The 57464-nt window shown below is 40.9% G+C and overlaps 2 protein-coding genes and 1 pseudogene across 5 annotated transcripts; 2 read left to right on the top strand and 1 right to left on the bottom strand.

The window, feature by feature from the left end:
- Nucleotides 1-2897: 2897 nt before the first annotated feature.
- XCR1 (X-C motif chemokine receptor 1) lies at nucleotides 2898-3902 on the top strand (the record flags this gene model as incomplete). The annotated part of the gene is made up of 1 exon (XM_084221153.1): nucleotides 2898-3902. The coding sequence occupies one exon, from the start codon at nucleotides 2898-2900 to the stop codon at nucleotides 3900-3902; it is 1005 nt and encodes a 334-aa protein (XP_084077279.1).
- Nucleotides 3903-10527: 6625 nt separating this feature from the next.
- FYCO1 (FYVE and coiled-coil domain autophagy adaptor 1) lies at nucleotides 10528-56505 on the top strand. 3 transcript variants are annotated; one of them, XM_084221060.1, is made up of 19 exons: nucleotides 10528-10608; nucleotides 19721-19897; nucleotides 21857-21963; nucleotides 23063-23188; nucleotides 26389-26495; nucleotides 27387-27530; nucleotides 28281-28374; nucleotides 28779-31409; nucleotides 32216-32308; nucleotides 33342-33460; nucleotides 34371-34538; nucleotides 34974-35123; nucleotides 36551-36756; nucleotides 37101-37245; nucleotides 46000-46083; nucleotides 48930-49019; nucleotides 50678-50888; nucleotides 52163-52272; nucleotides 52698-56505. In XM_084221060.1, the coding sequence occupies exons 2-19, from the start codon at nucleotides 19843-19845 to the stop codon at nucleotides 52771-52773; spliced, it is 4716 nt and encodes a 1571-aa protein (XP_084077186.1). In that variant the 5' UTR covers nucleotides 10528-10608; nucleotides 19721-19842; the 3' UTR covers nucleotides 52774-56505. The 3 variants fall into 3 exon arrangements, with proteins under 3 accessions (XP_084077186.1, XP_084077188.1, XP_084077187.1); XM_084221061.1 differs by lacking the exon at nucleotides 10528-10608 and adding an exon at nucleotides 19553-19609; XM_084221062.1 differs by lacking the exon at nucleotides 46000-46083.
- Nucleotides 42278-43136, bottom strand: LOC311158557 (C-X-C chemokine receptor type 6-like; annotated as a pseudogene). The gene has a single exon. The product of its transcript is annotated as a C-X-C chemokine receptor type 6-like (transcript).
- Nucleotides 56506-57464: the final 959 nt, after the last annotated feature.

Below are 57464 nucleotides of genomic sequence, written 5' to 3'. Positions count from 1 at the left end.
CTGTTATATGCACATTGAAAACAGTTGCGGGATTTGTATTTCTTGTGTGACACTGACATATTTTTTACCTGTTGATACAATCACATAATTTTTTATCTCCTTTGCAAATATCTTAAGTGAAAATCCATATACAGCTTTTCTTACTTGTAGAGTTGAAACGGGGAAGATAAAATAGAGTGGAACAAAAATACAGGTTTTGATTTAAGGGGTTTTGAGGTAAAAAGAAAAATATCTAAGTGCCTTAGGTCCCTCCAAGGTTCTCCTTACCATCACTGATCTGATGGAGGGCTCCTCAGCTGGTAGAAAATTAATATCAGAGCATATAATCCTGATCAACCATCCACAAGGTCTGATGCTTTGTAGGCTGGAGCCTCCGTCTGTAATTCCCCAGAGCCTGCACTAGATAAGATGTCATGTGATGAATGAACTTGTTTTGTGAAATGTGTCGTTATCCAAGAGCTAACTTTGCAGCATTAAAAATCAACCAGGAACAAGCTACCTCACAGAAGCATTTTCCTACATTCTCTGGAAATGCTGGACACAAAATCAGAGAGAGGACACCTGTCCCCATGTAACCAAGGATTCCTCTGGCTCCTCCCAAGGAGCAAGACAGAACCTTTTGGGTCAGGTGGGTAAGATCCATGGCATATGGAAATTTGGAGATGGAAACAACAGCAAGAGTTACTAACAGGGTTTCCAATCACAGCTGTCTGCCAGCATGAATCAAGCGCCTGCACACTCAGCATGTGTCCTTGGGGAAGATGGAGAAAAATAAAGACTTTTTGGACTGCAGAAACTATTTACCATCTCCTATCATCTGAATTGTGAAGAAAATAGATGTGTTGGTACACTTCTTTATTTTGGCAGTTAACTGTTATCTGACATAATCCCAAAACACCTTTGTAAAATGGTGCTTTCTGCCTTGCTAGTGTTGCTTAGCTCCTGACAGCTAGCAGGAGGGTGAGCAAAACTCCCCAGCAGATACCTGCTCTCTAACAACTGCCTACCCTGCAGCAAGGGTGTGAAGAGCAGAATGGCATGATGTGATAAGGGACAGGACACATGCAGGTTAGAATACTTCCCAGGCAGAGGCAGTGATCAGGGCTGAGGTCTTTGTGAGAAGGTCACATTCTTTGTGAGAATGTCAGGGGCCAGCAACAATTGTGGCAGAGACCAGGAGCAGACCAGGAGCAGCACAGAGCAGCCCTGCTGGCTGTGAAGCTCCTGGCCTGTGGGCAGGCCTGCCCTGTGGCTTGCTGTCACTGCATGGTCAGCAAGAAAGGAGACAGTAAGTGGTGAATGCACAGGTTAATACTGTCCTCTCATCCCTGGAGAACCTTGGTTATTTACAAAGAGGCTTCTCTGCTCCCTTAGGACAGGTGCTAAGGAGCAGCATACCCCAGCCTGAGCTGAAATAGGACACAGTGATGGTCAGGACCTCAATCTAAACTATTCATTGCTTAAATGTTTTCTGTACTATCATGTAAAACCAGAGAGGATGACTGCCTTTGCAAGGACTTACCCTGCATGCCTGAAAACTGCAGCACGGTACAAACAGAGGGCCACAAACATCTTTCCAGTTAGAACTGAGACTCTGGTGGTAAATGTTCCAGGGCCACTTGCTGTCACAGTACTGAATCCTACACATCCCTTGCCTCCAAAACTTGCTGATCACAACCCACTGGATAGATGGTCCCTGTCCTGTGCTGTCTGTGTCATGTTCTGGCTGACCTGATCCACCTACCCTCACAGATGGCATTAAATTCTGGCAGCCAGGAGTGCTCCCTGACATGCTTTCCTGGTGTAGACATAGTTCTCCTGTCCTCCAAAGGCAGAGGCAGATTATTCCTTCACTAATTTAAAAAGGAAAATGTCACCACCAACAAAATTTGGCCCGAGCTGTGGGGTTTCTTTGTACTTTGAAGGAACTCAGTGGCAGGTCTCTCACTGGCTTCAGTCAAAACAGAATCCAAACATGGTGATGAAGATAAGCCTTTTTCTAGGATAAAGTATATTTAGATTTAAACCACTGGTCAGAGGCATGACTGATTTTTCTGTTCCTATTTTTAAGCTTAATTTCATAAAGAAATTAGGCTACTGTTTCCTGATTGTATGCCATCTTCCCAGTCCCACTAACTTTTGATCCTGTTGGCTAGTTTCAACTCACCATGGACCTGGGATTAAATTCCTGCCTGCATATAGAGAGAGAAGCAGCACTCCCAGAAAAGGACTGTGATGTGATCTCTGCTCTTGCTGCATCCCTGAGAATCATCAGGCCACAGAGGTGCACAGACCACCCAGCACAATGACACTTCTGCCACAGCTTCAAGATGTTTAGATATCAACAAACCTCAAGATAAACATCTGTAAGAAACCTGACTTTTCCTGCTCTTAGTGCTTACAGTTGTTGTTACTGGTTCTGCTCAGCTTTTTCGGTTTACGCAGTGCAGAACTGTGGTAACCAAGAATCATCTATACAGTGAAGTGCTTAGGAGTTGGATACCACTCCAGAAAACCGAAAAAAACCACTAGCATATTTGAAAGTCTTGGCACCTGAGACATTTACATCAAAAAACAATGCACATTCATATAGTAGAAACTTGGTAATTGAAACTTGTCACCAAACATTTTGGTTTAGAAACTGAATTTCTGACTTAGGTATTTGAGTGCTTCGCAGTAAGTCTTTGGTATCTACCTGTTCATGTTCTAGTCAGAAGAAGAAATGAGTCTTTTGTCTCCCCAAATGAATAGTTTCACTGCTGCTTTTTCTGTCTTAAAACAGAAGCCTCTACAGTGGGAGCTTAGTTATTGAGTTGATTTTCACAAAAGAATTCATTTGATTTGTTGCAGTCCTTTGAAGTAGCTTCTGGAGAGCAGCACAAGATTTGCACAGACAAATGGATGAAGACTATTATTTAGATAATAATTCCTCATATGAATACTCTTATGAAACCAACGTCTGTGAAATGGGTGACTATTTCACATTTAACATCTATCTCACTGCTGTCCTCTACATTCTGGTATTTCTCCTCAGTCTGCTAGGAAACACTTTGGTGTTATGGATCCTACTGAAATATGAAAACCTTACGTCTTTAACAAACATCTTCATCATGAATCTCTGTATCTCTGATTTAGTCTTCTCCTGCATGCTGCCTTTTTGGGTAGTGGACCAGTCCTTTGGATGGATTTTTGGTGAGTTCCTTTGCAAAGCATCAAACGGGATTTTCTCCATTGGCTACTACAGCGGTGTTTTCTTTTTGACTCTCATGACTATCCTGAGGTACTTGTTTGTGGTGAACCCCCTTTCAACTCTGAGATCCCAGACACAGTGCTGTGGTGTTCTGGTATCCTTGGCTGTTTGGACTGTTAGCATCTTAATTGTGGTTCCTGAGGTGATTCACACCACAGTGCAAGAAGACTTGGAAGGGCGCAGGTTCTGTGATTATGCCAATGGGAATTGGAAAAAGGTGGACATTTACGTGAGAAATGTACTCTTCCTGTTTTCCTTTGGAGTCATCGTATTCTGTTACTTCAAGATACTCATAATCCTGCTTAGAGCAAGATCTCGCAGAAAGCACAGAACTGTGAGACTCATCCTCATTATTGTGGTGGCTTTTTTCCTGTGCTGGGCACCTTACAACATCCTCAGCTTCCTGACTACTTTTCCACCACCTACCTGTCAGTATGTGAAAGACTCCAACCTTGCCTTCCACATCAGCCGTAAAATTGCTTTCTCCCATTGCTGCCTTAACCCTGTGCTCTATGTATTTGTTGGAGTCAAGTTCAAGAGGCATTTGGCACAGTTATGCAGTCTGTGTTTACACTGCAGCAGTGGTCAACCCTCCAGCTCCAGGATCTGCTATGAAGGCAAATTCCAGCATGAAGGGACATCTCTCTATTGAAGCAGGACCTAACTATTAGGACTAATCCTGAATGAACTTTCAGATTTTGCATGCTATGGATAGCCTCTAGTTCTTAGAGGCACTTCCCTGAGAAAGACACACAAATTTACTCTTTGCAAACATGCTGTGTATGGAAAATAACAAAATGTATTTGCAGAGGGATGAAGAGATGACAATGCCAAGAAATTACTTTACTGCCCTGAAAATCTTAAGTTCACAATTTTTTGAACAGTGAGATGATTTTCTCTCACTTCTACTCTCTTTTGGAAAGAAAAAAGTTTCTTTTTCCTTTGGGCATTAAAACATAGGTTTTTAACATGAAAGCATGAAAGTTGTTGCATATCTCTTTCTTACCTGACTTAAAATACTTGGATTGTATATAGCAATAGACACATAGGTAATTTTGTAAATTTTAATGCCTTTCAATGTTTATCAGTTTACTCATTGGTCTTTTTTTTTTTGTGGGGAGTGATGTCTCTGGATTAACTGTTCTGACAATAACGGTGAGACCTTAGGGTTTCTGAAGTTCTCAGGGCAAATGTTATTTTATCTTTTGATAGATACACATATATAAAACTAGCTTTGTGTAAAGCTAGTCTTTTGGGTCTGAAATTGATAACTTTAGGAGAGCCCTAGAAGGAACACAGATGCTAAACAGATACTTCACTAGGATATCAGTTTTCCTTCTCTTACTGCTCTTTGCCACAGGATTTTTCCAGTCTTTGAATATGATTTCAGATGATTGCAGCAGATCAACAGCTCATCTCCTGAGCAGAGAGGGAGCATATTTGCCTCTAATTGCTCTTTCCCTCCTTTTCTCCCTTTGCCATGGTGCTGAGAACACTTAAACTTATAAATAGGTTATAGTGCAAGAACAAAAGGCTTTTTAAATAGCAGGATAAAAATGGTTTGCTTTATTTGTAAAATTGATGTTTGCGGTTTTCTTTTGGTGTTTTGTTTGTTTGTTTGTTTTTGTTTTGTTTGTTTGTTTTGGTTTTTGTTGTTTTGGTTTTTTGTTTTGTTTTGTTTTTTGGTTTTTTGTGATTTTTTTTTTAAGATAAACTGATACCCTTCTTCATTCTAGCTCAATAGGTATTTTTAACCCTAGGCAGTGTAACATATAGTACATACTCCAGTGTAGCTGAATGACAAAGTCCCTGCAAAGCAGAATATTTTATTTCCCAGCATTTATATAGAAAGCCAAAGTAGTTTTGCAGTGGCACCAAGCAATGGTTTAGCAACGGTTCTAAGTCACAAATTGGCTTTCCAGGCATCAGTCTTAAAATGTCTGTGCTGTTTCTACACTATTTCATTTGACCTCTAAAGATTATCTGGAGCACACAACAGATTCTTCACAGCTGCTGTGTAGTTTACAAAAAGGAGAAACTCAGATAGGCCCATAATACAGTATCCTATTTCTGATTATACCCAGAAGCAAGAATACCTAAGGAAAAACATAAGAATGGGGTGAACATATATGACATAGACCCATACAGTCTTCCTAGGGCTTGTCCATAGTTTTTAGTTTATGCTTTGATTTGGTTGCCAGAACAAAGTGTTTGTATCATGTCCCTTATCATCAGATGCACGTTTCTGAACAGATCGGTCCTGTTATCTCACTTACTATAGCAACTGTCTATAATGTAAAAAATTTTAAAGAGGACTCATTAATTCTACAGAGTTCCAATTCACTTGTGTTCAGACAAACCATGGAAAGACAGCAGTTGTCATTTTTTCTGGCTGTGGTGGAGATCAGCGTTTGGCTATTGCTTCCTGACAAGAAACATTTGAAATTAGTGTGGCTTCAAGAGACTTTGGGCTGGGGACTGAATACTGTCAATTATTGAAGAGATAACTTATTGAAGGACAAATTGGTCCAATTTCTTGTATTCTGGTAAGCCAGGACCACTTCATTGGCACCAGCAAATCTCCACAAGAGGAAAATACTGTGACCAGGAGTACCAAGAAGGTCTCATGCACCTATATAATTTCAACAAGCTGTCATTCAACTCATTGTCCTGGAGCCACATGACAGTGAAATATTTACTGTTCATATATTTTACATATGTCTAAAACAAAGCTGAGAATTCTAATAGAAGCACAAAGTAATAAATAATCCTGCTCTGCCCAGTTTTTAGTAAATTATTCAAATCTGCTTGTAACTTCAGCATATTTTGTTATTTTGTTACAGTGTATCTGAGTATTTAAGAAGAATTCTTGATATTACCCAACTGTATTGCTGCCATAACCAAAGTAACTCAGAATGTAGATATGCTGCCTCCTGATATAATGAAGTAGTACTAATAAACATTCAGAAATCCAATTGAATTCTACCCTGTGACTATTTTTCTCAGCCTCTGATAACCACCTATTAAAGTATTTTTAATTGAAGAAGTAATTGTAAATCGTCGTAAGTTATTTTAGCATGGAAGAGACTTCTGGAGATGATCTACTGCTCCATGCTGCTCACAGAAGTTTTATCTGCCTGATCCGACAAGGTGACTCAGGGCTTTATCTGGTCAAACTGATAATCTGCAAGAACAGGGACTCCAAGTCCTCTGAGTCCTTGTTGCAATGCTTAATGACTCTTACGGTGGATGTTTTTGCTTCCACACAATCAAAATTTCTTTTGCTGCTGCCTGGTGATCTTGCTTTTTCCTTGCCTTCTTGGTGTCTTCACATTAGAGAATGGAAAAGAGCCATCAGATCTCCCCTAAACCTCGTTTTTTTTCCTGGGGCTAAACATATCCCAGCCAATTTAGTGTCCTCATATGTCATGTGCTCCAACTCCCGGTTCATCTTGGTGATCCTTCACGGGGCTGACTTCAGTCAATGTGTCTTTCTTACATTGATGGCCCCAAAACTAGATATTCTACTGCAGATCACTAGGCCTGCAGCACTGAGACATCACCAGTGACCATGACAGTGTCAGGCAGAGTGGAATAAAGGTTTCCCTCAGCCTGATGGCAGCACAGGCCCATAAACAGTTAGTCCTCGCTGCTGCAAGGCCATATGCCTGTGTTGTGCTCAACTTTTTGTCCACTCGAAATCCAAGATCTTTTCTGGCAAAGCTGACCTCTAACCCCATCTTTAAGAAAACATCCTATTTCCACTAAAATCCATGAAAATTTTGCTTCTGATCATAATCAGAGCAAGAATCAGATGCATAAACATGTGTAATTTTGGCAAAGCACAGCCTGCACTTCTTTACTGCCAGAAGTGTTTTCACTGAGAGTCAGGAAACCTTCCTATCCTCAATGTTTTGAAATATTGAGTTTATTGCAATCATAAATAAAATTCTATTTTATCTTCTCCTTATGATTACTCTGCAGCTGAAAATGCCCTTGTTCATCCACAGAAGCAAAATACTGAGAAGGACAAAGAAAAGTGTGAGGAATGGAGTACTCTCTCCATATTCAGGAACTGCTCAGGTAACAAAACCAAAACATATTTGAATTTGTTTCATTCCTCTAAACAATGCTGCTTTCTTCCAACAAAGAGAAGAAGAAGAAGAAAAAAGCTCTTTATCCCTGTTCCTTGTGTCTTTATATAGATGTATATAAAGACTCTGTTTCCTTTAAACTGCACAGTCCAGAGTCTAAGTCTTATCATTGCTGGTGCAGTTGAGCCAGCACCAAACCAGATAAAATGCTTGCTACCTACTTTGTCCACACAGGAGTGAAATGCAGGCAGTTCTGATTAGTGATACCTCCTAAATCTGATGTGCTCTGGTGGCAGTCAGTCTTGGAAGCTGACCTGATATTTAGCAGAATATTCTTCCAAGCTCCTCAGCCGCTTTGTCTAAAATGCCATATTTGCTTCTAGATGTTTTCCAGAGCTTCGCTGGTTCTTTTTATGCTGCCTACTCCCAGCTTTATACCTACTGACAATTATTTGTCCACCTATTCAAAACAGAAAGCAAACAAATGCAAAAAGTGCTTCCAAAGCTTTCTCCCCACAGTCACAGAAGGTTTCTGATGATGAACAGCAGCCTGTTGTTCAGTCTAGCTACAATGGTATGTTAATCCATTGAGGGTGACCAGGGGAACTGGGAGTTAGCTACCCTCATAAAATACCTCAAGTGCTAGGGGAAGCAAAGCCCTCCCAGTCATTAAATAACATCAATTAACTCTTGCAAAAAATTTAAAGAAAACATGTAGCACATATAACAATAATATCAGACAGGTGGAAGGAGTGCATTCTGTGGACACATACTCAGAGACCATCATAAAACACTCATCTATGGTGCACAGGTGACCACTAAGCAGCAATTTAGTTGTTTTAGTTGATTGAGTTGGCTACCTCTATCCCCCAGTGAAGAAACTTTTCCCAGCAAAGGCTTTCCTTTTGGTGGCATGACTGACAATGCCTTTCCTGGCCGGTAAAACTGAAAATAATTCCCATCTAGTCCATCATGGTTTATGAAGAAATTAATCAATAAATTTGATCAGAGTAAACATACAGGAAAGCAACACGGATGGAGCAGACAATGTGGGTTTTTTCTAGTGCAGCTTCCAAAAAGGAAAGATCTCTAACATTTTCTATTGCTAAGAAATGAGGAAATATGGAAAATTCTAAGGAAGTATTAGTCAGCTGTGGATCTAGTTGGAAACAAAATGTTTTTGTCTGAAGAAATTGATGTATGCATAAACAGTCAATAATTCAATAATTAAATATTTCTGAAAGTAGCTTGTTACTACACAATTAAAAAGAGGAACAATACATTCTAATTGATTATTTTCAAGTGAAAAGTAGAATTCTACACAGACTTTTTGAAAATTTGTAAAATAAAATCCATTGCAGTGAAATTATATGGGATTTGATTTACCATTATTTGTGTCTGATGACCCTGAGATTACTTTTGGAAGACACCCAGTTGCCTAGAGATCAATGGAAAACAAACACTCATTTTCAGCAGATGCTCCTGGCACTGCTGCATGATTCAGCAAAGTGTGCCAAGAAAAGTAAGCCCAAAGGTTGCTTCCAAGACATCTCACTGCATCCCATGCATCCCAAATGCACATAACCTGCATTTCTGAGGGCACTAAAATGCTTTTGAGCTATTCAAAAAACATACATTAGATGAAGATTAATCACCAAAACCTAAGGTCACTTAGTCATTCTTATGTGTAGGATGATGAAGACAGGTCAGTGACCACGTACTACACATATTTCCTCAAGACTCTTGAAAATTTGATGCTTTGATCTTCAGCTTAAGCTGATGTTTATGACGTTAAGAAAGTCACAAGCACTGTGGCAAGAACTGATGACAAACTGCTTGCTCACAAGTTTTATTTAAAATCTTTTATTTACGAAAGCAAGGTGGGAAAAAAAGCAAAGGAAGTTTTTCAAGTTTGCACTTCAAGTGCAAAACAAGAGTAGCCTATTTCAGGCACTGGGAAAGAAATGTCCTTTCAGAGAGTCCTATGCATTGTGGGAGGGATAAAATCTGAAAAGAGGAAACAGCCTGCTTGTAGGAGCCTGGTGCTGAGAGTGTTAGGAACCCTGCGCCCCTGTACTCCCCACACCCTGTCTCAGGAAGCAACCTCTTGTTCCAGTTTCACACCTGCTTTTGGCCAGTCTCTTACTTTACACGGACATCTCTCCCTACGTCTTTCACACAGTCATAGAATCAATTTGGTTGGGTAAGACCTCTGAGATCAAGTCCAACCCATGACCAAACAAACACCACCCTGTCAACCAGACCACAGCACTGAGTGCCATGTTCAGTCTTTCCTTTAATTCCTCCAGGGATGGTGACTCCACCACCTCCTTGGGCAGCCCACTCCAATGTCTAATCACTCCTTCTGTGAAGAAATTCCTCCTAATGTCCAGCCTAAACCTCCCCTGGCACAGCTTGAGACTATGTCCTCTCATCCCTTCAGTTCAGGGATGAGAATTTTCCTCTCATCACTGGGCAAGAGCAGAGAGGGGAAATCTGCTGCATACCAGATTTATCATGCCTGACTTTCACATTTGCCTCAAATTGTCTATGCAAAGAGCTTGATGAACTGAGATGCAAATGGGGGGGGGGGGGGGGGAAGGAAAACCCCCCCCATACAGAATAGTTAAAAGCAAGTCAGTACTATATTAAAATGCATTAAAACAAACAACAAAAATTTATTAAGGGTTTGGTTTTTTTCAGTGGTGCCTAGCAACAGGCCAAGGAGCAATGGCCACTAAGTCAAAACACAGAGAAGTTTACCTCAGCGTGAGGAAGAGTTTTACATGAAGGGAGGCAGAGCACTGAACAGGCTGCCTAGGGAGGCCATGGATCTCCCTCTCTGGAGCCATTCCAAACCCACCTGGCCGCGTTCCTGTGTCACCTGCCCGAGGTGACTCTGCCTTGGCACGGGGTTGGACCAGGCGTCTCCAGAGCCCAGCCCAACCCCAAGGACTCTGTGATTCTGTAAAAAGCGACCTTGCGTGAGGGCACCAGAAACACCAGCCTCCCCGAAAGGAAACCGCCCCAACGCTGTAGCTGTAGCCGAAAGCGACGATTTCTCCCCAAAGCCGCTCCAAACCCCTCAGCTTTCCTCCCGGCGCTATCTCCCCGCCCCCTCCGGGCCCCGGGGCGCTGCAGCCGGACACCGCCCCGGCTGTGGGGCGGCCCCTCCGCGGCCTCACGGGAGTTGTAGTCGGGCGGGGAGCGCCGGAGCCTCACCCCGGGCCGCCTCTGCGCGACATGGCGGCGGCGGCCGCGCAGGTACCGAGCGACCCGTCTGGCACAGCCCCGAGGGAGCGCGGCGGGGCCGGGCGGGGAGGTGGCGGCGGGCGGAGGGAGCTGACGGGGAGAGGGGGAAGTGACTTCGGCGGCTTCCACTTGTTGCTTCGCCGAGCTCGGCTTCGAGGGGAGGAGCCCCGGCGGGGCGAGAGTTGCCGGGCGCTTTAGGGGGTGCCCGGCTCGGCTCGGCGGCGGAGCGGGCGCGGGCATGGGCATGGCAGGGGCACATCAGCCCGGGGTGGGCTGGATGCTGGCTGTCATCGTCTGGGAGCTCCCCGCAACAGGGGGGTTCCCGTCCCGTCTAAACCCAGTCCCCTGAAGTGTCATCGTGTCCCACGGTGAGCCCTGAGTTAAGGCCGACATCAGCCCTGCCCTCTGTTTTCTGCCCTCCTGCAGCTGCAGGGGGAGCGGAGTCACCCTGCTGGAAACCAAACACCCGCCCGCGTCCGTGCCCTCACCCCGCTGTAAAGTGCTGACAGGCGAATATTTGCCGCGGCCCTAATCCCGCTTTGCCCTTGTGTCGGCAAATCTCCGGCGGATGGATAGGGAGAGGGTTTTGCTGGCACACGGGGCGGCTGGGGCTGTCTCCAGAGCAGATGCCGGGGTTGCAGCCGGCCCTCCTTCTCCGGCTTATGTTGATCCTGGTAATCCAGAGTGAGCAAGGAGAAGGAAAAAACCCAAGGTTTTAGTGAAATGGTTGTCCGCTGCCTTTGGACGCGGGATTCCGCTCGGGCAGAGGTGCTGCGGTGGTGAGTCGGGCTGTGGAGGGGCTGTGCCGTGTTCTGGAGGCTGGTGAATCCCCTGGTGCTGCAGCTGCCCGAGCACAGGGCCCCGCTTTCTGTCCGGGTCACCGCGTCCAGCCTGCTGCTGATCTTTGCAAGGTTGGTTTGGCACACAGAGTCGGTCAGCTGTAGACTTCACTCTCCTGGTTTTGCCTGTCACTTGAAACCAAGCTTGAAGTTTTAAATTTGAAGTTGAACAGAGGGAGAAGTACCAGGCCTTTGTTTCTTTAATGCTGAAGAGTGAAAGTGGATGATTTTATCCAGCTCTGACTCTGTATGCTCATGAAGGCAAGCTAGGGTGAAGCTTTCAGGGTAAAGCACGTTCTCTGTCTGGTCAGTAACATGGCAACGTGTTCTCTCTTATGCCGTGCAGTAGTGTGTTCTATGTTTTCCAGATTTTTTGGTGTGCAAGGCAGTTTCCTGGAGTCTCCCAATGATCCTCGTGGGAGTGCTTGAATTTAAAAAATGTTCTAGACGTTCCAAATAGTGTTTCCCAATAATTGCTTTTAGGAGACTGTGCTGCAGTTAAAAAGATGTGTCTTAAGGTACAGTGGTGCAAAACAACTGGTAGTCAATTTTGCTCTGCTTGTTGTAGTATACATATGTAATATCTGTAGTATATATATTTGACAGCCTTTGTTATAAATCTGGTTTCACTACTACTTCACAAGAACCTTTTGGTTATGGAGCCTGATTTTCATGTACAAAGGCATCTCTTATGTACACCATTTGATAACAGTGAAAGAGTGTATTATGTTTGCAGTGCCTCTGTCCACTGCTTGAGGGTTACATAAAAGGAATAGGAATCTGTCGTAACATCCTGGAGGCGAGGTTCCTCTAAGGCTGGTTTGGTGCACGATCAAGACCTAAAGAAACAACTAGGGAGAGAAAACTAGTCAAGATATAGTCTGTGAAATTGCAGAAATTATGCAGTAGACTCAAGAAAAAGTAATATTGAAATTTTTTAAAATCCAGATTGTTATTTGTTTTTCTTAGTTGATCACATTTAAAAATTAATTGTTTACTTGTCAGGTAAACATCAAACTCTTCTACTATTCTTTACATATTTTTGAGATTATTAAACTTAGGAGAACTGTAAGAGCTCTAAATGTTTTTATTGTTACACAAGATCATTTTAATATATTTATTTATTTGTATTACTGTGTATTTATTAGTTCAGTTTTGCCAGTGCAAGGACACTTTAGCAGGTTGTATCTAGTCTAGTTCATATTTTGATGTAGTAATTCCACTTTGTTAGTGGAGACGTGGTTGTTTGTGTCCAAAAATTCTCTCTTAGTAATAATTTGAAATCTTTTGCCCAAATGTATTCTGAAGAAGGTTTTACAGTTTGTAAACTGATAGAAAGAGCAGAACTTTTTATGCAAAATGCCTGGATCTCAGTGTAAGCATGGGACCTTGATTTGTATGCCCTTCCTTTGGTTTAATACTTTTGCCCATGTTGGTATTCTGTGTTGGTTGGTGGTATAGTGACCTCAGCCGATATTTACAAACAGTTAACCCCTGAATGAGTCCTGCTGGGAAGAAGGATGAGGACAGGAAAGGTCTTGCTACTGCTACAAGCCAGTTTAGCTTTTGAAAGTGAACTGGTTTGATCAGGATATCCCAAATAACTGGGCTCATGCCAAGCCTGCGTCATCTGTGAGCCTGTCTCCTCCCAGCCACCCAGCATGACAGTCTCATACAGGCATCTCCTCCAAATGCTTCTAAATCTTTGGAATTTTTAACTCTGAAATTTCCCCTTTCCCCCAGAAATGGTGACCTTCACTGGAAAACTCACAAGAAAGGAGGGAGAGAGGAGATACTCCATTCTTCCTGCTACAGAGGAAGGAAAACAAGAATTCTTTCTGTTGACTCTGGGCAGCATGACTCACTCAGTGGCCTGTCAGTTTGGGTTGTCTCAGCCTGGATTTTGCTTGCCTCACCCTCTATTTGGTCTACATGTGTGGTCAAAACCTGTAATTTTCGGTGTTGCAAGTTGGTACTTCACTGGCAACTGCATATAGGCCAGGAGTTATTCTGAGGAGCTGCTGGCTGGAGGGAGCACACATGAGGTGCTACAAGTGTGCAAGGCTCAACACTCATCCAGCAGACTTCCCAAAACCATTAGCTGGAGGAAGCCTTTTCAAGTACTCCTGAAACCTCAGCTTGGAGGGACAGTGTGCAACGGTAAAAATGGGCACAGAGGTAAAAAGTGCTGCTGAGGAAAGGTCCCATTAAAAGGCAGGATGTAATGGTTGTTGGTTTTAACTATCCCGAAGTCTCAGATGCGGCTGAGATACTTTAGTCAGGCCAGGCTTGCTGAGGAAGTTAACAAGGCTCAGAGACCAATTTTGGCGACCTGAAAAATTAGAGATTTTTTGACATCTCCAGGCTTGTACGATGGGTGAGTTGAGTGTCATGAATCACCAAATGCTCCTCTGCAGCTGGAAGTCCTCTGGTGTTTCTGTTTCTGTAGGTTATCTACGTGGTGCTCCTCAGAGTAGCACCTGAGTGCCATGTGCCTGGCTTGAAGAATGTGTGAGGCATTTAAATGGTTGGATGAGTTGTGGAGAGATTTTGTGGCAGGGAGGGACACAGGGAGAATTGTTTAGGAGAATGAGAGCATGACGGGGAAAAAAAATCTTTTCACTTTTGAATGTATTTCAGCTCACCATACAGGCATTGAGACAGCAGAGGTACCTTCTCCCAGGGGGAGTGAAATAGGATGGGAGGGTGTGGAGAAGCAAGTCTCTGGGAGAGTTATGGTTGGGTTAAATGATGGATGTTAGTAAATAAGGTGTAGCTTTCCTGACCTGGGGCGAGGTGTGGCATGTCCTAAGGGAAAAGGGCAGACAAGTTTGTTAAAAGCGATACTTGTAAAATTCCTGTTATCAAAAGAGAGCTCTTCTCTTTGTAAACTGACTGCTTCCTCAAACAGGGAAGTTCTGTCATCATGAGATAGGGCTGAGACAAGGTTGTCTTTGTGAGATATGTACTAGGTCATCCCTGTGGTGTTGCTTGCAGAAAGTGGTCATTTGAGTTCATGTTGATCAACAGTTATTGAAGTGAAGGAATATCAGAGACAAAACAATATTCTCCAAGTCAGGAATCTGTGTGTCCCTAGTCTGATGCATCTGTCCTATTTGGCAAAGTACAGTGTAGGTTTTAAAAGGTTTCAAGCCAGCTGTTAGAGTGGAGATCCAGTTTGATAGGTGCAGCATTAAAAAAATTTGTTTGGGTGCCAGCTTTGTCCACTCAAGGTTAAAAATGAACTCAGTTTCATGGAGTTCTTATAGTGCCACTGTATACTCTTGTCTGTTTCCTAGTTTTGATCTTTTTCTGAGAAGAGGTTGCAAATACAAGGAATAGAGATGGAATGTAGGTCAGTTGTCCACAGAATAGAGAAGATTGCACAAAAAAAACTTTAAAACCTTATTGATTCTTTTGTGTCAGTCTCTTCTGTCAGGTTAGGGGTACAACCTGTATTTTATAAATGTCATTAGTTAATGTTCTTATGCTGTAAAATGCAAATATTCCTGGAGCACAAGAGCCTTCCCACAAAAAGGCTTTACTGTAAGGAGTCCTTAACTATAAAAATACTCCTTTTCTGCCAAGCATTTGTGAAATGTGAATGTTTTATGCTTGTCATCTAGTTACTCTCCTCTGCTGTGCTATGATCCTCTGAGAATTTGTTTTTCTGGACATGTGTTTTCCGTGAGATATCTTTTATTGCTAATTGTTTATATTCCTGAACCATGTTTTTGTCATTGAAATGTGAAGGTTTTTTGGTGTAGAAAATGAAGGGGAATGATTAATTTGAAAAGAAAATTTCACTTCTGGGAATGGAAACTCTAGCTGTCTTTCAGGCTGTGCCTGCCTTTTGCTTTTAATCCTCCTATTTAATATAGTCCAATGTGTGCTTTTATCAGTCACGTATCTTTGTATGCAGTGTTAAAGCACAAAGGGTTGAGTTGCCCTATAAAAAGCATCTGTGTGCATGACAGAAGAATCATGCTGTCTCTTTTATACCTCAGATCCTTACTTTCAGCAAATAGCTCTTCAGCTTTATGGATATGTGGCTCTATGTGCCTGCACGGTAACAAAATGGGAAAAGCTGCAGCACAGCTACCGTGAATTTCACTGAGGCTCTGTTTGCTGCAACAACAAAGTGCAAAGTAGTTTTTTCAGACAATTACTGGAATGAAATTCTTTAACTAAATCAATGCTGTTACATTTCTGAGAGGTTAGGGACTTTTTTTTTCATAGTTCTTCCTACATCTTTGCCATGAGGTTTGCATTCAGTGTCTTTTGTCAGTGTGTCTTGCAGCCAGCTGGATGACCAGGTAGTATGTTTGGGGTTTTTTTCCTTAGTGTGCCTTGCAGTTATCAGTCAGTATCTGCTTTTATAGAACATATCATGTTGACCCTACACAAAGGAGTAATGCAGTTAAAGTTGTGACTCACAAACATAGGATTTTTCTCAGTATACTTGCTTGCCTGTTTTGTTTCATATAGAATGTTAGAAAGGGTGTAGGATTGTGGGCACCAAATAATTAAAGGTCTTGTGATACCATCTGGGGCCATGTGATGAAGTGCCCTTGTTTGGAATGACTAGATCAGAGTAATCATATTAACAAGAAATATTTCTGTAAGCAAATTTATTTAGAAAGTAGTGGATCTTGGTTTCCAATGAATATTTTTTGCAAATCTGATTTACTGTTTACTTGAATTACACCAAGTCTGCAGTGTGAGCTCTGCTCTTACTGCACACTGAAAACACATTTGGGTGGGGAATGGATTCTCTGGTATCAGGCTATAACAGAGGTATCGCCGTAGCATTTTTAACAATGCAGAGACACTTTGCTCATGGACATCCTCCCTGCTTCCTGTTTTCATTGCACACGGAGAAGTAATATTTTGAAGATGGCTACCTTCTGTCAAGGTTGGCTAAAACTGACCAATTGATAAAAAAATAGCTGTTGGAGATACAGACATGATGTAAAAAATGAAGACAGATAAATTTTATAGAATCAGATTAAATATAGGTCATTGTAGCTACTTCATTAACCAGTTAAATTACAGTCATTATACTTTGTTGCCTGTTTTATATGTGTCTCATTCCCCTTCAGGTAAATCTTTCCTTTTCCTGTATGTGGGCTATTTCCTTTCTGCTTCTTTCTTTAATCTCCAGGATATCCTCCTCTGTAAAGAAGATTGCCACCCACACGAGCACTTATGCCAGCAAGGAAGGCAGGAACCACCTTCAGAGATCAGCAGGCATGGCCCAGGAGTGCGAGGAAGGACTGGTGGCATGCCTGCCCTGTCTTGACTCCTCTGTGTCAGGTCCTTAGTGTGGCTGTGCTGGTGTCATTGTAGTTCAGCAGTTCTGGGCAAGTTAATGCCATCAGCCTTAGTCCAGTGCCGTTGTATAAGAGGTAACAATGCATCATCTAAAAAGCTCTCGACCCACAGCAGGTCACTCGTGCCTGAGGAATGTATCATGCTGTTTTCACAAAGCAAATATTTACAGGTATGCATAGTAGGATAGGAAATGCTGGAGGAACAGGGAAGTCTGGAGGGACTAACAAATTCTGGGCAAAATGTTCTGTGATCAGGAAGGACTAGATCAGGTGTTTACAGAAGCTCTTCCTATTTTGAAATCTTGGGAAAACAGTTAAGATACATTATCAACTTTCTTTGCCATAGGAAGTGAGAACTCTTCACCTTTCTGCGGGATGAACTGTGCTAAGAATATCTCTGGAAGGACCATGGAGGGGAAAAGAACCTTTCTCCCCATTTTGTAGAGAAGAAAGCAAGTAGAAGTTTCAGCACATTTGCCCTATGTCATAGTCCAGGTCAAAAGATCCCTTTCACCTCTGGGAAGAGAAGGGGATAAATGCATGTGTCATCTGTGGGAGCTGATGCAAGGAAGAGGGAGGCTGTGAGACCTTGCTCCGGGTAATGAGAGGTGACAGGGAATAGGCAGAGGAATGGGCTGTGCAGCTTCATGCCTCCAGCTGACTTGTGGTTTCTTTTCGGGGTTCTCACATTCTACATAGGAGATCCAAACAGGAATAAAGATGTGTATCTTTGGCTGCTTTGGTACAGCAAGATCAACCCACTGGGGGCACAGAGCCTTCTCTTGCCCTGTGCCACTGAGCTGTTGTGCACCCAGTAGTGCAGATAGACTTATTTGTGGCTTCTGGGCATACACACTGATTTAAGCAGTGCTAATGGGGCTGGGGGAACTCTGAACAGCCTTAGTCCTCTTCCAGTGAATGTCTGCTTGTGCACCCTGCTGGGAATTAGCACTTGACAAGGTCCCATGCTGTGCCTGGCTGCCATAGGATGCCCAGTGTCTCACTCCCTGCTGGTTATTGCAAAATAAAGGCTCAATTCCCAACTTCCTACTCTTTCTGTAGATGCCTGCGGTTGGTCTGGTCATTGCTTTCCTGGCATCCCTCTTGCAAAGCCTTTGCATCCCTGGAGCCTAGAATGGGAGCTTATTCTGGCCTTTGGGAAGCACAGGCAGGACCGCTTGTTGGTCCTTGCTCTTTTCCCTCTTTGTGTGAGGAAAAGCGGTTGGTTTGGACACACATTTTTTCTGCAGAGTCTTCTCACTTCAGGTCCTTTCTGTAACAGTTGCCAAACTGAGCTGATAGGCTGATGTTACTGTGAGTGCTTAGAAAAGGAAACATTGACTCGCTGAGTTTGTTACTCTGCTTTTCTTCAGTAGTAGCAAACTCGGCAAGTCACCAAGAAGTGTGGTACTTTGTATGGTCTCTGCATAGCATCGAGATTGGAATCCTGGGTATGTTACATTGTTGATTTAAGGTAAAAAATTGTCTTTGGCACCACAGGTCAGGCGGTCTATGCTGTTCTAGTCTTCTGTCCCTGAAGCAACTGGGTTGTGGTGGGGATTTTGCAGGCAAAAGCCTTTGCCCAGACAGCACATGGTCCATGTGACACTTGTGTCATAACATAACAACTAATATCAAAACATGGAAATGGAAACTAGCATGTAACAAAGCACAGGCGTGGAGAGAAACTCAGGAGTAAGCCTAGTTTCAGCCTTCTCTTTATACAATGTTCTTCTGTCTCTATGGCTTTGTTAATGTTTGCTTTGTTTCAAACAGAAAAAAATACCGGATCACATTGGGATCACTTCCTAGCAATACCTTAATTCATAGGGTAGGAAGGATGATCTGTTTGATTAATTCGGACACCTACTTCAGCCATGCCAATGTAGCTCTTTTGGGAGTGAAAGAATAGAAAGAGAAAGGAGATATAATAATGGGACATCATCACATTAGATTCAAAAGTTGCAAGATTTTAATAACAATTTTATTGCAGTTCAGTTTGAATCATAACAAAAGCGTTGATGTGTAACAGCAATTTTTCTAAAGATTCAGTACTTTGGGTGTTGTCTTTGCTTGAAACTTTGGCTGTACCTATGCAGACAGAATTCTGAACAACCTTTTAACAGGATGCTTAGTATGAGTTCCCTATGTAGTTTCTATGTGGCTTTTTTCTTTGAATGATTGTTCCCAGATTAGTATTGGAAAGATAGCATCTCCAGGCATGGTTGTTTTAGTAAAGTGTTTGAGGCTTTTAATTAATTTTACCTTAAGAAAGATTTTCTGACAGTGCCAAGTATAACTCATCCTATGCAAAGAAGGTGGTGCAAGTATGTTGATCCAACCAGGGGTGCCGTAAGAGAGCTTAAAATAAAGTGGTGTCATCTTACATGTGTAGGGAACAGTGGGTTGTGAGGTGCTCCTTGTGCTAAAATCACACTCCAGTACTAAATATTTAAATAGTTCTTGCACATTAAAATATGCTCCAGTGTCAGAAAGTCAAGCATGCAATGATTTTTGACTCCTTGGCTCGTGCCTACTCTGTGTCTTGAAAGTCCTTCTGAAATGGAAAAGTTGTCTTATCTTTTTACTCTACAGCCTGTAGGAAAGATCTGGCAGAGGGTTTGGGGAGGGAAAATCACATGTCATTGGAACCTTCCTCAGGGTCACAAGACAGATTGAGTGAAATGCCAGCCAGAGCTGAGCTGTACTACCAACTGTGTTGTAACTTCAGTCAGAGAAAATTGCTCTCTGGGCATTGCTTGGTTGTTTTGAAAGATATAACTGAAGAAATAACTGAAAGTGAAAACTAGAAGAAAACATTAAGGAGATTCCTGGAAAAGGGTTGGCCTTGGAATTCATTACTCAACAGGATCTAAAATGCCAAAGCACCTATTTTCTACTCATTTGAGCTGATAAAGACTTTCATTTTATTTTTGACTTTTACAATTGCAGGTGTCACAGAGAAAAATAATCAGCGTCAACCCAATGGTCTTCAAGGATATGAACTCTGCAGTTTTTATCTAGATGGATGAAAAGGTTATCAGCCCAGGAGGGGAGTTCCTTTTGTTTCCAAGATGGCAGCAACGAGTGGCGAAAGCCAGCTGCAGCGGATTATCAGAGACTTGCAAGGTACACTGAGTGCCATGCTGACAGCTACGTTCTGGAGGCTGGGCTGCATCCTCTAGGCTTTAGATAACAGAGAGCAGGAGTTGTGTTGTCTATTGTGTAACTCTTTCCTGCAGCATTGTAGCAACATAATTCAAGGTGTGCAGTGTGACTGATTTTTTTTTTTTGTGCTACAAGTGCTGTACCTCCTGCAAGACCCTGAATTCTTAAATTCTGTAAATTTAGACATATAAGAGAAAAAATAAGTTTTACAATTTAAAGAAAGGTGTGTGTGAGCTGTGCATTGTGAACTAGTACTTCATCAGCATGCATAGAGCTGTGCTGCTACAAGACTTCATGTGAAGTAAGGAGAAAGGGCCTAAAACTCAACCTTCCTTAATGGGAAGCTGGTGTGGAGTGGATGCTAATGTGGGAAAGGAAAAAAACAGGAGTAGTATTCGCATTCTCTGAACAGAAAGAGACATCATTTTCTCTCCCAGGAATTTTTCCTGGGGAAGGCAGTGAGAAACTTAGAGAAGAAGAGAAAACAATTCTTTTCTCTATTTACTACTCTTGTTGTTTTGCACATGTAAAATGTGTTACAGAGATTGTTTACCTAAAGTGATTTGTTAATTAGACACCAGTGGAAGTTGTTTTGATTCTTTGGCCAATTGGGTCAAAGCTATGTCTTGACTGTCACCAGACAGTCATGAGGTTTTTTTTAGTATCTTTGTAATATAGTATTTCTTTACTATGTAATTTAGTATAGCAGTAGTGTAATATAATATAATTTAATAACACATTGTTCAGCCTTCTAAAATCATGGAGTCAGAGCACATTATTCCCTAATTAGAGTCACCCTACATTGATACCAGGAGGCCAAACCTAGCTGGGAAAGGAGACCCAGAGGAAGGGTGCTGGAGAATTACACCTGCTGTTCTTGTTGCAGCGGAACCTGTCTTCCACTAGAAGTAGCCAACTTCATTTAAACGGTTCTGTTGCAAGGCAGAATTGTTTTCAGATTCATAACAGTTTTTCTGCTCTCTTTCTGTCCTAATCAGCTGCCTATCCCAAGATTCTGATATTTTTCCTTTTAATTTTTGTTAAATAAAAGGTATATTCTATATATAAAAGGTATATATCTATATATACACCAAAGATGAAAATCTACATCTTCCTGTGACATAAAAAAAGGAGATCTATGTGACTACTAACCAGAAGAAATTTTAATTTGCAAAGGGTTATTGAGTGGGACTGGGAGCTAAAGCTCACTCAGTCACCTGAAATAAGTATAAGACCAAGGGTAAAGCAAGCTCAAAATCAGTAATTTCTGATGCTGAGGAGTACATCCATTTGGGCCTAGAGTGTCCAGGGGGACAATAAACTGTATTTTGACTTGAGATTTCCTTACCCACTGTGGGTGTACATTTCAGGAAAGTGGAGTTGCTGTATGCTTATTTTTTATGTAAATAATTTTTTCGTTTGTGTTTGTAACCAGTACAAGCTGAACCTTCCTGAATAAAGCATGGAGAAGATAAATGTGCTGACTGAACGACTGTTCTCGTGTTACTGATCCCCTTTCGCAGATTACGTGCTTTGTCCTTTCTAATCAGAATTCTGTTTGTCCTGTGGCAATACCTTAATGTGCACATGAGACAGCAAAAAGTTATTTCTCTTCCCTCTGCTGAGGTAGCAATTAGCAGTTTTCTGTTAGCAGGTTTTGCTAAGTGTCAGAAGTGCTAGGTGTGTTTTTAAGAAGAAATAATCCATACAACAAATTGCCACAGTTTGAACTCCTTAGAGGTGGTCTCAAATTGCAAACTCATAAGTCAATTTTTTCATACTGTCATTAAGACATTTCAGCTAAAAGAAAATGAGTTCGCATGCAGAGTGTCCATGAAGAAAGCATTTATTTAGTTGTTTATGGTTGCAGTGCTATATGTCTTTTGCATTAGTTAACTATTTTGGTGTCTTGTTTTAAAGATGCAGTGACTGAATTAAGTAAAGAATTTAAAGAAGGAGGCGAACCAATCACAGATGACAGTGTCAACTTGCAAAAATTCTCCTACAAGCTTGAGTACCTCTTACAGGTAAAAAGTGATTTGTGTCATATTTAATCCACCAGCAAAGCTTGGCCTTATTTTTTCTTGCTGACTCTTCAGTATGTGGATTTTAACTCAAATAACCATAAAAATCCAGTTGAGTCTCTCTTTCTATTGTATTTTGGTGTGTGTAGTAGGAGGGCTGAAATATGTGCTGCCTATTATAGTTATTTCAAATGGAAATAAATGTAATCAAAAGGCAGTGCTGGAAGTTTGACTTGAGGAATGTAAGGCATTTCTTTATTGATCTGAAAGATCTGAGCTTGATTTTAAAGATATATCTTGCTAAATTATCCTGAAAAAACTGTGGCAAAGATATCTGGACATTTAAATGAAAAATAAATATTGGATGTGAGTAATTTATAGAATTTTCAGCAATTTCGCTTTGGAAAGTTTTTTTTTATTGTATGGAAGGCTTAAGGCAAAAGGCTGATTTTTAATCTGGAGTGCTGCTTTTTGTCCACCCTTAAGGTTTAAGTAAAAGAGGATACTGCTGGGCAAACTGAAATTCAGTTTGCATAATGTGGTGTCCACATAGACCTTAACCATGCCACTTATTGCAACAAATGCTAATCTAGCTTTAATCTAGTCAAGGGAGTTTTAACGGGGCTGCAGAGCAGAAACTGGAAAATCCTTTGGGATTTGAATGATCCAAGGTGCAGTCCATACCCTTGGTGCATTGCTGCTCTGAACATGATTTAGCTAGAGCAGGTTTTTCTGGTACATACACATGTGTGCTACTGCCATGCTTAATTATAGGTCTCTGAGCAACTGGTTGTTAGTGCCTTGCTCTTGAGCAGCTGCTGAATCTGCTGCCAGTCTTTGTCTCAGGAGTTTTGAATGGATGTCTGTATTTTAAAGAGACCCAGAACATTATTATCTCTTACTGTCAGTTAAGTAGCTTTTGTAACTGCTGGATTGCAGTGGTACAGTGCAGTGTCTCTTTCCTTTGTGGATGCACTGGCTAAAGCTAAGAGGAGTCATGAAAGCACATGCTGCTGGGAAGAGGAACAGGATTCCAAGCAGCTATATATAAGTATATTTCTATTTAAATTTTGCTCATTGTATTTTGTTTTCCTGGTTTAAGTTTGACCAGAAAGAAAAAAGCACATTGCTGGGGAACAGAAAAGACTACTGGGATTATTTCTGTGACTGTCTGGCAAAAATCAAAGGAGCTAATGATGGAATCCGCTTTGTCAAGTCTATTACAGAGGTAAGTATATCGGTTAAGCATCAGAATATGAGGTTTATGTATTGCCATGTTTTTTCAGAGAGCAGTAGCAACAAACCAAAAAAAAAAAAAAAGATGCTTTTTAACATATAGCAAAAAACCTGGGGATTTTTTTTTCTAATTTTCCCATGAAGTATAAAAATGCAAGATTACCTTTTTTACTAGGCACTAAATTATGTAGGATTCAAAAGCCTGATTCCTATTTCAAAGACCCCTTATACAAGTGAATGGACCTGTTTGTCTCTGATTGTGCCCTGCATTTTCATAAACTTAATGTCATTTTCTCTAAAAAGAAATGAAAAATTAAGTCAAGGGTAGAGCATGCCATCTTCAGCAAAGCTTAGAGCAGGATCTGGCTCTAAGTGTAAGATGAAAGGTTCACCATATTTGATTTTTGTTAAGACTTTTTAAACTGGTCCGTAGAGTTGAGGAGGACTGACTGAGATCAGCAGTTTCATCTTCTGTCTGAACACTGTCCCTCTGTGTGAAATAGCATGATGAAATGACTAGGGATGATTGTCATTGTTCCCTTGGGTAAGCTGTCAGGAACAGCACAAAAAGCCTTGTTCCTGTTAGATTTAGATTAGTAATAAAAGCTTAATCTTGTAAAAACCACATTATGTCTTCAGCTTAATGCATTGGTGAAATAAAACTGTGAGAAGCTTTCTGTGTTGATCCCGTCTGAGTCTTTAGAATTGTTTAGAGAAGATTTTCCTAGTGGATAGAAGAGGCAGTGGTGTGGTGATCGCAGACTTCTCTGCAAAGGTGGCTGTGCTGTAGTCTTCAGCAGTCTGTTGCCTGTGGTATCATCTGCATATTGCCACACGTAAAGGCTGCTCTGCATTTTCCTTCTTCAGTAACTCTGGCTGTTAAATTGTTAGCACAGTGTCAGAAGTTATAGTTTGGAAGCAGGATATTTTCTACTTCAATTTATTTGCAGCCATAGAAATTAGCTTGTAGAAGGCTTCTTTAATCTTTATTAACTTGTGGTTTAGAAATATAAACTCTTAAAAAAAGAATCAGTGATCTGTTTTGGGTAAGCGAGCTGGCAGACTTGGGCCCAGAAATTAGATGACACATGGCATAAATATATGTTTGTTATTCCCCTTCATTACAGGTAGAAATCAGCAGCAAATTTTTGAACCTGGCTGTATAGAACATAAAGGTTTCCAACTGTCCTTTATTTGCTTGCTGAACAATACTAGTTGACTTTCAAACCTGGAAATGAACAAAAAGGAAAGAGTAATAGCAGTTAATTTACAGAACAGTCAGACATTCAACAGCATAAATGCTTCTTCTGCTCTGCTGGCAGTGCTTCTAATAGTAGGGTGCATGATATGCTAGAGAGGTGGAGCAAGGAAGCAAATAAGAATACCCTGGAAGCTGTTATCTGTTAATTAAGTAGAGGGCCTTATTCTTCAGAGCAGTAGGTGAGCAGTGAGTTCTGGTCATTCCCCTTTCCCTTTCCAAAGGTGATTACACTTAATACACATCTTTCCAAATGTTTACAGCCATACACTGCACTTTAGCTACAATGTTTGCTAGCAACATGGAAATATTGTCAATTCCAGACACTCTGCCTCCCTGATTTCTAACAGGGATCCAGCAGGAGGTGGCATGGTTTTGTTTCCTAGTCACACAGTCTTTGGCTACTTGTAGCTGTATATATGTAAATATTTTCCTCTGGTTCTCATCATGTACGCTTTTTTCTGGTCTCTCCACATTGCTTACAGAAAGTATCAGAATTTAAATTGATAGACCAATGGCAATAAGGATAGGATTAATTCTGTGGCTTCCAGGGTTTGGGGCTTTTTTTGACAGTTCTTAAGATATTCACTAAATATGCCTAGTTAGGAAAAAACACTTGTAAGCTCCTGTGCACCGAGTAGGGATAGCATCTCCCTGAATAAATGTTCAGATATCTGCAGGGTGAATGAGGGTGAAAACCAGGTGGTAAATTAAATTTGTTTCTAGGATACTTAGTGCTTAGGGACCATGGCATTTTGGACTTTGTATCCTGTAGAATTCAAAACAAAAATCAGTAAAAAGTGTTGCTATCTTTGCTTCACATTTCATTCAGGTTCCATTTATAAGGAATATTTTTGTATGTAGAGGATTACTGAACTAAATGAAGAGCTTGTGTTACTTCAGAGCAGAAGCCCAGTAACAGCAAAAACAGGGAAGCTGAGGGTATTGCTCTCACTTCAGCACAGTGAAATACTGCTTGCTGGGAAAGAAAGCTCGTATGGCCTTTGAGCCTTCTTTCTTTAAGCAAAGTTTACAGTAACCTACTAACTTGCGCTTCAGTCTCTCTATTATTTGTCTTGGCTTCTATTTTAAATAAAAAATGTGTTTTCTTTGTTAGTTAGATGAGTAGTTAGGTGAAAAATTCTTTCATCACGCTCCTTTTCCACTTCTAAATTGATTACTGAGTTTGATGGAAAGAAGAAACACCACTATTCAGTGCAGGACAGAAAATGGTTCAGATGTAAAAACAAAGTATCGATTTTTCAAGTCAATAGCTATAAAAGAATTCAGTACTGAGCTTTGTGATCCCCCTTATGTTAATTCAACGGCTGTCTTCATAAAAAGATCCATTAATTTTGGTCATGCAGCTGTTCTTGGTCTCAAAAAAGAATTAGATTTTAATCAACTTAATGGCTAAACGTTAAGAAAGGCTTTTTGCATTTCTTGGGGTTACTGTGCCCATGGGGATATGTATTTGTATATGTGTACATCTTTGTTCTATGACTTAATCTTTCCTAAAGCTCTTCCAGCTGTGGCCATACACATCTTCAGTAACTTGAGCTGTCACTTCTGTCTTGGCTGGGCACATTGAGATTTGCCTTATATTTTGAATTGTCCTTAGCTTAGTCTGTGCTCAGGTACTCACTCAGTATATTAGATGATTCATTGGTCCTGTGGTGCCTTTTATAGTATTATAAAGTGAACAATAGCCAGCTGTAGAAACAAATTCATCATTCTGAAAAGATTCCGCCCAATTACAGACTTAGGAAAAGGTGTTTCTCAGTGGCAGTTCTTACTGGCTTCCTTTACAACTTTTTCCTTTACAGTAGCTTATTGTGAGTATTTTTGTATTGCTTTGTAGGCTGTTCTGGACATGTCTCTACATGATCACAAATGATATTTAACTTTCTTTTCTTGTGGTTTCTCCCTTCAAGCTACGAACCTCTCTGGGAAAAGGAAGAGCATTTCTTCGTTATTCCCTGGTTCACCAAAGGCTAGCAGACACCTTGCAGCAATGTTTTATGAACACCAAAGTGACCAGGTGAATAGCAAAGTGCTTTTTAACTAACGGGTGTTTGCTCAGTTGGATCGAGCAACATCACCTTGTAGCTATTGAAAGAAATTGAAACACTTCCAATTGTTTGGCTTAGAGAGCTGGTAATAGGATATGAAGGATCATAGACCTTTTGGCCTGGGTCACTGGTTCATGCCTATCTTGGGCTTGTAAAGATTGAAAGTTATTACAGCTTAATGTATGTGGAGTGGGTTGTGCTGATGCTTCTGTACATCAGTTTCAAAGGTCATGTATTTGTAAGTGTTGAAGATCCTGGGTTTGATGGGCTATTCATCATGAGAGAGGATTAATTTGGATGTGTTGCACAAAGCCCCAGAAAGCATTTACTTGTATCTGTGGATGGTCACATAAAGGACCAAACTTGCCCTTGGCCAGGAAATTCTGAAGATAGTTTGTATGTAGTTGGAGGGACACTGCTAGGGCTTTAAGAAAAAGCCAGCTATTTTCATTATGTATTTAACTCTGGATGCTGCTTTCTGTTCCTCATTTTTGATGTATTCAATGTTTGCTTTAGTAACTGTGTGATTATCCAGTGTATTGCAAATATTTTGTATTGTCAATGATTTGCACTAGAGGAAAAAATATTTTGTCCGTGGAGTCCTTTGAAGATATTTATGTGGAATTAATTATATTTGTTTCATTTCATTGGCATTGAAGGGATGGAATATTGTTTGGTGGGTCAAATTTGGGTGAACAATATTGGGTGTTTGGCTGATTGTTTTCATTTGTGTTTAAAATACTGTATCATAGTTTTTCTGTGGTGGATTGAATAATGATGTAGGGATTTTTATGTAAGAGAAACTGTTGCTTCCCTTTTGCCTATGAATGAGTATTACTTCTCTTTTGTTTGTTTTCAAGTGACTGGTACTATGCAAGAAGTCCATTTCTGAACTCCAAAATGAGTTCTGACATTGTGGGTCAACTCTATGAGCTGACTGATGTTCAGTTTGACTTGGCATCAAGAGGCTATGATTTAGATGCTGCTTGGCCATCATTTGCCAGGTAAGATGGAGCCACATTGTGATTTTGTATTAACAAGTACATAAAACACCTGCTTGCTAAAGAATCTGTAAAAGCTTCTGCTTTTGAGGGTAGGAATACTTGTGTTTGAGCAGGTATATGCTTTTTCTATGTAATTAATCCATGACCAAATTGTCCTGTTTGTCCTTCAGTATACTGAGCACCAGGGATCAGAGATGGTGCTCTGTAATACGGCACTTCAGTAGCTGCAGTTTAGGCCCAAATCCCAAGCTATTCTCATCTATACATGCACAAGAAGAAATCTTCTTAGCTTCCTCTGTTTCAAGATCTGAGACATGTAGTGACTGCACAGCCAAGCCTGTGCATCCCTTGCAGCACGGTGATCCCACCTACAAGTGGGGGATAACAAAAGCTACCCGGTCTGGTCCAGAGCCATTTGTATCAATGGGGGTTTCCTTGAGCCCTTTGCTGCCATCCTCTGGTTGAGCCACCACCACACAGCGATACAATTCCTTAGAGCAAGGCTGCGTTGGTTCTTGTGGATGAGAGAAGTGACAGCTACCAGCCCCATCACCTTTTATAGATGCCTTGGATATCCCTGTCTTATTTTTATCAACTTCAGTGGTTGCTGGCCAAGACAGAAGGTGCAGTTATATCCTTTTTTATGTGGTAGTTACCACTAGATAAATCTTATATATACAAGTAGAAAGACACATATATATATATATGCTTAGACTTACCTTGGATATTGTTTCTCTGTGTGATAAACAGGAGGACTCTGTCCTCACTTGGATCTTCAGCATATTTATGGAAGCCCCCAAGTCGCAGTTCCAGCATGAGCAGTTTAGTGAGCAATTATTTGCAGGTAAGCAAATTTCAAATAAATGTTTATATGTCATGATAGGTCCTTGGTTGACATAGTTTCAGGGAACTTTTATGATGGTTATGAGTCTCATAATCTAAACTGCAAAAAGCATTTTTAATTAAAAGTAAAGGGAATTGTCTGTCAGCTGCTTCAACTTAACATGCAAATCTTGTAAAAGAAAGAAATATGTTCATAAAACTACCTGACAGGCATGTTTTCATTTATCTTTTGGGAAAACAAGCTTCATTTCCTACAAGTTGATATCTTGTAGTGCTATAAAGGCAACACACAATGTCACTGTCACTGTACATTAAGAACCTGAACTTGCTCTCATTTGCACACACCATTTTAATGAATGTTTAATGCTGCTTAAACTTTCTGATTTTCCCCTTCTGTTCATTTAGGCACAAGAGTTTCCTTCCAGCCCTGATGTAAATAACTCACTAAATGTTGAACACCTTGAGGGCTACGAAGAGATGCGTTTAGAACTTGACCAGGCTGAGCTGAGGCAGAGGGAACTTCAAGAGCGTATTCACCAGCTAGAAATGGAAAACCAGGAGCTCCAGGCAGCTGTCAGCCTTCAAAAGGAGCAAGTACAGGTAGAAAAGGAGAAGAGCAATAACTACAGTGAGGAGAACTCCCGGCTGACAAAGATGATCACAGAGTTACAGAAGCAATGTGAGGTCTCGCACTCCACTCAGAGCACTGTCCATGACCTGCAGAAGTGCCTACAGTCACTGGAACTGAGTGCAGCGGAGCAGCAGAAGGAACACTCAACAAAGGTGGAGCAGCTGTTGACCAGCAAGGAAGATTGTGCCTCACAATTGCAGGTTTCAAATCAGGAGCTGGAGACCTCTAAGGCTTTGATTGCTGTGAAGGATCTTTGCATTGATGAGCTCAAAGCCAAGCTGAGTTCCGCAGAACAGAAGAACCTCAACCTTCTTGCAAAAGTTGATGCTGCCTTGGACGAAAAGGGACAGCAAGCCACAGCCCAGTATGACTCTGCCCTACAAATACGGGCACTGTTAGAGAAGCTTCAGGAGATGGAAAAGGAAAAGGCAGATATGCAAAGACTCAATGCTGAACATGCATCTCAGCTGAAAGCAGCAAGGGAGGAGCTGCTGCTGAAAGAACAGGCGCAGAAGGAACTGGAATCCAGATACAGTAACCTCACTGCTAACTCCAAAGAGGAGAGTGAAAAGCTGACTGGGAGCCTGGAGACCATGGCAAAGGAAAAGGATGCACTTCAGGAGGCCCTGACTCTGAAAGGAAAGGAGATGGCTGAGCTCCAGACCCAGGTAATGGGGTCGCTGGCTCAGTTGGGTTCACTGGAAAAAAGTCTTGAGGAAGCCAGGAAGGAAAAAGAGAAACTTGAGGAGGAGTATGGTAGGAGAGAAGGAGCACTGAAGCAGGAAGCCCAGTCACAAGCAGAGCAACTTGAACTACAGGAGGGTCGCTTAACAAAGGTGAGTCAGACTGTGTGTAGCCTTCAGGAGCAAAACCAGAAACTCATGTCTGAGAAGGAACATCTCAGGCAGAAAGTCAAGGAGCTGGAGGAGCAGGTGGAGCAGCAAAACTCTGCAGTGAGTGAATTGGATGAGGAGAGCAGGAAACTGAAAGCAGAGAATGAGAATTTGCAGCAGTCTAAGAAGAAGATGGAAGAGAAGCTGAAAAATCTGGAAGCTTCTAATGCTTCCCTAGAAGCTGATGTAGCCAGGTTGAGAGCCTCTGAGAAACAACTTCAGAGCGAGATAGATGATGCCCTGGTGTCAGTTGATGAAAAAGAGAAGAAGCTTCGGAGTGAGAACAAACAGCTGGATGAAGACTTGCAGAATGCCAGGAGGCAAAGCCAAATTCTAGAGGAGAGGCTGGAGGCTCTGCACTCAGAATATGAAGAACTAAAGCAAAGAGAAGAAACCTCCAGGGAGTCTTATGCATCACTTGAAGCACAGCTGAAGAGTGCCAAACAGCACAGTTTACAAATGGAAAAAAACTTGGGCACATTGGAGGAAAGCAAAGAGTGTCTCCAGTCACAGCTCACACAGAAGGAAGTAGAACTACAGAGCATGGAGAGCCAATGTCAGCAGCTAAGAGCAGAAGCTGAACGACACAGGAAGAAAGCAGAGACTCTTGAGGTAGAAAAGCTCAGTGTTGAAAAGACATGCCTTCATCAGACAAAACTTATAGAATCTCTCACATCAGAAAAGGAATCAGTGGAAAAACAGCAACTACAGCAGGCAGCGTCCCTGGAGAAGGAGGCAAAAGAGTTGGCCTTCAGACTGACCATGAGTGAAGAGCAGCTGGAGGTCAACAGAGGTGAAGTGTCCAGGCTGCAGGCAGAAGTCCTGGATCTGCGAGTCAAGCTTCAGCAGGCCACTGATGAGAGAGAGAGGATGAAAGGTGAGCTGGCAGTCACTGAGACTGTCTTGAGTGAGCAGAAGACGCTTGTCCAGCAGCTGAAAGAGCAGAGTGAGTCTCTCAACAGAAATCATGTGCAAGAACTGGTGGAATGTAAAGAAAGGGAAGAAAAGCTGAAAAAAGAGCAGGAGAGAACGGCCCATCAAAAAGCTGACCTGGAAAATAATTTGATGAACATAAAGGAAGAGCTGTCTAAGGTTAAGCGGTATTTGGAAAATGCTAGAGTGGAAAATGAAGAAAATAAAGATCTCCTCCACAGGACCAACACTGATATGGCTGAACTTGGCATTCAGATTTGTGCCTTGACCTCTGAAAAGGTGGATGCAGAAGAGCAGTTGGCCCAGGCCACAGAAAGGTTCAAAGAACTGGAAGAACAGGCAGCAGAGCAACAGGAGAAGCTGAAGCTAGACGTCTCTAATCTCAGAGAGGAGAACAAGAGCCTGCAAGAGAAATTAGAGGAGGCTCAAATGTGTGCCGCAGCTGTCCCAAGTCTGCAATTGCAGCTGGAGACAATAAAGAAACAGGCACAGAGTTTCCAAGAGACCAGCCAAGAAGAGCTGTCTGCAATAAAATTTCAAATGAGCACAGAGATTCTAAATTATCAGACAAAATTCAAGGTAAATTAACGTAATTATTATAACTGAGGGAGCTGCTTTACCATCTGCTACAGCAATTACTGCATGAAATCCTAAGGTTTGTGTGGGTCAGGCTCTGAGACTAACATGCAACCTGCCTTAGCCTGGGTATCTGAAAATATCTCTGTGCTCATGACCTAGGTCTATCTGAGGTAAAAGGGTGATGATTTCTTACACTGGCGGTGAAGGTGGCATCTGCTGTCCCTCTGGTCACAGCTATGGTTGTTTCCTTTTTTGGTAGGAACATTTTCAAGACCTGTTCCTCACGGCTATAACACTGCTTCTTCTAAGAACTGATTTTGATGAAAGCAAACTGAGACTGAGACCAGTTGCTTTTGCATTTAATTCTCTCGTTTATTTTTGCTTTCAGCTGCTCAAGGTAGCATCTGGGAAGATCAAAGTGTTGCTGACTCAAAGTATGAGTCAGCCCTGTGTGTATAAAACAGCACACCTAAAGGCTGAAGATTTCATTGCGTTTGCTTTGCCATTCTGATAAATTGTCTAAAATTGGTGGTTGGTCAGAGGCTTATGCCACTGCATGGGTTTGACCTTCTTTTTGTTGAGAATTGCTACAGCCAATGCAAAGTAACTGTAAAACACAGTCAATGTGCCACCATAAAGTGAGTTTGCTTGATTGTGAGTGTCTTTGAGCTGTCTTTCATGAGCCAGTGGCGCTGCATTTATCCCATGCATGGCAGTAAGAGCACTCATAATCACAGCTGGGAATTTTGTGGGTGAAGGGGTGGCTGCTGGAGGATTATTAACCACTGGCTCAATCTCTCTGCCAGGCTGTGAGTGAGGAGTGTGGGAAAGTAAGAGAGCAACTTGAGGAGCAGAAGCGACAACAGCATGCAGCGGAGGAAGAGATTACAGAGTTACAAGTAGGTGCTTGATCTGAATTAAAACCAGAGGTGTTTGTGTCAGCAGGCATTAGTGTTACAAGTGGGAAGGTGAGCAGCATTTCTGATGACTGGCTGTGAGTCTGAGAATGCCCCTGTATAAATACAGGTGGCTGCAGACAAAATACTGGGCAGCTGACAGCCACTGAAGCAGAGATTAGGAAAAGCATGATATCACTTAGGATTTGTTCCAGCTTGAAAGCTGGTCAGGTTTTATGTAAGTCCTGGCTGTGTGTTCTCTTCTTAAATGGGGCTGCATGTTTAAGATGTGTGTTTCTTAGGCCCTGCATTCCCATACAGCCACATGTGTAGATCCATCTATTTGCAGGCTGCAAAGGGCACTGAATTAGAGAATTAATGTGTCTGAGAAATAACCCAGCCAGAAAAAATCAGAAGTTTTGCAATAAGTTTATCAAATGGTTGAGTTAGAAGGGTCGTACTGAGCTGTAAGGAATCCAGAAAGAAGAAATTTAAGATTACTGGATGTAGCCTTGCCTGCTAGGAGAAATACATACTTTTAGATGCAATTAGCTATGTGCCCTGAGGACTCCAAGTTTGGCAGACCTCTCTGGAGAATCTAACTGTGAAAGAAGTTGGGTTATTTTCGATTGTCTTTCATCTTCCGTATGGACTTTAATAAACAACATTTTCCTCCTATATAATTTTTATCTTTTGAAGTTTTTAGGTGGTGAAATAGCTTTCAGGGTGTATTCTTTTACCATTATTTTTGAGAGATTTTTCTTGATAAGGAAGCAAAACTTCAACTGACAAAGACTAACAAGAATTACAGGCTTAACACTGTGTTACTTTAGCGTGTATCCCTTATTCAGTGTGACAGAAGTAATCAGTCACTAGTACACAACTAATTACTGCCTGCTTATACAATAATATCTTAATTGGTCATTTGGCTGTAACTGATTCTTTTAAAACATTGTTAGCTGTCTTGATAATTGTCCTGTGCATGGTAAAAGTCTTGTTTTTATATGTAAGGAAATACTGTAATTCATTTTACTAGGCTGCAAACACGAGTTTGTGTAGAAAGTTGGATGAAGCAAGAGAGCAACTGTCAGAATCAGAATCTGCTCGGCTGCAGAAGGAAGAGGAAGTGACTTCTCTTAGAGAACTCTTGGAAAGGTGAGAGTTTGGATTCTTTACAGAAGCTGTTAATTTGTAGGCCAAGCAAGGGGAACAATAATCAAAACATTGAAAATCACCATGGTTTATGAAGTACCATATGTCACAGGGTTTAAATAGAACAAAGAGCTCATGGGCACTGGCAGGGAATATCAGATTGACACTTCACATGAGAAACATGGAAATTATACAGTGCACATGAATGCATGGCTTAGTTTTTACTGTATTGTTAATTTAGCTGATATAAATTCATGAGAGACATATTTATAGCCTCTTTTTACCTTATAGGTTAAGCATAAAATTAAAATAGTACTGGGGTTCTTTGTAAAAAATGGAAAATTTGTACTTTTGGACAGTTTCTTTTTTCTCTCCTCTTCGTGAAGTTTCAGGGAATCAGTAAGAATTATCTGAATGGGACCACATCCTGCATGTCTTTGTCAGGTTTCTTATCAGCTTTAATAATCTAGCTCAGGATGTGTTTTCAAAGTCTGTAACGTGGGCCTGTGTGGTGTGGATAATCTGGCAGTCAGAAATAGATCTTCGTGAGGTGTGGGCTCACACAGAGTCTAATAGGTTAACCAAAGCCTATGTATTTTTTTACACTTGTGCTGATATCATATGTATTATCTCTAGTTGATACTATCATAAGCTTTACTATAAGCGGGCCATCCAAGAAATTGCTGGTTGCTGGCTGCTGGTTGCTGGCTGTGTTCTAGATAATGGATCTATGTGCATTTTCAGTGATGCAGAAAACTGGGGAGATTCTGTCTAGCTCCAGAAAATATGCACACTGAGAAAAAATTCACTGAAGCTACCTCTTTATCAGGGTGGAAGAGCCCTTCTTTCCACAGGGAAGACTTGAATTTAGATGAGGTAAAAATGATTCATAATTTCCTTTGTATTTGATCAGGATCCAAAAAGAAGCTGATGAAGCAAAAGAGAAGATCCTGGATTACACTGAGAAGCTCAGCAAAGTGGCAGCAGATAAAGACAGCAGTGACCAGAAGTTGTTTGCTGAGCTGGATGACCTGACAAGAACAAAGCAGTTCCTTGAAGAACGTTTGATAGAACTTATCAGGTTGGCATAAAAAAAAACAGCAAACAGAAATTAAAATCCTTGCTTAGTATGTTCAGGGGTACTGCTTAGGTCATCCAGATTTATATTCCCAAATTGAAGATACAAGTGAAGGCCAAATTCCTTAGCAGTTGAAATTTTGCATTTCCATAATATAGTCAAAAAATGTAACACTCAATAATATCTCCTTAATTTGCTGTCTGTTTTGAAAAAAATATGTAGTTCTCTGCATGGCACGTGTTCTTCTCCCTATTTTTGCAGAAGCTTCAGTAGGTTTTTTTGATCTATCTTTATATTTGAAAGCTTCTCAGAATTTTAGGAGCAAAGGAATTTTTACTGTGAATGTTTCACCAGCATTCCAGTTGAGCTTGGTTAGCAATAAACCAATACTGTGACAACTTCTATGTGTTTTTCTTTCTTTTAACTGTGTCACTGCAGAGATAAAGATGCTTTGTGGCAAAAGTCTGATGCTCTGGAGTTCCAGCAGAAGCTTAGTGCAGAGCAGAGGTGGCAGGGGGACACAGAAGTCAATCACTGTCTGGACTGTCAGAGAGAGTTCTCATGGATGGTGCGCCGACACCACTGCAGGTCAGTTGTTGAACTGTATTGCACTGTTCAAAAGTAAAACTCAGTAGGGTTGTCTGTGTGGAGGAAATATTTCTGGATGTTCACAGTTCAGTGATCAAAATTGTTGATGCATGTAGAGGCTGAAAGAACACATGAGCTTACAAGGGGATAAGATATTATTGGAAAGATCCCTTGACAAGTATTAAGATCTGGATGCGACTCTGACTTGTGGAGTCTGTTAGTTTCTCATTTCTGGAAATAAAGATAATCTCACCCTGTAGAGTGTGTTTCTTTGAAGGACTGTGCACCGCTCTGTTATTCTCTACACAATATTCACTAGGATGGCTTTGCTACTGTGGTGGAAGTATTCCAGAACATGTTTCAACATGGTATGCAATTATAAATTTGTTACACTAGGTATGTTCAGAGATAATTAACTATTGCCGAGTAATCTTTTGTTTGCTTTTTTTTTAAAATGGATATGAAATTATTTCCCCTACAGTTAGTGTTAGTTATCCAATCTAGATTTATTAAAAAGTATTTAAATGAATACATTTCAGGGTCCTAGTGATATGTTTGGTTTGGCTCTTTACTGTTCCTTAGCCTCATGACCTGATTTCTCATGTAAGGAAAGAATGAAGCACTGGAACTGTTTCCATTTCACGTGAATGTAAACAACATTCTGTAGGGATTAGTGAATGGTGAAGTCATTTTGGGTAACAGCTTCCAAATTACTCATTTCTGCTAAGGTCTCTGAAAGCTGCTTGTGTCTTCACCCAGTAATGATTTAAATGATTAAGAAAAACAAAACCATTAAAATTTCCTGAGTAGCAGTCATGCCTGATGGATGCTTTAATTCATGAACATGCTCTCTACATGCTCATTACAAAGTAGTTGACAAGTTTAATACTGTGAGGCTTCAGAGGGGAGAGGGCAGGAGGAATGAATGTACACATATGTGTCCAATACTGGATTTTTTTCCTTTCTGAAGGGAAGAGGGGTCATTATGAAGCAGAGACATAGAGATGTGTTTCTAAAGTCCTTATAATCAAATCAAGTTTTGTTCTACCTGTCTGTGAGATTTGGCCTGTGTAGTATTAAGTTCATTTTCTTCTTACATACTTAATATAAATATTATTTATTTGCATTGTATATTTGTGGACATTTGGTTGTTTTGGGTTTTTTTAAAATATTTTTAGTTTTTTTTTGTTTTACCTGTTTATTAAGGTAGCAAAGTGTGAATGTGAATTTCTATCCTGTGTTTGTCAAGAAGACTTGCTTCACTTCAAAAAGGAGTGTGGTCTATTGTGAGTTCTGCCAAGGGGTGTAGCTTTCATGCTTTTGCGGAAAACAAGACCATTATGAGAGAGCCCCATCCTCTGTCACAGACATATGTTCTGGCTGTGTGTGGTATTTTTGTAACACCTCTGGTTTTGAATCATTTCTAGAATGTGTGGCCGCATTTTCTGCTACTACTGCTGCAACAACTACATGGTGACAAAGCTTGGTGGAAAAAAGGAGCGTTGCTGCAGAGCTTGCTTTAATAAGCCTAGAGTCATTGTGGACAGTACAGATGACTCTGGATCCAGTGCCAACCAGGAAGGATCACCAGCTTCATTGGAATCGCCTGTGTCACCATCTGAGAGGGCTCTTGGTTAGTTTATTGTTTGCCTGCTGGGGAGAAATGAGTATGCTTCTTCGAGGGTCTCCAAGAAACCACACGGTCACCTCCTGCTCCAATGACCTGCAGGAGGTCATGGAGTGTCTTCAGGGTGGGACTGACCCTGTCTTTGAATAGAATTGATTTTGAGAGAAACATTAATGTATTAAATGAGTGTCAGTCAGACCAAGATTATGCATTAATTCTAATAGTTATCTAATGCTTCTGTAAATGAAGAGGAATGGCCCAGGCTTGCCCCTTAAGGGTCTTGCTCTTTTGTTTTCCAGACAACCAGCTAATAGGGTTTATGTTTCTTCTCGTGTTTTTTTTTGGCACAGTTGCAAGTGAAGCCTCTAAACCACCAGATGATGCAGCTTTTGATATAATCACTGATGAGGAGCTGTGCCAAGTACAGGAATCAGACTCTCTCCACAATGAAAGTCAGATGGAAAGAGACTCTCTGGATCAAAGTGTGACAGATCTGTGAGTAAACACTGCTTCTCAAAGAGGGGGCTCTTTGGGATTTGCTTTAGAATGTTCTTCTTTTCCTCCCATTCAGTGAGAGTAGTCAACCTCTGTGTAAAGTGAAGACATCTGTTCCCAGGCCACGTGTTCAGTAGAACAACACAAGATCATTTTGGTCTATTTGCACAGTCAGCATTCAATCTAGTAAATATAAACCACTCCATGCTCCTTCTCCATCTGCTTCACCTCAACACAGGGGAGTAGTCCCAGCTCTGTGCTGTCATCAGGCCAGCTGTCACCATTAAAGTCAGCATTCAGGCTCTCTGTGTCTGTGGACTTCCTTACTACCTTAGAGATGACAGCTTACAGAAAAGAACAATTGTGTGTCTCCATCTGGCACAAGTTTGTTCTTTTCTTTTTGAAGAAATTAGGAGTGAGTGCAGATTTTAGTAATTTTTAAATATTTGATTCTACCTAAATTACTAATTAAAAGGATTTAAGGCCATCTGAATGTCCAAAGACTTGGTTTGCAAATGACATTGTAGTATTATAGTTTAATTTGTATCTATTTTTTAGGCAAAATATTGTTTTACTATTGTTCAGATATTTGCAAATGTTTTACAAAAATTCTGTTCTTTAAAATATTTTGTCTTTTGAGAAGAAAAAACAAAAAGAGAAATTTCACCTAAATTATGTACTTGGTTTTCTTCCAAGCAGAAAAATAAACAGGATAAATATAAACGCTGAACCGAAAATACTCACAGAGTAAATATTCTGCTGCTGAGAAAGCAGACCTAGACTCTTTTGCACCCAACAGACACGTTTCCGGTATAAACCACAATGACTTGCAGTTTGGCTTGAAGGCAGACAGTGCAGACTTGTTTATTTGGTAAAAAGATTTTTCAAAATTCTACATATTTGTTTCTTGGTAAATACCTTAAATGTGTTCTGCCTACTTTGTGGACAGCTAACACTGACAGTGTATTCCTGCTTATCATGTGCTGGAATGAACTGAGCTTCACAGTGCCCTTGTGAATTAAGTGTTGCCTTTGTTTTGCAAAAGGACAGTTTGTGGTGGGGAATTTTTGTTTGGTTTGTGAAGAAAAAAGTGAAGTGTACTACTTCTTTTAATTCATGCTATCTGCGGGAGGTGTATTACAGGTGAGTTAGCTCTGGAGAAAACAACCAGGAGAAGAGAAACAAGTGTGGGTCACCAATTGTTTTAATTCAAGATGGTCTAAATTCATCTTGTCTGACAAAGTATTCAGGCAGGAAGGAAGGATCGTCACTAACAAGCGGATACTATTCTTGAAGAGCACCCATGAAACAATTTATTGCACTATGTAAGCTTTTAGAGGTTGTCTGGCTTGCCTTGATGTCAGATTATAAGCAGGAGAGCCAGGAAATAGTGCTTTATCCTCTGTTGCTTTTTGTTAGCAGTTTCATGAGCAGGTGTGTGAGTCCTACTGTGGCAGTGCTTTGAACTTGAGACATTCTTTGCAGAGAACACAAATGACACCTGCCCCTTCCCATGACACCTGTAATGTTTGGAAGGCTCAGGCTCACTAGCCTGAGAGGAGAATGGCCTTCTTGCTTTGCAGATGACTTGTTGATTGTGGGTTTGTGTTATGGGAGAGATCCAGAAACTGATAAGTGAGTCAGATGATGTTGTGGTGCCTGTGGTGCATGTTAAAGAAAAACAGCAGGGCACAGTGCTGATTGTGACAGCACACAGGTCTTCTCACGTGCTTCGCTGGTGAGGAGTACATGTGTACCCAAAGCCTGAGTGTCACTTAGCACAGGAAGGAGCAGGAAGTGCAGCATGAGATACTTGGGTTGTTTGTGAGTAAATGTGCCAGAGCCACTGTATTGTCTGCTGACCCTCTGTCCTATCTTTGACAGCAGCCCTTGAGACATGTACTGAAAATTTTCCACTGTGTTTTCTCCCACAGTTCAAGGACCTGCAGTTCAGTGACTTTCTGAGCTACTGGTTTGATTGCTGCAGATTTCTTGGCTGTACTGGGCTGACCACCTTGAATTTCATCTAGACTTATCATCTTAAGTCTTTCTCTTTCTAAAGTGTCCAGTTAAATGTGGCCTGATTTCTAGCTGGAAACTTCCCATAATCTCCAGTGGCATTCCAATAATGTTCTGTTTACATTAAGTTGAATATTTGGAGTACAATTTGCTTAGATATAGTGTCTGGGGAACACACAAAGGATCCAAGATTGTGGTTGCTAGATGCAGGTCTGAGGAAGGCATACAAATAAGTCAGTTTTCAGGCTAAACTTCTTTATTGAGATCTGCTGAAATTAATCCAAGCTATTTTGGTTTTGCCAGAGACTTGAACCAGTTGGTGGAGCTTTAAAAATGAAGGAGATGAGTAGCCAGGAGAGGGAAGAGAAGGGAGGCTTGCTGTCCAAGTAGAAGATCTGCAGTTGATATGCTCTGTTGATGTAGTTCTTATGATCTCTCTCTGGCTAACAGCAGAGATTTTCACACTGACCATACCTAGAATACTAGGTGTGAGTCCTTGCTGGACTAAAAATGGTTGTCAAAACAATAAATTTAAAGGTCATTCCTGTTCCTATTTGTCCCCCTTTTGGTGCCTACTGTACTTTCACTCTATTTTTCACTTGGTGTGTTGGCCCTGCCACTGTTGTTCCTTCCTTGAAGTGACATGAAACAGTTACAACAAAATTATTTCATAACAGCAAATCTTGAGAGTCTGCCTTGATTGGTACAGGTCAGTTGAGAAGCAATTAAAACTCACCTTAGTCATCAACTGCAGAGGTGTGTGGCAGAATAAGAGAGATGATTGCACTAACATAACTCTGGCTGACCTTGAAGTAGCTATTTCCTAAAGGTTAGGATTAAGCAGTAGTTACTTCATCCTTTCAGGTTAGTTACGTGTGTTTGGACCAACCTGATCAAAATCTTGAATGTGAGAAGCTGAGATTAATTGTCCAATTGTGATACATCCTGTTACTTCAAGGCACATAGGTTTTCTTTTGAAGTGTTGTATTTTTGAACTCTTATTTCTAAAGCATTCACATTTGCATATTGTGTTCTAAAACAAAGGGCCCCAGGATAAACCAGTGCACTGTGTTTCCATTTTTATGTGTTGTAGGCATACTATGCCTGCAATAAATGTTGCAGCAGCAAAATCAAGATCATAGACAGCAGAAGAGTGCTGAGAGAAAAAACCCCAGCCACTAGCCTGGTACAGGAACAAAGAGTTTATTCACACCTTGGTAGTGGTAAAAAGAACATCTCAGCCTGTCTGCACAGTGGTTGCTTTGGTTTGGATTGTTTTTTTTCTTGATGACTCATAACAGTCTTGGCTGGCCTAATAACAACCCACGTGGTCAGGCAGGGTGCGGTGCGGCCGAAAGGGGGAAGTGAATGTGGTCTGAAGTGTTCCCTGCCCAGTGCAGAACCAGCCAGGAAGGAGAGGGGACAGGAGCACCTCTTGCCACCCTATGCTGGCAAAGCCTGCATTGCAGCTGTGTTTTGAGATGGCACCTTTACATGTGCAGTCACACCACATTGCTTTATAGCTTTGTTTTTAAGGATATTTTACTGTAGGAGAAACAAGAGATTGTGTAATAAGGAAAGGATTGCCTAAGGAGCTGTTTCCTAAAGGGAAAAGTGGTGAGATGGGCACACTGCTGCCAAAAAGGGTCAGGTACCTCTGAGCTGCAATGCTCTGATAGGAAGGTCTGGGTATTAATGGGGAGTAAAAGAACATCCAGAGAGTGTGGCTTTTGCAAGAATGGTTTGAAGCAGTTAAAATTGGTGTTTCAAAGCTGTAATGCAAAGGACTTTGACCCTTTGGACCAGACCCAACCCTGCCTTTATTGCAAGCAGCCCACAGTTGTACAAAGTCCTCCCTTTGCTCCTCTGCAGCGTCTTTCTTTTCCCTGTTCCAGTCTCCACACCTGCTCTACTACTTTGTGCAAGAGCTTTTGCACACTTTTCTGCCCCCTGCACATTTTTTCCCTCCATCTGGGAAGTGAAAAGCCCAGAGTTAGAAAGGGAGAACTGGTACAACAAGGTTGAAAACAGCCAAGGAATCTGCAGTTTGATGGCAAGGGAACCAAGGTGCCAGGAAAAACAGACTGGAAAGATGTCATGATGCAAAGAATGTGTGGGGAATCAGGGTGTGAGAGTTTGCATCTACAGGAACACTGCTCAGTGTTGGAGCCCATGGTGTGTGATATGATATTCCTGGTGTTCACAAGGGGCCTGGTAGTCTTGCAACATGAGCTCTGTTATCAGATATAAGATACAAAGATGTGTATGGGATATTCAGACCATAAACTTGATAGAAGGTGAAAGGCAGATGAAAATGCTGCTTTATTACAGAAATTTTGGATGAATGCTGAAGGATTGTGTGTACAGACCTTGTCCTAGATGGAAAAGAAAAAACCCAAAACATCCAAAAAAACCCAACCACACATGAAACCCAGCATGAAGATTGAAATATATATGTTTAAAATTCAGGAATTCTCATTAAATGAATGGGCTGAACATATTACATAAAATATGAAATATATTTGAAACAAGTCATAAAAGCTTTCAATAAAACAAACACCATTCATAGAAAACCAGCAGGCTAGAGGTTTGGGAGTCAGGAAATTTAAATTACCTTTATGTCATGAAAAGTAGAGTTTTATCTCATTGTTTTTTATACTTTTTGAAGATCTTTTGCATGGTTAACTCAGTTACCAGCTTGGACTGAAAAAGCAGGAAGCAATGAAGTATCATGATGAAAATAGGTTGGTTCTAAGCTGATCACAATGTTTTTACTAATGGTATTTCCTCTTTCACTCAGACTCCCTACATCAGTATTTACAAACAAAACAAATAGAAAAAAAGAAGCTGAAAAATAGTTGCCAGATTTTCTAGGCAGTTTTATAGTGGGTACGTTTGTGGCATCTGCACTATATAAAGCAGTAAAAGATTTAGAACTTTCCTTTTGAGTGGTTTGCCGCTGTTGAGCTGTAACTTTCCATTTGGCACATCTTGATTTTTTATTAACTTTGTGTTAGTACTTTCTGATTTTCATTCTGTGAAGAAATAGAGGGTTAAGACAGGCATAAAAATAAGCAAGAGCCTTTGTAATAGTAATTGCATATTCAAAGCTGTTGTTCAATTTAAAGCTCCAGTCTATGACTTTTATCAATCTGAAGAAAGTATAGGGTATCTGGATAAAAATAAACAGGACAAGTACAGAAATTTTATATATTTGGTCTTTTGAAGACTTTTAGCACACAGTAAGGTTTCAACAATTAGTGAGTAGCAGATGATTATGGCTAGCATGGGAATAAAATAAGCAAGAGTCACTCGGATCACTTCAAGAACCAGTTCTGTGTGACAGTTTGGGTATTCTTCCTGACATATTGCTTTATCAAAATTACACCTCCCAAAAAACAAAGTGTGGTGCAGCAAATGCTTGGGAGATCAAGACAGAGATTAATTTGCCCCCTGTAATTTGTTTGGTTTGACACATGTGCTTTGGCAAAAGTAACAGCAATAAGTTGGTCAAAGGTGATAGACATTAGAGTTAACATTGAAGTGCGTACAAGCCCCATGACATGCCCCAGTGCCTGAAATCCATTCTTGAGCAGCAGACTATGCTCGGAGTGGCTGCATCCAAAGAAAAATCCAGTCAGCTATAGCCAGGTTCAGCAAAAGTACTGTCGGTTTCTCTCAGTGTCTTCAATTTCATGTAGAAACTTTGTATGACAAAGACCAGTGCATTTCCTGCTAGGCCAAGGATGAAAACAACAAAATACATATTTGGCAGGAAGACTCTTATTAATATGAAAATTCTCATTTCTGTTTTTATAGGGGTCAGTGATGGAGAAGTTATAATAAACGTTAGCAGTATCTGTAGTTGCCATGTTACCTTCTTTTTAAAGGCAGCCTGGAAGGAGACATATTGGGATTTTTTTACTCAGCAAATTATTAAATCCTAATGCATCCAGGAGACAGACAAAATCCTTAGTGCTAACAGATAGGAGTTGTAGTAAAGCATCCATGACAGACAAAAGCAAATCTATTTATTTGCTGAAGAGGATTGTCTTGACAGTCAAGACCCAAGCACAACAGCTGGTGGATTTGAACACATCATCTGTTACCAGATTTATACTCATGGGGACTCAAAAGCATACTCAACAGACAATTACAAAGAGGCTTCTGAAAACAGTATAAGGATTAAGCTTTCTAATACATCAGTGATTAAGTGCTTGGATTGAGCTTTCTGGGGAAACCCATGAGGGAAATAAAATTTGTTTTGCCAAATTTACTATTAAGGCTCAGGTTGCAGACTCTGAGCATCAGTCTTATTTGGCTTGGGTTGGACCTGTCCCAAAAGGCAGGGTTTGAGTCTCAATGAGTACTTCAGAACCTGTGTTTCAGTTAAGTCTCATCTTGTTCTGTAGGTGTCAGTCACATCATCTGATGGCAGCACTTCTTCCTTTCCCCATTTCAAGACTTACTGAAGCATGGAGGATTTTCATTAATGCACTCCATTTGTATTACTCTCAGAGGAAGGAGCGACCAGTCCTCTGTCAGCCCCTTCCATCACACTCCCTCTCAAGTGTTGATGGGGTTTTGCAGTGCCAGCTCTCCAAGTTAAGGAGAGGCTTAACTCCTTAAGCCTCTCCTTAACTCAACAACCCTGCAGTCAGGGCTGTTGCAAGCACATAAAAGTAACAGCCCTAAGACTAGTGATCTTTGCAAGCTGTTTACCTGGTAAATTAAGTCTTTTGTAAGATAGGTTTATTGGCTTTTTAAAGATTTAGCCCAAAAGCTAAATGCCCTTTCTTTTGAGCCACAAAAACCATGTTTTTGTAAGATTAATCCTACTACAAGATATTACTCAGTATAAGATTAGTAGAACTCACCTGTGATTGAAGATTGCCTGAAAGGCCTCACCCAGTGAGTTCAAATGTACAGCAGTTCGAGTGTCCCTTGGTTCTGCAAGAGAGGGAAGCTCTGTTGAGAGAAGTGAGCCCATGCAGGCAGATCTTTGCAGCAGCCTGTGCTACCATAGCTGGAGTGCCTCTGGGACTCTGACTTGTAGAGCAGTGAGCTTGTTTCTCTGACTGCTTGAGTTTGGTACCTGCAAATGCGTATAAAGAAAAACAGCACCAAATTTGTCTTACTTCTGCAGCATCATTTATTGAAAGAACATTACTGACGTGAGAAATGTTAGGCTGTATAATGCTCTTTAAAAACTGAGTTCTCCCTTGTGCTTCATTGCATGTGATAGAAATTTCTCTGCCTCTAAGGAACAAACTGGGAACAAGGTGCTAAATATTCACAAACTGTTCCTGTCAAACAGGGGAGCAATACGTTTTGATAACCATCTGCTTTTATCAGTTATTCTGAGATACAGAATTAGGTATGAGGATGACACAGCAGTGGCTAAACTGTGTGGTAACATATGGGTTGTGTGAATTTATCCCATACAGGGAGTGGGCTGAGAGAGTAGCTGTTACTCCTGGATGGGTCAGTCTGAAGAACATTCGATTGTAGAGCTGTGAAGGACCTTGGGTGCAGAAACCACCCTGACTGCAGGGAACCTGCAGGCTCTGGGATGGAGCAGCCTCTATGCATCTACAGGCTGGTCAGGGAGGGCTGGGCAGGAGCTCTGCTGAAAGGACATGGGGCTTCTGGTGGATACTGGTGTAAACTCAGGCCAGAAACTGCTTCTGCTGTATCTCTCCTATAATTCTTCCTCAGTTTCCCTTAACAGCCTCTAAAGAACTGTGTAAAAAGAAGATTCAAAGGGATCTTAACTAGTGTTACCTACAGAGGTGGTTGTAGCCTTGGTGATCTACAGGCTGCAGTATTTGGGCTTACTGGCAGCAGCTTGTCAATATTTTTAGTGCTGATTTCCAGTCGTCTGTGTGCTGCCTCCTGCTGGAAAGGGGACTGGAAAGCACCCTGGTAATCCCTAGTTGCTTGTTCTGAAATTTTCCATTTTTCATTTTCCAAATGTAGTGTTTGAAAGCTATCTTCATCTCAGAGTCTTTGCCAAACATCTTCCCTATCACAATAACAAAAAAAAAAAAAACAAAACAACTTAAAAAAAAAATTTGCATGTTGTCCCTTGGAGCACAGAAATATTCACTTCTTGTGATGTTGCCTAGCTTTCTTTCTCTGTATTATCTCTTGCTTTGAAGATAGCTTTAAGACTGGGGAGTCCTTTTGTATTGTTTGTTGGTTGTTTTTCTTTGTTTCATACTGGATGTAGCATAGCTAAGTTGTAGATACTTTTTTGAGAAATAGCTGGAATTTCATTTATAGCAGTAAGCACCTGACCCATAGCACACAGTGATGGATCTTCATGTCCATCCATCTCTTTCTGTGTAGTTTTGCAATTGGCTGTGTGATGCTTTCCCATCTCAATATATGCCAGGGTTTGCTGTTAACACTTCCCTCCCTTTCCCACCCATACACCTTCGTGCAAGACACTGTCTTGCACCCTGTTAAAAACTCAGTGAGCTCTATATCCCCCTTGCTCCATCCCAAATCATGCCTCTTTTCTTGCCCTTGTCAAGGGCTGTCTGTGGTATCCTTTCTCTGATCCTTTGCTGTCCTCTTTCTATTTTTACTGCTCTTTTTTGGGTTGGAGAGGAAGGCTAATAACTAAGTTAGTGTGCCTGGGGTGGGGCTGACCTGCTAGATAACAGCAGGCCCAGGGAATCATTGGTACACTTCAGCATAATGCCTTTGATTATTTCTTTGCATTTTCAGATGTGTTTGCTGGGCTAAGCAGCTGTTAGGGGCTCTGTACAGCCTCCAGTCTCCGTTTCAGGTTTCTGCCTTTCACACAATTCGGTAAGACTCTCACCTGGATGACAGAAGTTCTCTCCAGAAATCACTGCACTGCTGACAGGCAGATGGCTTCTGGAATTTCACTGCTCAGCCACATGAAGCCGACATCTCTGACATTTAGCTACAGCTGTCAGAGCTCAGGTGTTTATGAAAACAGAAAATTTTTGAGTCTAGATTTAAATGATCTTTTTTCAAGTTTTAATTCTAAAAGGGATTTCTAACTAACCTTTAACTCCCCAAGCCATTTATGGTGTTGGCCACAGTATTTTTAGTATAATTTGTAAGAAATGCTTTCCATGTATAACACAGTGGCTTAGGGACCTTAGGGACAGTGACCAACAGCAGGTGCCTGAGGAATTGCGTAAGACAAGACCAGCATGAAGCAATAACAAAAGCAATTCTTCAAAATGCTCTATCAGCTTCCAACAATCTGTGTCTTGAGGCTTTGCTGAGTCAGAGCTGTTCTCTTCTTGCTGTAGTGTCTTTTCCATGTTTCACTTCTTTCTGCTTTTAGCCCCACTTCATTTCACTTTTAAAAAGAAGAAGTGAAAGAATACTGACTGTTTAAATAGATACACCGGAGGCTGCATATTCATAATCTGGGGACCTGGCAAACTGTAGGAACATCCTTAGTGCTAACACAAAAGGTGAATGGGTGAAGCAAGAATAAATTCTCTTGTCAGGGGAAAAATGCTCCACTTGAATCACGATACTGTTTCTTATATTATAGCCTACCAGACCTTAGTTTAGACTGTTAGACTCAGTGACATGTCATAAAGAGAAAGAGAATTTTCTTTGTGATTATAGGCACTTTGGTTTAATACACAAATCAGGAGACTTAGCACTCCCTTTGCCTTAGATGTGTGGTGAATGTATTGGTTGGTAGAGCCGAGTGGCAAGGTAACCACCTAACCATGTACTGGCTTGCAGCAGCAGGAGTAAGGAAAATCATGTGTTAGAGGAGAACACGAACATATGTTAGTCCTGGGATTTAATTTACGTTTCAAGTTTCCAAATGAAAGATGAAATTAATGGACTAGATCAAGAACTCTAATGGCATTGTGTAGTAAATCATGGAGTTTGGCACTTCTGGAAAGCCTGTAATGTGTAGTTCTCTTGCTCTGCATGAATTCAAGGCTGTGAAATTAAAGCTGCATAGCTAACCTGGTGGGATGGGAGATCACAACATGAAGCTGGTTGCTGTTCCCACTGTGCAAGCAAAACATATGTATAGGTTTACAAGCTATAGTTTAGCTTTCTAATTTGTTGGTTGGAGGGTTTTTTTCAGAATCAGTTTTCTTATCTGGTTGTATAAAGATAGTTAACAAGAAATTATTTGTATCAGTAAGTATTTGCAGATGTTGTACTAACCTTTGTGGACCAACTTGTAGTAAGTACTTCATGCCTCCATTCCTTGTGTCTGGTTACAGCTCAGGTTTTGGCACTTAATTACGGCTTTGAGTCTCCCATGCACATCCCAGCTGTCACCTTAGGGTATTAACAGTAGTGGTATGACTGAAGAAGTCAAGAGTTATTCAAGAGACTGCAAAAATAAAAGAACAGGAATATCAAGATAACAGTTCAGGAAGTGTGTAGACAGTGGGTGCAGTTTAATTTGACATCATAACAGTAAATTTGTCCTGTTTCCAAACCATAATGTCACTGCACTAAACTGGCATGTTGATCGCATGTTGTTGACACAGTATGTTCAGATGCTGCTCATGACCCCCTGAAGAAGACATTTTCTCATGCTCTTCTTCTCAGCAATGCTGCTTGTAGAGCAATGTCTCATTGGATTTAAAAGAAAATGCTAAATTGTGCATTACTTTTGAGAATTGGTCTACAGGAAGTATGGCAATTATGCTCTCTTGGGGCATTACTGCACTTGATGGTTCAGAAGCAGATATGGTATTAACATTTTATCAGATTCCACTGGTTTTTGGAAGGAACCAACCATCTGGTTCCTGTAAATAACAGTCCTTGGCATTTTTTCTGGGAACAACAGCCTAATTTTCTCAAACTGCTGGAATGCAGAGAAACAAAACAAGAATCAGTCAGAGAAGCTCTAACTTACTTGGAAACTATCAGCGTTTGTTTCCTGACTCTCAGCCTCATCCTTCTCTCTGTGTCCAGCCCAGTAATTCTTACCTGGTGTTACTCCAGTGTTCAGCCTGAGCATACACCTTTTTTGAGGTAAGGAGTGGATAGCAGGTTCTTCCCTCTGCTTCGCTGCTGGGACACATCATGGTGTGGAGGAAACATCCTTCTTTGTCATCTTGTAACAGTATCTTTGGTGCATTTGTGTTTGAATCATACAGTATTTTTTGTAGGAAAAGAAGACACATGGTAGCAATTTTACAGCAATAGACTATGTTTTGTGTACAATTGTCAGAGTAGGGAACTGGATAATATGTCTGTAAAACATCTCCCAGATCAAATCCAGGGAGACGTCTTATCCTTTTGCAAGTTTTGTTTAAGGGACACATGCAGACTGTTTTGCTTGTGTCTGCCTCCCATGTTCCCACCTGCCAGAGAATCTTCAAAACCTGTCATCATCTCAATAAAAAATTTATGTTATGATTGCAGAAAAGATTTTCTGGATGTATATATGTATTCCTCTTAGCTCATGAAACCAGGATAAAAACAGTTTTATGTTTGTGCACAGTGATGAGCAGAAGGGGGCTGCGGTTTTGCCCAGTTTTCTCACTAGAATGGGCCAATTAAGGATACTAGAATTCGGTATCAGGACTATCAAAACGCTTCTATTTTAGGAAGGCATCAGCATGCAGATTGTATTTGATCACATATTACTCAGAGAATCATGATTTTCCTTCTTTTCCTTGTTCTAGAAACAGCACGTCTTCAACTTTTGATGACTCTGAAGACTGGCAAGTTGCTCAAGATGCTGAGATATGCTTGTTGAAGTCAGGAGAAATTATGTAAGCAGAACAATTTCTTTGCTATTGGTGAAAGCATAAAGGCTGAGCTCAGATACCAGCTATGTAGCACAAGCATTGCAGGCTCCTGGATGAGCTGCTCACTTGTGTCACGTGGTAGAATTTGGTCTGAGGAGGATGAGAAGATGTAACTCAACCACACAGAGCAGCAGCAATGAGCCAGGTCCTCTCTCTTCAGTCCCAGTGTGCAACTGGGAAATAAAAAGGAGAGATGTAGGTCCACATCACATGAGAAAACATTTCCTATTTTTATTACAGGAATTGCTGTTAACACGAAGGGGGTTTAGAGAAAAGGCTGTGCAGTTCTAATAGTCTCTGAAAGAAACTGCAAGGGCAGGTCAGGGAATGCAGCTCTAGCTGGACCTTTGCCAAAGGGAGGGAACTCATGGCCTTTTGGAGCATGTATCTGTTATTTATTGGTGACTTCCCAGACTCTGTTTTGCCTGCTCTGGCTGATACATGCCATAGCATTAAATGTTTGTCTAAGCCTCAGCTCAAGCTCTGTGTGTTCTGAGTGTGCACAATTCTCTACACGTGTCCTGCTCTGAAATTCCTAGTTACATGCAGTAGTGATACAGCATGTCACTTGCACAGCCAAGAATGGAATCTGATGTGGGGAAATGCACACGACTTAAAGAAATTCACCTTTGCTCACTGTCCCCTTAAACCTAGCTTTGAAATTTTGCCTTAGTTATGGGAAAGGTTTAAACTTTGGACTGCAAGGAGATAAATCAGCCCATGTTTCAACCTTGTTGCTGCTGTTCAGAGATCCAGGTAAATGAAGCAGTAATTAGAATCATATCTGGGCTGTAAGGAAAAACCAAGAATGATATTTAGGTTATTAAAATCAAAAGTCACCTGAGGCACAACAGGACTTTGGTTTACTCTGATCTCAGTTGATTTGCAAGCAGTTTATTTGGCCTGAAGAGTGACAGATGAGATTAGTTTTAGTTAGGGTAATGTAGGCGAGATCCCACAGATCTTAGAAATTACAGGTTTCCCCTGAATAAAGTAACCAGTGTTCTCCTGCTTCAGGGCCTCACTGATCACAGTCTTAAACAGATACCAGAATGAAGTCAGCTCATCTAAAGCTGTAGGACTCTGCATCTTCTAGATGCTTAGAGTTTCCTTTTTAACTGGAAGTATTTTGAGTCAGATTTTTTGCAGCTTGGTTGGGTAAAACAGACCCAGATGTAGTGTTAAGCACTTCAGAACAGAGCTGCTGTTTACATTTCATCCACCTGTCCCCTCTAACCCTGATCCCTCCTGTTTCCTGTGTAAATTTTTATATTCAGCTAGGAAGGTGAATAAGCCAGGTCACTTAATTTTTGTTTTAAAAGAACAGTAGAGGGCAGCATTCTTTTCGTATCTGTAGCAACTCTAAAAACCTTTATTCCAGCACTGTTTTGAAATGAGATAAATAACTGAACAAAATCCATTTGTGCCAGAGCAATGAAGGTTCTTAATATCAGTTAAGTTTTTTGTAGTTTTTACCTTCATCTGAGACTGAATTTTCATGCATTTTCTGGACACTGTGGAGTCTACCTGAAATAGATGGAAAATAAAAATCAATGATTAGTGGTTTTGTCTGAGTAAGCGGATTGGATCTCTTCAAGTAATGATATATTTCTCCCTCACAGGATGAAATTACCCCTTACAGTAGAAGAGATCATGAATTTTGGAGAAAGCAACAGAGAGCTGTTCATCAAATCCAGCACCTACAGTATCATTCCCATCACTGTTACGGAGATGGGACTAACAATCAGCTGGATCTTCTCATCAGACCCCAAAAGCATATCCTTCAGTGTTGTCTACCAAGAGTCTGAAGACACGCCGCTGGATCAGTGCAAAGTAAGGCCTTTGTCTCCTCACTACCTCAGAGGCTGTAGTGCTCTACCCTCATCCAGCCTACAGGAATTGACAAGTATTGCTAGGAGGTCTTCACCAGAATGCCACTCGCTAATGCATTAAGGATTTGTTTTTCCAGTTAAGCTGCAGTTCTGCCAAATGCAAAGCTACATCTTTAATGTTGCCTGCAAAAGTTGAGTTGAAAAGCCCTGTAGCTTCTATTCATTGCATCTGAAATTCACCCAGTATTATTAAGCAAAATTGAACTTCCAAGTATGCAAAATTCTCTTTTTTTCTCAATTTTACTCAGTTTGTAAACTCTTTAAGGCTGGCTTTGCCGGGCTCTTGAGCAGAAGCCACAGGGAAGCAGTTTCATTTCTTGGTTTACATCATTTCTTACAATGAAGCATGTACTTAAGGGCCTGGATGGTGTGCAAAATCTCTTTGCCAGTGCCCAAGGTACCCAGTTTTATATGTGCTGTCCATATTTCATGAGGATTACAGAATAAGTGAATCTATTTTACTCAACTTATTGCAAAGTTTTGCTGATGACAAGGCAGCTGTCGGTTTAATTCACCGTGGTAGAGTGAACTCTATGGTTGTGATTTACTGGGGGAATAAGACATTTATATAGCTTGCGTTAATTCACTGCACAGTTATTAACTCCATTAAAATATCTCTTTTTCTTAATCTGAAAGCTGAATAAAGTGTGAATGCTGCTTTTGTCTTGATGGATTTCTTTGGTAAAACTTCATGTTGTATAGGGTCATCCTTGATCTGTGTCAGCTGCTCTTCTGACAGCTGTGCTAGGGTTTTACAGCAAGACTCACAGATACACACATTTTTTGCTGTAAGCTCAGATAAAAAGATTAAGATTTGCTGAGAAAGCTTATTTTAAAACACACGGAGTATAAAAACATATATTAAAAGATATATTTAGCTAAATCCTCCTCTTGGATATATGGATTTAATATACCACTTGATTAAGTTATTAAAGTTTCTTAGGTTAACATTTAAAAGTTCAGGATTTGATTTTATGTCTAAAGCAGAGATGAATAGCTATAGGTTAGTGCTGTGAAGATATAATCCAAGGAAAACAGATGTCTTACTGTGAGATTTTAGTTTGGGGGAGTTTTAATGCTAATCAGAGTAATTAGTTTTACAGGCATAGAGGCACTTTGGGAGTTTCAAGGTGGCTGAAATCAAGGCTGTCTGAAAGAAAATGCCAATTTATAGGGCAAATAGCAAACTTCATTTTGATTTGTATTGAATTCCAGGTTCTTATCCCTATGACTCGCTGCAACTCTCATAAGGAAACTATCAGAGGACAGGTGAAAGTCAGAAATGCCGGAATCTACACCCTGATATTTGACAACACATTCTCTAGGTAGGTCCTAGAAAGGCATAAAAGGTGAAATAAGTTTGGTTTTACAGGCTGTGGAACTGATGAGATGTACCATTATTCTGCCATTCAGAAGTAAGTATAATAAAATTTTCCTCACCTGCCAAGAGGTCTTCAAGACTGCAGTTTAGTTTTTGTTCTTGTTTGGGGTTTTTTTCTACCCCCACAACAGAATTCCACTCTTCTTTCTGAACCTCTGGGAGGGTTAACAGAAGTAAGCAAGTCATTGGTGACTCATTTCAAGACAGTTCAGTCAGGATTGTCATCTTTTAAACAACCAACCTGACGGCCCTTGCACAGGCATACTTTTTGACAACAGTGAATTGAAAGACTGAATGCACTTTTAAGGCTTCCCCTCTTTGTTGGCTTCAGCTAATGTGATCTTTTTGCTCTCTTTCTTGCCTTAACAGGTTTATCTCAAAAAGAGTGTTTTATCACTTGGCTGTTGAGCGACCTGTCATCTATGATGGAAGTGATTTTCCATAGCCTTTACTATACTGTGTATTTTTAATTAAATTTTTAAGATATGCTATTATTTATGTACATGTGTAAGCATTCTGATTACACTGTGTTTGAAGACTTTGAAACTATGCAATAGTTCTAATGCACTTAAGAGGAGATGTGTACACTAAAAATAGAAGCCTTTTCAGGAACACTAATGGTTCTGTACTGTGTACAGATTGCTGAAAAGCCATGTTGTTTGGTTAAAGAGGTCAATAATAACCCATTTTTTTTCAGTGGAGAGAAAAATAAGTGTGGGGGTTTCTAAATGCACACTGAAATTCTCTGCTGAAAATTGAGAATTTTTCTTACAAAAAATACCTTCAAAAGGAAATGTAAAGGAAAATGCCTATTTTTGACCTCTTCACTGAGGTGTAAACATAACCATCTCTGTTCTGCTGTACTGCTCTTACAGTCAGAGCAGCAATTATGCAATACTTCAGTCTTCACAATTATTGTAATCCATCTAGAATTTTTTATCTTTTCCGAGTTTTATAAGCAGCAAAGCATAGGAGTTTTATACACTTTGGGCTAAGATTTGGTAAGTCTTAACTGGCTTTTTCCAATGCTTATCAGTTACAAAACAACAAACACGAAGCAACAACTCCTTTCACTTTGGCTCACCGTACTCTGTACGTTGGCCCACGGAACCCAGTTCCTACGGTGAGCACCAGTGGCAGAATGCAGAACATCCCTTGTGGAATAAAGCTCTGCTCACTGGGTGATATTGGGAAGAGGAGCATTCCTTTTTCCTGCCTTAGCACCTTAATCATCAGCATTCACAGGAAAGCACAGTTTCTGAGATCAGCAGCATCTCTCTCTCTAGACCACATGGAAGGCAGCAATAATGTTTGAATGGGTCTCAAAACGTCCATCCAAAACGGAATGCATATCCAGGCCTGGTGAGCTCTCCACCCAGTAGTGTTACTGCATTCTGTCCCTTTCCTAAGCCTTGCAGTTGCCCTGTCCAACTGCTAAATTTCCATCTCAGATTTGGGGGCTCTTAACAAGAACAGTCTTTAAGAGAAGACTGAGTTCTTGCTTATACAAAATTTCTATGCAAACCATCTGCTTTCCATATAGAATTTCAGCTTTTTGTCAAAATACCTGGAAATTGATTTTTCTGTACAAAAATACTGCCTTCCAATAGAATGGCAAAACATTTGGCAGGAGAAAGAAAAAAAGCTCTTTCTCCCAACCAGCCCTCCTCATAATTTAAGTGTGTCTGATTTCTCATGTTACTGTTCTCCCAAGAAACCTCAGACCTGGAGGGTTTTAGTGCAGCAGCTGGTAGAAGACCAGCAAAACCTGTGAGGAACCCTGTGGAGACTTGGTGGCAGCTGTAGCTGGCATAGTCATGGTGGGAGACAGAAAATAAAGCATGAGGAGGAAGAAGAAAAAAGGGCAAGCATAAACTGCAGCAAATGGTTTGGGGAGAGGAAAGGGGCAAACTTGTAAAAGCAAGGAGAGGGAACTAGAGGGATGAGCTCAGCTAGGGAAGGTGGTCAGGAGAGGCCAGCTGGTGTTTATGTTTTGCTGGTCCAATCCAATACCCATAAGGGATCTCCCACCCCAAAGGACTGGTTGTTTAAAAGGTGGAGATCAAAGACCAAGTGTTGGATATTTACACAGGAGCAGCTGAGGCAGAAGGAAATTTCTGATCATAGAAAAGAAAATAATTGCTGTTAAAGCTAAAGGTTGCTCATCATTTGTTCAACTGTTAACAATCTATAATCAGTGATCCTGAAAAAGATTGTGAAAGAATGACTACTTTTCATGGAACACCTAGGATTTAGGTCTCTGGCTCACGGACAGCATTCCCTTGCCTTCAGCTGCCTTTTTTCCATGGTGGTGGTGTGCTCCCAACCCTGTGCCAGGCAGAGTGGTCAGTGAAAGGTGCAAGCCCCTGAAGGCTGCAGTGTAGTAAACCCTGACCTGGTTGTGTGCATTAAAATGAGATGGACGAGAGACTGATGTGGGCAATAAACAGCAATAAATGGCATGGATCGGTCCATGAATTACAGCATATTTCAGTCTTGAAGCTATGTTTTATATTTAATTAGGCAAAAAGAGATTATTTATTGCTTAAAAATGGAGTACTCTGTACCATATGCTATGCAATTTCACTGAGCTGTTACTGAAGTCTGCTGAAGTTTTCTTTTAAGCTTTTAGGTGTGGTTTTTAAAAACATTTTGCTGTTGTTTACTTAGAATACTAATTTTATTTAGAATCCCTAATACCAGGGATATCTTTCTAACATGCCAAATGTAAGGTAAAGGGACACTGTCAAGTATCTTCAGCCAAAACATGACATCTCTGTTAAAAAGTATTTGAAGTCTTTCTACTAAAAATAATTTGACAGCCTTGCATCTTGATTTCTTTCCACATCCAGTTCTTGACATTTTTTTATCCTGTGGCAAATATTTTTAACCCCCTGTTTATGTAGGTCTCAAAATAATTGTCTCCATGTAGTAAGTCAGATGTTTTTCTGGAGGTCTCTCATGTAGACAGTCCTGAGACTGGCTGAAGCCTGTATTTGGGAGAAGGGGAGTAAATCCACTGCATTGTTCTCATTTAGCATTTGAGTCTTTATGGTCCCTTTTCTTCAGGTTTTCCTGCCCTTTGAGAGTAATTTTATGGATGGTTTTTTTTCTCTCTCTGAAAGAGGACTAAGAGTGGGAGTCAGAATCTGTTGTTTAAGGATGAAAAGAAAATGTTTGTTTTTGACCAAAGACAGTACTTAAGGAGAAAAAGTTTCAAATGATGAAATATCAGGCTGGTAAGATGCAAGTGGACAGGAGTGCAGCTGTTCAAAGAAGCTTCCCAGGAGCAGTAACCCCATCATAACTGCTGGAAGAGGCTGTGCAGAGACAGTAAAGAACCTCACATTAGTAGAGACCTTTTGTTTAAATGTCCCAGACAGTTCATTACTGGAATCATGGAAACCCAGTAAATGGCTTTGCACAAGGGCAGGCTTGTGCAAGAGATTATTTCATTCAAGCACTTCATTCTTCCATTCATAAAATTCTTGTTCATGTGAGCTATGCCAGCAATGCTGAAAACTGTTTATTTATAGGTGCTCAGGTGATTTATTGAATTGGGCTTTGTATTATCTTTATTTTATCTTTATTGCAGGAATGCAATAAAGAGAAAAATATCTTTAATTGATCATGAAATTAATTGAAGATGCCACATTCATAGGACAATGAGATTATACATTGTGGTTAGCATGAGTAATTGTTTTTCTGGGTGCTGGAAAGGGTAAGGAGATATGGAGGGTAAGATTTTTTAATTACAAAGAGGTTTATGTGAAGGAAGGAATGTAGTTTCTTCAAAAAAATGACAGTGTTCCTTTACTCAACATTACTCTGTTTCTTTGTGAAAAATGAAAGAGGTATTGCACAAGAGTGTACCACATTAAAAAATAGCAAAGCTACAAAAGCCTGACTTCTTTCCTAAAACTGAAATTGCACTATAGTTTTAATTAAGCTCAATCACTGAGGTTGTAACTTGTTCAGAAGCATCTTTTGGTCTTAACTGCCAAAGAATTGCAAGCCCTGTTCACATCAAACTTCCTGCTCCAGATATGGGAAAAATCATGTATACCAGTGTCTGTACAGTTACAGAAATGTTAATGGTTGTGTTGGAATGTTTTTCTTGATGCTTTTTTTTTTCTTTTTTTAACCTCAGGAATTTAAGAATAAAATTCTTTATCATTGCAAATGTTTGTCCCTTTTTTGCCTTGCAGAGATAGCATTGTGTGGAAGAAAAATCTGATAATTGTATAATCTACTTGGGGGTTTTATGAAATTTACATTGTTCCATCCCCTAATTTTAAAGCTTCAGTTATCAATAGAAGGTTCAGAGCATCTCCAGAGGCATCTGGAGTCCTGGCTCCACGTTCAGAAGCTTCCCTCTAGGAGAGGCTCTAGCAAAGCCTAATCTGAAGTATGAGGGACCTGCAAAGAGTTTTACATATAGCCAGTACATGTGTCAGTGACCATACTTTGCTGTACCTCAGCTCTGCAGGGAACTGCTGCAGCCATCAAAGTCTTTGTGTCCATCTCCAGTAATGCATTTTTATCCATCCTGGGTAATATCCCCTCCCTTGGTGCTAGGGAAAAGGCTCTCCCAACCCTACTTCTGCCTTATATTTCTCAGTCTGTGCCCCAAGGACACACACAGGATGACATTTTTCTGGGGGGACCATGTGAAGCTGCCACACGGCCATCATATCCTCTGCATTAGTCCTTGAAGGGTCACAGAGATGCTTTGAAGTCCAAATATATTAACAATTCTTTTCACACCCTTCCATCACTTCCCTGCTCTCTGGAAGAGGTGCTTCTATAAAGATGTCTCTGGTTTGGGCGGAGCAGGCATCAGGTTTGCCTGCAGAGAGTGAAAGTTCCCCGTGGCTCTCCCAGCTTCTCCCCTTGTACCACAAGCAGGCTGGTGCTGTGCTGCATGACTGCCTGCTCCATGGTGACAACACAGCACTTTGGGCAGGGACAAGTCAAGTCCAGCTGCCTCTTTGAGGAAGAGCAACAGCATAGGAGACTACAGCCCAAAACTGGGAACATCTAGGAAAAACTGGCCTCAAATAGAAGGGAGGGGACCCAAGCTATGGAAGATCTCAGGCCTCTTCCAGGACTTCCAGCAATTGCTGGGTGCCCATC

The sequence above is a fragment of the Fringilla coelebs genome, assembly GCF_963513975.1.
Source record: "Fringilla coelebs genome assembly, chromosome: 1".
Lineage (NCBI taxonomy): Eukaryota > Metazoa > Chordata > Aves > Passeriformes > Fringillidae > Fringilla > Fringilla coelebs.
The sequence above is the reverse complement of the archived record's forward strand: the minus strand, read 5'-3'. Positions and strand labels throughout refer to the sequence as shown.

Bases quoted from the DNA above. Each gene is read 5' to 3' on its own strand.
- FYCO1 (XM_084221060.1), top strand. From the start codon at position 19,843: ATGGCAGCAACGAGTGGCGAAAGCCAGCTGCAGCGGATTATCAGAGAC. The intron at 35,124-36,550 runs GTCAGTTGTTGA...AATCATTTCTAG, and splicing joins GTGCGCCGACACCACTGCAG to AATGTGTGGCCGCATTTTCT. The intron at 36,757-37,100 runs GTTAGTTTATTG...TTTTTGGCACAG, and splicing joins ACCATCTGAGAGGGCTCTTG to TTGCAAGTGAAGCCTCTAAA.